Genomic DNA, 72,089 nt, shown 5'->3' with positions numbered 1-72,089 from the left:
AAGAACTGAAAATCAAAACCACAATGAGATACCATCTCACTCCAGTTCGAATGGCGATCATTAAAAAGTCAGGAAACAGGCCAGGCATGGTGGCTCATGCCTGTAATCGCAGCACTTTGGGAGGCCGAGGCGGGCAGATCACGAGGCCTGGAGATTGAGACCATCCTGACTAACACGGTGAGACCCCGTCTCTACTAAAAATAAAAAAAAAATTAGCCAGGAGTGATGGTGGGCACCTGTAGTCCCAGCTACTTGGGAGGCTGAGGCAGGAGAATAGCGTGAACCCGGGAGGTGGAGCTTGCAGTGAGCTGAGATTGCACCACTGTACTCCACACTGGGCGACAGAGCGAGACTCCATCTCCAAAAAAAAAAAAAAAAAAAGTCAGGAAACAATATAAATTATTTTTACACCTGTGTCAGGAAGAATAATTTCATGAGAGCAATGGCCAGGGCTGTTTCCTCTAAATGGATTGATGAGGAGTCTTCAGCTTGCACAGAAAAGCCGCTTTATACTCCTTGCTTAGCATTATAACTAATAGCACCCCCTTTCATGCTTTCTGTGTTTGGATGATAAATTATAAATGGTCACCCTATTTTAAACCTAAAAGGGGATGCATTTTAGAACTTCTGTCCAATGGGCAGGTATTGGGCCTCATCTTTCCAAGGTTGTGTTATGGGCTGAGAAGAGTAATGGAATTAGAACCCCACCATCTGGAGTGAGGTCCCCATTCTGCTCCTTATTAGCCAGGTGGCCTTGAGCTAATTGCTCAGTCTCTCCAAGTCAAGATTTCTTTCATTGCAAATTGAGAGTACTATGTTTTCCCAATATTATAAGACTTTGTGGATAAATACAATGATATTTGTAGAAGTTCACAGGAGAAACTATTAGTAATACCTGTCCAAGTGGAAGAGTGGCAGAATGGCAAGGTAAGAAGGGCTTTGGACCAAGGCAGAGGGTGTAACCTAGTCTTCACCACTTATCATCCTGAGGTCTTGCAGAAATTATTGCCTCACCCTAAGCCTCAAGAACCTCACTGGGGCTAATCATACCATCCTTTTAGAAGTGCTGTAATTGTTAAAGATAACACATATAAACTTTGAGCACAGTGCCTGGCATGTAGATAGCACTTGGTAAAACAAAATACAGTTATTATTTTTCAAACATAACTTGTGTATTTGTCCATTTTCACACTGCTGATAAAGACATACCTGAGACTGGGCAATTTACAAAACAAAGAGGCTTATTACCCTTACAGTTCCACGTGGCTGGGGAGGCCTCACAATCATGGTGGAAAGCAAGGAGGAGCAAGTCACATCTCACAGGGATGGCAGCAGGCAAAGAGAGAGCTTGTGCAGAGAAACTCCTGTTTTAAAAAACCATCAGACCTCTTGAGACCCATTTACTATCATGAGAACAGCACAGGAAAGACCCGCCCCCATGTTTCAGTCATCTCCCACCATGTCTCTCCCACAACATGTGGGAATTATGGGAGCTACAAGATGAGATCTGGGTGGGGACACACAGCCAAACCATATCAACATGTCATGTCAAAACTATTATTTATCTTTACTTTGACATGTGCCTCACTTTGCTTACCTCCACTCACCTCCTGCAGTGTCATAATTCTCTTTGTTTTATTTCCCCACTGTTCTTTAAGCCACATATACTTAGCAGAGTTCTGAAACTGTGATGGCGATAATAGTTCCTTATTGAGCAATTTTTATGTTGTAGGCATCTCTGGATGAGGCATATTTTCTCTGTGGTCTAACATAGCTAATGTTAACTTTGCCTAACTTTAGAGACTATGATGCACTTTTGAATCCTTGATTTCTGGAACCATTCTCTGGTCCTGGTAGAGTTTCTTTGTTTTTTTCTTCAATAGGGAAGGCCAGCCAAGATCATGGCCTGAAAAATCATGGTGTTGGGCACCATGCTATTTCTCTTCTCATGCTTTGTCTACACTCTTCTATCATGTTTGCTTGAGGACCTGAAAATAATTGGTTGGAACTGCTACTCACTTTTAGCCTTTTATCCAAGTTTGACAAGTATGTTGTGCCAAATAACATGTACTATAAATGGCTTGAACCTAATAAGTACTCTTTATGGACATGTGATCTGTTGTCCTTCTTCCTTTCTTGAGAGGGAAATTACAATCTTCCAAGATTCTCTTTCCATTTCTATAGAATGTGGGTGCTAATTTGAAAGCAGTCTCATAAAATGGAAGCAAACCAGGCTAATTAGAAATATTTATGGGACTGTTAGTGAATATATGTCTAATTGAAATAACAAGACTCTCCCTGAAGGGAAAAAATGTTACTTTGGTTATAGGAATAATTAGCCTGTGCTGTTACATTGAAGTAAGATAAAACTCTTTCTCTGCTGACCAGATCCATTTTTACTTGGTCAGACCAAGATGTCCCCAGAAGGACTCATTAGTATTTTCATGATTTAATTTTTATTTTTTTCAAAGCTAAACTTGCATATATTTCTTATTCCCTGGAGATAATTACTTCAGCTCTTTCAGTTGATTCTTTTGGTACTAACTCCATATCACTAAGAAACAAATTTATATACTTTTTAAATAATTTCTTAAAATTTGTTTTACACACACACATGTTGTGAAAAGAGCCAAATATTTCTACAATGCTTCCTAGTAAAACCATCATATCCATGTTACCCTCCCCCAACCCTTTCCTACCTTCCTAGAAGAAAAGACATTTTGCATTTATTTCTATGATGCTGTTTAACATGATATTATTGTTACTTCTTGACTTTTAGCTCTAAACATTATCTATTGACTTAACACGCTGGCAGATGAGAATTTGGCTTTCTTTTATTCCCACGTCAATGAGTCCCACTCCATCCATTCCCTTCCCCATCTCCATTCTTAGGGTTCTTATGGTTTTTATAATAATTTTAAATAAATCAATATCATGTATTCATATTATATGGCTGTATAAAACTGTTCATGGCTGAACCTTGTAATATACCTTGATTATTTGGCTATCCTGTTTAACATTTTTTCCATAGGTTTTGATTATCTTTTTAAAAAATACACTTGTTTAATTTTGTTTGCATTTAGCAATCCCCAAATCTCCCACACCAGTGTGTAAATCTCTGCTACATATATTATTTCATGTCTAGTATTTGCTCAATTTCTCTTCTGAAGAAAGGTATCTCCTAGAGCCCCCCAGCATGTTCTTATTTGGATTAATTTCTGTTTTTAGTCTCATTCTGAGATGTCACTTCATGTCTCCATTTTTACCTTTGCCTCTGTCATGCATTCCTAAATCCAAGGTCTTCCTCTTTTTTATATATCCTTTCATTTTCATAGAGTATATCCTCCAGTAGCTTCCTGAAGAAGATAGAAAACTACATAAAAGATGAATTATTTCATATCTTACATGCTGAAAATGTCTTTATTCTATTTTTGCACTTAATAAAGATTTGACCAAGTTACAATTCTTAACTGAAAATCATTTCCTTTCAGAATTTTAGAAAACATTTTATTTTTAAAATTTATGAACATATAAAAAAGCAAAGTTCACAGAAATTTCATGCACTCAACCCTGACCTACCAGCTTCAACAACTATCAACATTTTGACAATTTGTTTCATCTGTTCGTCCACCCACCTACCTTTTTGCTTGTTTTGCTGAAATATTTGAAAATGAAACCCAGTCATCATCTCATTTTACTGCCAACTGATTCAGAAAGAATCTTCAGAAGAACATAAAGGGCATTGTCTTGCATAAGTAAATGCCATTATCACATCTAACAAAATAATAGTTCCTTTTTGTCATCCAAAAACAGGTCCAAATTCGATTTTCTCTGATTGTCTATAAATATCTTTTACAATTGCTTTGAGTCAAGATTCAAACAGTTTCTACTTTGTTATGTTTCTGAAGTCTCTTTTAATCCCCCAAATCTCCTCTTTCCCCATATTCCTATCCTTTCTCCCCATGCCATTGGCTTATTGAAGTAACAGAATGTTACTTGGGTTTAGTACAGAGTAAATTCATGATCTGGATGTGGCTGATTGCCTCTTCCTGGTTTAACTTGTTTCTATATTTCCCATAGATCAGAGGTTACATTTAAAGCCTTAATCAGATTCTGGTTCAATTGTTTTCCCAAGACTGTTTCATTGGTGGTAGGAGCCTCTCACTTTTAGTTATCCTAAAATTGAGCAGTGGTTCGAGCAGTGATAGTTTGTGCTCTTCTTTGCAAAGATCTCCATCAATTGTTCACCTAGTAGTTTTAAAATCAATTGACTATAATTGTCTAAATCAGTAATCACATTACAGGGGTAGCAAGGTGGTGATTTCCTAATTATATCATTTCTATTTATATATTAGTTCAAAATCTTCTGATTGAAAGACTTTCTCATTCAGGAGCGGTATACGGTTCATACTAGGAGAGCAAGACAATCTTTTCCATTTAATTAGCAGTTTTCAGAGTAATGACTGGTGCCTTGGAAACCTCTTATATTGTCAAATAATGTTTTTTCTCTTTTATTTGGGTAGCATGTTGAACTAATGACTTTTAAAATATTGAATTGTATTTTAATCAATTGCTGCCGTTACCTATTTGATGCTTAAATTGCATTATTGGCCAACAGAAGCTCCTTTCTCTAAGAAATTTAAAGGCGTTAATCCATTGACTTCTCAAAACAAATGATTATTAAATCCTTTAAATACAACCTAATTTTTTTTCTTTCTGAAAGTTAGTAGCATCTCTGCTTTTTCTCCAAGGTTCTGAAATTTCACAGTAATATAATTATTATTTTTATCCCTTTCTCAGAATTTGCTCTTCTACTTAGTTGACGCTTTTGGTCTGAAAATGTATGTCTTCCAGTTTTGAGAAATTTTCTTTAATCATGACCTTGAGGATTATTTTCTCTGTCACTTTTTGTAATACTCTTATTATTTAGATGTTAAATCATTTACTTTTCTTATTTTGCTTTATCTATTTTTAGTTTTTGTCTATTTGACTTTCTGGGAAATTTTCCACAACTTAATCTCTTAATTTTTAATGGAAATTTTCTATTTTATGTTATTATTTTAATATCAAAGAGTATATTCCTTTCTATAACATCCTTTTATTCTTTCATGGATACAATATCTTCTTTCATCTCTCTGAGGAATTAATAACAGGTTTTTTTTTTTTTTTGGTTTTTTATTTTTTATTTTTTTTGAGACGGAGTTTCACTCTTTTACCCAGGCTGGAGTGCAGTGATGTGATCTCGGCTCAGTGCAACCTCCGCCTCCCAGTTTCAAGCAATTCTCCTGCCTCAACCTCCCAAGTAGCTGGGATTACAGGTGCCTGCCATCACGCCCAGCTAATTTTTGTATTTTTAGTAGAGACGGGGTTTCACCATGTTGGCCAGGCTGGTCTCAAACTCCTGACCTCGCGATCTGCCCAACTCGGCCAACCAAAGTGCTGGGATTACAGGTGTGAGCCACTGTGCTCGACCAACAAGTTTTTTATGAAAATTTATTCTTCCTGTGTAGAGGTTAGGGTGCTGTCCACAAGACTGCCCTCATTTTTGGCACTAACATCAAATTTGGGGCCTAAGGGTCAACAATTTGCTAGGAGGACTCATAAAATTCACAGATGCTGTTATACTCACCGTTATGGTTTATTACAGTGAAATGATACAAATCAAAGTCAGCCAAAAGAACAGACACATGGGCCACAGTCCAGGAAAATTCCTAACGTGGAGCTTCCAGTTGTCCTCGCACACCGGAGTCATGGGCAGTGTCAACTCTTCCAGGCAACAGTGTGGAACAATACACATACGGTACTGACAACCAGGGAAGCTCAACCAAGCTTTTATGTCCAGAGTTGTTGTTGGGGCTCAGTCATGTAAACACAGTTGGCTGCCCATACAGTCCCCAGCTCCTCTGGAGGTAGAGCACATGATCCAAAGCCCCTGATATAAACTGCATTATTCAACTCTCTGGTGTGGTCCAAGTCTCCATGATAACCAAAGGCACTTTTATCAGGCAGGACCTTCCAAAGGCTTGCCACCCAGGGCAAAATCTCTGTTTTCTTCATTGTTTTTTCATTTGTTGATATTTGTCTCTGTATTTTTTCTCAGATGCTTTCCTTAAATATCTGAGGATCATTACTATTTGCTTATATTTAGGAATAAGGAAATATAGTAGTCTGTCCTTATCCATGGTTTTATTTTCTGCAGTTTTAGTTACCCAGGTCAACTGCGGTCTGAAAATATTGGAAAATTTTGGAAATACACAATTCAGGAGTTTTAAATTGCACACCTTTCTGAATGGCATGAAGAAACCTTGCACTATGCTGCTCTGTTTTGCCAGGGACATTAATCCTCCCTTTGTCAAAAGTATCCACACTGTATACATTACCCCCATGAGTCACTTAGTTGTCTCAGTTATCAGATCCACAGATCACAAGAAGAAGGGTGAGTACAATACAATTAGATATTTTGAAAGAGAGAGACCACATTCACATAACTTTTATAACAGTGTATTGTTCTATTTTATTATTGTTGTTAACCTCTTACTGTGCTTAATTTGTAAATTAAACTTTATTATAGTATGTATGTATGGGAAAAAACATAGTACATATGGGGTTTGGTACCACCCACAGTTTCGGGCATCCACTGGGGGCTTGGAATGTATCCCCTGCAGATAACGGCAACACTGCTGTAAAAAGTTGATGGTTGCTGTGTGTACATAGTGGATCTTGTGATCCACGGTATTCACAGTAGAGTTACCTACCTGGGCAATATTTTGGATACTTTATGCTATTATATTTAAGTTTTTAAAAAAACATTTCCCTTTTGGAAGAGTTAGATGTTCCAAAGAATGTTCTCCCCATCTTTACTTAGAAGCATAGAGCTGGCTACCAGAATTCTGGGAGATGAAGATGAGAACAAAAAGCGAGTCTCAATATTCAGTGTATACATGTTCACTCAATCTCTTTAAGTCTTTTATCCCTAATCTTAGCTGTGTTTGGTGTCCTCCAGTCCAGAAACCCTGTGCTCTACCTTTCCCATAGAATAAACCTACAGCTTTCTAGTAGAGAGGGAGTTGAGCTGTGGAATAGACTTTTAACTATCTTTCTAGTTTGATCTCATCTTTATCCCTACTTACAGAGTTGCCTGATGGTACCAATTCCTTATACTTTTAGGAATTATTTTATTCCTGTGTTGAGATCAGATTCTCAGCTCTTCTCACTGCCAGCTTAGAATTGGTCTTTAGGGCTCCACATGAAGTCCTAAATACTTTGTATTGCACCACTGTGGGTGAACACTTTGTGAATAGCAACATATGTAAATGGTGCCCTGATGTTGTGAAGCATGTAACGTGCACAACCACATATAGTGGCTCAATTCAGATTTCCTTGGATCTAATAAATGAGCTACAACTCATAGACTTTACATTGTTCAAAATTTTGTTTATCTTTTCTTCGCTCTGCTTCTCCTCCTCTTCGTCTTCCTCCTGTCTTCTTCTTCTCCTCTCCTTCTCCGCTCCTCCTCTTCTTTTTCATTCTTAAATATCTTCACTGTTGTTTTAGTATAATTTGGCAGGAAGAGGAGTTAAATGTGTGTGTTCGCCATTTTTAACCAGAATTAAATCTTAAGCATAGATTTAAAGCTATGCATAACTTAGCATCCAAAGAAGTCACTTTTTTCAAATTCTAAGCAGTCTGGAAACTGTCAGAACTTGCAAAGTTGGTGATGGTGGCAATAAGTATAACATATGATTTAACTATGAAGGAATGAGGATGGATGCGTTTGTTTGTTATTCATTCTGAAATTCTTAGGAGTTACACATTAAAGTTCAGTAAATGATGAACTGAACTTGGAAGGAAGAATGATGGTAATGGCTGTCTGCATCTGAAAATTCTCATATCGGTGCAAGAGATGAGAACAAAGAATGAATGAGGAAGCTAGTCTTAGGGTTTCTTACTACATTACGGGTAAGTTTTACGTGTACAAAAGCTGAACTGAGCAGAAGCTAGTTGTGCCTGTTTGTGAAACTGCTTGAATATTACTTTTTTCCCTATGCTTTGTCCTTTTATGGTGGAATAATTTCTATATAAACAGTTATAAAATATCATTTATTTAATGCCTACTATTGCAAGAGTCCCTACTCATGATTTGTTCTTTGACATGAGAATTTAAATAGCAAATACTCCATGGGAGAGATCACATGTTACACTTTGTACCCATTTATACCTGAATGTGAATAAATATATCCAACTCATCTTAATCATTGGTTAGGAGCAGAACAACAGGGGAGTGAATATTTACAGTGCATATGCAGTGAATATATGCACTAATATTGCTTTCAAACTCTGTTTTGTATGTAAATGTTCAACGCAATTATCTATCAATTCTTATCTGGGAGGAAGCCATAGTTACATGATTAAACTTGCTGAGAAAACGTGTAAGAAACATTCCTTTCTTCCAAACAGCTGAAAACAACTGAGAAAAACACACTTCTAGAAAGGGAAACAATAAAAATTCCTTTCAGTATCTTGCTGGTGCCAGATAAGTGAATTTATCACTGGCGATTATAAAATCATTTTCATATTAAAGATGGATCTTGCAGCATCAGGAGTTTCTTCCTTTGATATTAGAAGGCTCAAGTATATTCTCTTAGGAAAGTTAATTTGGACACCAAGAGAGATGTCGAAATGATGATTCTAAAAGAAAGAATGACAGCAATGTCATTGTTTTATTGAGTATTTTAAGAGAAAGCAGGCTCACAACTGAGTGGCAAAGACAAGTTATGGAAGCCTCACTGTAATGCCACCATGGAGCATGGAGCATGGAGCATAGCGCAGCCAGCTAAGAGAGAGAGAGTCTGTGACAGTCAAGGGTGCAAGTAGGCACAGACAGGACAGATCATGCACACTTTGCTCCACTGTGTTCTCAGGTTCTAGAACAAAAGCCATGCAGGCCTGGGGAGCTGTCCTTCAGCTTCTTCAGTTGGTCGTGGCAGTGGGAAAGGCAGGCCTGTGTGTATCTCTTCTAGTTGCATTAAATAGTCTTGTTCTTTGTTTACAGACAGAGAGGCCACATTGCTATGACAATGGTCAGATGTGGCCAGAGTCCTCGAGTATGAGATCTGTTATAGGAAGGATGAGGGTTTAGGATGCTGAGGAGGCCACAAGCATTTTTCTGTTCCCAAAGCAAGAATGGTTTACTTCATTTTTAAATTTTTGTTTTGCAACCATCACCATTATCAATTTCCAAAACTTTTAAAAATCATTCCAGATACTCTGTACCCTTAAACAATAACCCTCTCATACCCTTCTTCTCCCACTCTCTGGTAACTGCTATTCTACTTTCTGTCTCTATGAATTTGCTGATCCTAGGTACTTCATGTAAATGGAGTCATATGATACTTATCCCTTTGTGTCCGGCTTCTTTCACTTAGTGTGATATTTTTAAGGTTATTCATGTTGTAGCACATATCAGACTTTTATAACTTTTTAGGGCTAAATAATATTCTAGTCTATGGATATATCACATTTTGTTTATCCATCGATCTATTGATGAACATCTTGGTTGTTTCCCGTATTGGGATATTTGGTAAGAATGCTTCAATGAACACTGGTGTACAAATACGTTTGAGTTCCTGTTTTCAATTTTTTTGAATATGTAACTGGGAGTGGACTTGTTGGATCATATGGAAATTCTATGTTAAATATTTTGAGGAATGGAGAAGGGCCTTTAAAAGGGAAGCTTACTTTTTTCTTACAGGGACATGAAAAAGAGATTTTTCTGAAGTTGTTTTGACAGGTGTCCTTTTAGGGAATTTCTTTTTGAACACATAGTTCTTGTTGGGTGTTGATAAGATTGTGTATGTGTGTAGAATAGAATGTCTCCCCTGCTTTTATTCTTGGGATCCAAAAGAAAGTCAGCACTGACCAAGGTCTGTCATGATGACCTTCATTGGAGCTGGGGAGAAATGATGCTGGGGACACAGCTTGAGGAGGCTACTATTGTGTTTCCTGGCCCAACCTAGCATTTGCCTTTTGTGCCTGGTCATTTATTACCACGTTGTTCAAAGAGAGGAAAGCTTGATGGCTCTCTGAAAAGCTGGTATAAGTAGGGCTTCTTTTTTTCCTAGACTTTTTGAGCATTGTCCTAATTTCCTGATTTAGTTTTCCCACACTATACCTGAACCATGATCCTGTTGATTTGGTGGCGGGAATTACTAGAAATATGATTTTGCTTGGAGCAGAAGCTTGATGCTAGAGTGATGGCTGCCTGGTGGCTGTGAAATGGAGATGTTCTTTATCAAGATGCTGCCAACTGTTGCTGATATGATGTAGTGATCATCTTAAGTTAAATGGCATTGCCTCAGACCTAGAGTTGCTAGATAAAATACAAGACACCTGGCTAAATTTGTATTTAAACAATGACACTGTCTTTTAAACTTTTTGAAAATAGTATAAATATGTCCATAGTATTGCATGGGATGTAGTCATACTAACAAATTATTCCTCATTTATCTGAAAATCAAATTCACCTGGGTGTCCTGTATTTAAATTTGTTAAATCTGGCAACCATCCTGAAAGCACCAAATGCCTTGGAGACCCTTACTTTCCTTCGGAGTGTTCTTTAGCACATGCACTCTCAATCTCTGTGGCTTTGTCCCTTGTGCATGGTGCAACTGGCCCATGTCTTCCATGAGGCCATTCTCTAGCAGGGTGGAGGCAGCAAGTGTATCCAGTGAGGAGCCATGGCAGAGAACTCTGAGATGACTCAGGAAAATGGCCATGTTTTGTTACCTGTTTTGCTCAGGGGGTATATTAGTCTGTTCTCACGCTGCTATCATGACATACCTGAGACTGGGTAATTTATAAAGGAAAGAGGTTTAATTGACTCACAGTTCCACATAGCTGGGGAGACCTCAGGAAACTTACAATCATGGTGGAAGGGAAAGCAAACATGTTCTTCCTCACATGGTGGCAGGAGAGAGTAGTGCAGAGCAAAATGGGGAAAAGCCCCTTATCAAATGATCAGATCTCATGAGAACTCACTCATTATCACAAGAACAGCATGGGGGAACCATCCTCATGATTCAGTTATCTCCACCTGGTCCTGCCCTTAACATGTGGGGATTATTACAATTCAAGGAGAGATTTGAGTGGGGACACAGAGCCAAATCATATCAGGAGGCTTTTCTCACCAGGGACCAGGTGAACATTAGATGGGCATGGTGCACAGGCACCATCTGGAGCCCCTGCCAGTGGGGCTAATGTTCCACATGGATGTCAAGGATGCAGTTGCCTGTCTACTCCTAATGGGACTGGGGTGCACGCTAGACAGGGAGGTGATTTTCAAACCTGGCATAAGCAGGACTGAGTGGAATATCTCCGTTGAAGTCCTGAACAAGTGGAGACTGTTTATCTGGGCCTTGGAGGGGTGGGGAATTAGGAGATGGGGATAGAGTGGTGGGAAAAAGGATGCTGGAGTCAGACAAACCACCTCTTCCACATTTGTGCACAGAAGGACTATAACCCTGGGCTTCAGCCATCTATTGGCCTTTGCTTTGAGTTCTACCACTCAACTGCAAGATCAAAATGGGTTTCCACCTCAAACTGAGTCCTTGCATTCACAACTTCTGCCACCCAGTGAATTTTTCTACTGCTGTTATTTCCAGCTCCAAGCTTTCACATACCAGAAGCTTTTCCTGTTTTTATATTTTAAAATTCAATAATTATAGCCACTGCAGCTGCTAGGTGAAGCTAGGCAAGCTTTATTGTGTCCAGATTGGCTTTCAAATGATGGTTGATAAATTAAATTATGGTCATCTGTAAAGGGATGGATGAGAAATAATTATCTGGACGCATGTCATAATGTCACAGAAGCACAGATCTCTCTGGACCTTTTTTTTTTCTATCTCACTTACTCTTTTTTTTTTTTTTCCAGATGAAAGAATTCTTTAGCTCTTTTCCACCCAAGCCACCACAAGCCAATGTCCAGCGTATTACAGGAGGAGGTTGCTTTTATAAACCAGGGGCAGGCTGTAAAAGGCATCTAAGGGGTCTATCTAGATTGTTTTTCAGCTTATTTTCTTTTTGACAGCTTTAAAGGGCCTTTTAAAATTGCCAGGAGAGTAGATTCATATTTTTATCATTCCACCTGCATAGTATTTTAGACACATTTATATTCCTGAAAGCTTAATAATATATAACATTTAGCATTTAATTTATGACTCCTGCCACATCTGGTATAAAACTCCTTCTGAAGCAATAAATCAACCTCTTCATGTCAAATTGCCATTCATTCTTTGACCTCCTCCATAATTTATGGTTTGTGAGTGCAAAATGGGAGAAGCAGCTTAAATCAAGTGGATTTTAATTAACAATCTTAGAAAATTCAGAAGAATATTTGCAATTTATTCATGAGACGAAAGGACTTTGTTGCTAGAAAGAAAAAAAAAAGCAGCTCATTTCCATGGGTATAAATTGAAGTCTATTCTGGGTGCTTCAACACCACAACATAAAGATTTTTCTCTACTTTGAGTTAGAAAGATAAAGTGATTGTGATAGAAAAAGCTGTCCAAGCTCCTAGGACAGAATCCATTTTCTAGAAGAGATTTTGAGGGAAAAGAGGAGGGGAGACATGTACCTATCTTCTGCTTAGTACAGCCTTTAACAGAGTTGCCTGGCTGCTGACATGGTGCCTTTCATGTCAAACAATTTTATTTCTAAGCTTTTCACAGTGTGTCCTAAGTAGCTTCTATTAGCATTGTCCTGTCCGTTTCCTTGGCAACAGAGCCGGTCAATTTAGACACCATTTAAGAGCTGTGGAAAAAGCAACAACCAACAGTGTGATGGGCAAAATTACAGAGAACAAGCTGAATACAATCCTCGCTGGAGGAGATGCATTTTCTTCCAGGGCCCATTTCATTTTAATTAAAATTGAAAAGCTCTTTTAAACAAGTCCCTAGATTAAGCTCAGACCAGAGTAATCTACTGTACAACCATCGCAGCTGCATTCCTTAATGTTATCTCTTTAACCTTAATGGATTGCTTGCACTTTTTCAAATAAACAAGGAGAGAAAACCTAGGGGCAATATGGTAGCTTCTTGTTATCCATCTTTAAGTAAATACAGAATGAAGAGACACAGCTCTATTCATGTCTGAAGTCCCATTTAAGTGGAACACAAGAGAACCTCCAGCTGTCTCATGTAATAATTATAGTTTATCTTGCATGAGAAAATAAACTTTTATTTCAAATATCATAGGTGGTCTCATTTGCCATTTACCTCATTTTATTTGTTTCAGCCACTTTATGTAGCCATTTATTTCCAATAATCATACATGGATCATATTGAATGTGGAACCAACTGGAAGTTTGGAATTTTCAGTATTGAGTTTTATCTTGGTAGTAGGATTTGCACTGCCATTGCATTCCCAGCTTTCTTGTGTGTAGGATGGGACAGAACCTAATTTGAGGGTAGGGAAAATCTTTTCTCTTAAGCACAGGGTAGGTTAAAAATTACTTGTCCTCCGGGATGAAAATAAGTTAATTCATATACTGTGTATATTTGCAAATAAGAAAAAAATTTGATTATAGAGACTTGAAGGCAGCTTCAAATTTTTTTTCACTTTAAGTAAGATGAACAAGAGAGTTTGTATTTATAGATAGAAAATTCTTAGTAATACTGTTTATGTTATGCTGAATGCACTGAGATATTTCAGGGTTTGCATCTTTTATCCTTTTAAATGACTCCCATCTAAATGGAATCCTGGAAAGCAGTGAATGCCTCCTCATTGAAAATATTAAAGCAGAAACATAAATTTTGTTATTGGAGATATCTTAAGGAAGATTCATGGCCCAGTAGGGTATTTGATGACAAAGTCCATTCTTATATCATGATCCTGCCCCTGTAGATGGACAAATGCATGCTACCCAACGTAGCCCAGGAATTGGTGGGAGAAAATGACCCCTTCACTTTGTATGCCCCAGTTATCTGGGAATATGCTTCCCCTCTTTCTACAGCGTTCCTTTGTTTCTTAGGTGAAAATAGAAAGTGTTCACCTCCAGGCTTTTTTGGATTCCTCTTTACCTTGTGAACAAATATACGAGACCTAGTGTCCGTGAATATTCTTGATCGAATATTACTGGGATCATAGAGTTTCTGAGATTTCCCTGCACTTTTCCATCTAGTAAGAATCATCCTGAATCATGTTTCCCATTAAAAGCATTACTGGAGCCTTAAAACCATTCCAATTAGGATCTCCATGGCTAGATAACAAAGGTGCCAATTAATGCTGGTTATAAAGGGAAACAGCAGGGCCCACCAGTCATCTTCCCATAAGGCTTACAAGAACAATTAAATACATAGGCTGACATTTCATCTTTGGTGTTTACATAATGCATACCACAGTGATTGATCAGAAGGAGCTACAGAGATGTGACAGACTGACAGAGAATAAGGGCAGATGTCGCCCATCTTTTTCATTATGATGACTATTTTAACGAACAGACCCGCTCATTTCTGCAGTCCATTAAATCAGCTGACAGTATAAACATCTGCAAAATAGCCCTGGGAATTGGGTTTGTCAGGTGAGGACACTTTGGTTAGCAGGGAGGAGATGAGGGATTCCTCAGGGGCTGCTACTTCTGGGGAGAAACCCACAAGCTGTCCCGTACAGGAGACCTTGCTTTTCTTGACACCAGGAGCTCAGGATATAGAAAAGATTTGTGCCACCAAAATGACATACAGCCAAGATCATTTTCTGTCCTTTTACATTCTTTCAGAATTCTCTCCTCTCCTGTGTCTGGCCTCTCTTCATTTGCTGAGCTCTGAATGTGATTCATGGAATAACCTTGAGCAAATGATAACCTCTCCTGGCCTCCTGTTTTCTCATCTGTGAAATATGGATCCCTGCGACTCTCAGTTCCCTCTCCCCATGGAATAACTCTCTCTGAAAAGCATTTTGATCTCCATAGGGAAAGGTGTTCTATGGCAACACAGAATTATATTTGATTCTGCACCACCCACAAGTTCAATTTGTGTGGTCCCAGCCTGACTCCATAAACAATCTAAGTTTTTCTTGGGGTATGTGGGTAAGGACACCTGAGAGGGGAAACCATTCATGTCTCAACACTAGCAGCATTCTGCATTGTTTTCACCCGCCTTTGTCCTTCTAAAACAGCGTTTCTCAACTTTGGCACTATTGGCATTTTGAGATGAACAATTCTTTGCTGTGGGGGGCTGTCTTGTGCATTGTGGGCTGTTAACTAGATACCAGTTTGACCCTCTCCTCCTACCTGGAGTTATGACCAGCAAAAATGTCTCCAGACGTGGCCACATGTCCTCTGGGTGTACAGAATCTCTCCTAGTTCAGAAGCCCTGCTCTAAAATGTGCTTTGATAGTCTTCCCAGCAACTTGGGACAGGGAAGTCTTGAATCTGGGTCTAGGCTTGGGTGTATATAAATTAGCTGGTTGCTTCCAGGGTATGAAGCAAATCCAAGAAAGAAAAAAATACCGTTTTTATATTTGAGTGCAGCTAGTTTCATGATACTCTCCTGGCATTTTTTTTTTCCCCACAAGATTGCTACTACTTGTCATAGTGATGAGAAAAAACAAGGGATGCTGGATTCTGCACCCTGAGCTTTCCTTAAATGAAGACTAAAAGATCTATTAGGTCTGTTTGAAGTCTCTGGGTTGAAAAGCAGACACCAAGTCTTGCTGTATGAGATACAGTCTCCTCAACTAATGATGTTATATGTTTTCTTGGAAAAGCTTCCTGCTTCACAGTTGTAGCCCATTAGTTGATTTTGTATCCAGCAAGCATACCCATTGATTCTTCTCTGTTAAGGGTGTGATATAAAAGCTTGCACTGTGCTGGGCAGGCATAGTCTATAAACATGATGTAATCATTGTAATTAAGTCATAAAACAATCAGAAAGGACCCTGGCTAAAATGACTAAGAGATGAAATATTGCATCTACTACAGGAGGCCAAAGAACAGAAAGGTATTTAGAAATTTGGTTAATTATTCTGTCTGCTAACTGAAAATACTGGAAGTATTTTTTGAAAAGCATAATGAAATGTTATTGGAAGAGGATCCCTTATCTGTAAAGAGTCAAGTATTTAAGAATTAATTTTTTTAAATCAATATTTTAAAGAATTTTAAATCCTCAGACAAAATGCCACTCTCACAAATTTGTTTCCATTGAGTGCTGCTTTTTGTATTGTAATTTGTAGGACACGTTGCCTAAATGGACAGCCTCGCTTTTCCAGAAAAGAGATAAGAAATCAGGAGGCAAAATAAAAAAAATTCTCCTGGCAATCACAAGAGATTCTTAAAAAATCACACACTAATATTTGTGTGCAAATCAATTAATTAAATAATTTATTCACATCCTTTTCAGTATATCCATTCAACAACTATCAGCTCCAAGGGAACAGGCCTGCTCAGGTCTGGGAAGCAGGCTCTATGATGTGTACGTAGAGTCTCAGGTCTCAGGTACTAGGATTGTATCTAGAAGTATTGGCTCCGGTGGGCATGTTCTCCTGGTTCTTTAGAGACTATGGATATGGGAAGGGCATGGCTGGAGAAGGAGTAGACTAAGGCCTTTTAAAGGGCAGGGCCTAGAATAAGGAACCCCTTTGCTCAAAGACAGTATTCTTGACAATCAACCAAGCACCAGAATTTGGCTGAAATAATACAGGTGGAGTTAGTTTGAGTTAAATGACTTAATATACATAAATCATTAAGAAGGGTATCTGGCACGTGTAGGTACTGTATAGGCATTAGCTATACTGTTATTAGTGTTGAGAAAACCAACCTAGGTTTTGGCTTATGGGATATTTTGAATATACTTTGCAAACATAGAATGTGATGGTTTGGATATTTGCCCCCTCCAAATCTCATGTTGAAATTTGATCCCCCTGTTGGAGCTGAGATCTAGTGGGAGGTGTTTGGGTTATGGGGGCAGATCTCATGACCACCTTGGTGCCATCCTTGCGGTAATGAGTGAGTTCTCTCTCTGTTAGTTCCTGCGAAATCTGATTGTTAAAAAGAGCCTAGCACCTTCTTCCCCTCAGTCTTCCTCCTCTCTTGTCATGTGATGCCTACTCCCCTTCACCTTCTGCCATGAATGGAAGCTCCCTGAAGCCCACATACTGACACCATGCTTCTTGTACCACCTCCAGAGCAATAGGCCAAATAAACCTCTTTTCTTTATAAATTACCCAGCTTCAGGTATTTTTTTATAGCAATGTAAAACAGACCGACACATAGAGATTGCTTGCAAAAAGACAAAGATTAAAAAAAATTTTAGTACTGGTTATGTTCAGATTGTTGTTCCATTGTCATAATATACCACTTAAATAATGCTGTTTACTTTGAGGTGTGGGCTCCCAGGTTTAGTAGCTTACTGTCATGCCTGTGGTCTGTCAAATGTGTGTTTTCCCACAAGATGGAGGCACAGCCCACGTCTCTGGGTCAGTGCCTGTGTTGGTCAGCTCTCAGTAGCTAATGTCTTATACTAGGTTTGTTTTACCATCTTACAAATATGTAGCATTGGTCAGGAGAAGAAATTGATGAGAGTGTGGATAAAACAGTCTAAATTCGTCAACACTGGTGGAAAAACTACTCAGAAGGCACATGCTTTAAGTGGTTGGTTAGTTTGTTTACTTTTTAAAGATTGGCTATGACTGGACCTCATAGTGTTTACTGATCTATTGTTTAGACTTCATGTCCAGAGGAATGGTTGGCTTATTTATGGTAAAAATAATTTTACTTCTGGTTCCATGAGTTATAATCTTATTACTCTTAATTGATTCTGTTAGGGTAATCTTAATGTAATCTATTTTGGGTATCCTTTAATCATATTGGCATGCTAGCTATCTCAAAAAAACAAATGATGAATTGACATACAAAACTTCAGCAGTGATGTGGCAACATTTTCCCTCTTAATCACCTTGGCATCATTGAGTTCCACATGAATTCAGGGCAGGACTGACGGGATCTCTCTGAGTTAACAAATCAAGGTGCCAAGTTGGGCTCGTTTTTTACTTCTGAATGCCAGGAAGCTTGTCCGAAAATCCTAAAATAGCAAAGGGCTCCAGAATGAATCATCTCAATTTATTTTAGGCTTTCAGTTCCCACAGAGTAATCTTATGATTCAGTTCATCTAGTTTGAGAGAAGTCTAGCCAGTGGGGCTGTGACAAATCAGTGTAGGAAACTTGATAATGTTAAGAGAGAGTTGGTAAAAGCAAACTTTTAATTTTAGAACAAGATCCTCTTTATGGATGGGCTAAGCGCGTTGCCATTCAAGCAGTAATAGGCCGAATCTAGGTCCAACACAGGGGGATCCATAATGAAAAGCTGCAGGATTAATTATGTCATATTGATCCATAGATGGCTGTTTCATTCACAGAAATAAAAAATTGAAGGATAATTGAGTAGCAGCAGAAAATGCATTCAAATTGTGAAAATACTTTTCTTCTAAGAAAATAACATCATTTGGGAGGAAAACACCTGGTTTCTTTCTTCTGTCTTTGATTCATTCCTGTTTAAACTGGTGCTGCCTTCCTGCTTCCTCATTAATAAGTCTCCTTGTTTCCGGTGGAGGAGAAAAAACGAACCTTTCCTTTATCATTACAGAAAAGCATACTATTGATGTATGTGTTCTCGCCTCTCATTTGTGATGAATTTGTGATGAGAAAGAAGCTCCCATTGTCCCGTTTGTGTAAACATATGGGAGAATGACCATGGATTTTTAAGACCCTCATTTTGCAAGAATATTAACAGAGTTATCACTCTCGGTCATTCCTCTGGAAAATGTCATTTAAAAAATCCACACATAATATGATGGTGTCCTGAGATAAAAAATTGAACTGAGGCTCTTGATTCAGAATTAAAACCAATTTAGGAAAAACTGTGAAGTGGATAGAATTTTTCTTTGGGGAGATGCTCTGCTCTTGGGGCACATGACAGTGCCCAGTTCACTTGGGCTAATTTGGCTCCTCTGAAATATCTCAGCCTCCTGAATTTTTCCTTTCCCCTTGTTGCCCCCATGAATACTTGTCCATCTTGTTGTCCATTCCCTCGGCACTGTTTCAAGGAGGCAGCCATTTAAACTGAGAACTTATGCTGATGGAATTCAGATGCAAGGAGGATCATAAGGAGCCACTCCTTCATTTTATTTATTTATTTATTTTCAAGAGAATTAAATCGTTTATTTATTACACGTGATAATGGATGATACACAAGCTTCATTCCCATCTATAATTTTATCTGGTACCATTATTCGATTTAGATATATTGCATAGAATGTGTCAACAATCATTTTTATAACCAATAATTCCATGATTTTGCTTGGGTAATCCCTTTTAATGGTGAACTTCAGGTCACAGTAGTAACTATCAATTCAACTACACCAAGGTTTCTGAAGACAATGGCTTCTCCACCCAAGCAGATTGTATATAAATTCCAAATAGAATCTGGCATCACCCTAAAGGAATTCTAATTTCACACTGTTGGGGGAAATTTTCCAAGATGGCTTCAGAGTAGACTAACTTTACACAGCACATTAAAAAAAAAAGACATTTATTCAGCGTCATGATCAGACTATTACATTTAGCAATCAACAGCATGGGTGCAAAAAAAAATCTACATTAAAACCCTTTGTTGGAATGCTTTACATTTTTCATAGAACAGAAACCGAAATAACCTGTTATACAAGTAGTCACAAATACAGTCCTCGAATTTTTTGCCCATATACATGAGTATTTGTCTAAAACTTGTCTTCTTCGTAGCAGCTAGGCCCTGCCACCCCTGTGCTTGGCTGAGTTCGCAAATCTGTTGTAACCTGTAGCTTCCCTGTCACTTCTTTTGCTCTCCTCTCCTGCTAAGCTTTGTTTCCTAATTAAAATCTGCAGCTACTGCCATAGCTACTGCTGCTACTGGAACTGCCATAGCCACCTTGGTTATGTGGTTTGGCAAAATATTGGCCTCCACCACCATAGGGGCCAGAGTTTCTGCCTCCAAAGTTTCCTCCCTTCATGGGTCCAAAATTTAAAGGCTGTTGTAATTGCCAAAATCATTGTAGCTTCCACCGCCTCCAAAATTGCTTCAGTCATTACCATATCCATTATAGCCATCCCCACTGCCGTCATATCCACCACCACCACGGCTGCCACCAAAGGCCCCACGACCACGGAAGTTTCCTCCACGACCAAAGTTGTCATTCCCACCGAAACCACTTCTAAGACCACCAGCAAAGTTTCCAGAACCACTTCGACCTCTTTGGCTGGATGAAGCACTAACCATCTCTTGCTTTGACAGGGCTTTCCTAACTTCACAGCTGTGGTCATTCACAGTGTGGTATTTCTGAATGACAGTCCTATCCATGGAGTCATGGTCCCCAAAGGTTACAAAGGCAAAGCCCCTTTTCTTGCCACTGCTTCAGTCAGTCATGATTTCAATTACTTCAATTTTTCCATACTGTTCAAAACAATCTCTTAGGTGATCATTTTATGGAAGAGAAATTGATTTCAATAGAAGTTAATGTGTGCAAGACTTCACTACTACATAGAGAAAGCCTCGGAGCTGGAGCCTAGGTCTAGCCTATGTTCTCACAGCACCTTTAATCTTTCTGAATTGCCAGTGGCTGCTAATCCCTTTCTCAAGGACATTTACATTTTAAGAAGGACAATTCCGGAGAACACATTCATAGACGATGAAGAAATAATGACTGGAATGGCAGTAACATCAGAGGCATCAAGAAGCTTGTATGGGTGTTCTTTTAGGAAAGAAAAGAGGTTTTGGAGTACAGGCTTTTGGAGGCCTTCAAATCCATACTGCTTGGTGACTGTAAGATCTTCCTGACCCACCGCTGGCCGCAGGTAGAAGCTCCCTAGTCCTTGCCATTTGTCCTCAAGAAGCACCTTGGGACCAGTTCGCTCATCCTTCTTCTGATTAAAATGACAATCTCATACCTTACTTTCCAGACAATTAAAATTGAATAAGGCAACATTTTCTTTCTAAATTTCCATTGCTCCTCAAAGTTTTGTTAACTAAAATACTTGTTCTTTGGAGAAAATTTGAAAATTACATAAGAGTTGAAAGAAAAAACAAAAAGACATCAGCCACATACCTGTCAAAGCAAATCACCATGGCTAGGCACAGTGGCTCATGCCTGTAATCCCAAACACTTTGAGAAGTGGAGGCAGAAGGATTGCTTGAGGCCAGAAGTTCAAGACCAGCCTGGGCAACATAATGAGACTCCATCTCTATAAAAAATTTAAAAATTTGTCAGGCGTAGAAGCATGTGCCTAGAGTCTCAGCTACCTGGGGGGGCTGAGGCAGGAGGCTGAGCCCAGGAATTTGAGGCTGCGGTGAGGTATGATTGTGCCATTGCACTTCAGCTTTGGTGATAGAATGAGGCCCTGTTTAAAATAAAATAAAATAAAATAAAATAAAATAAAATAAAATAAAATAAAATAAAATAAAATAGATAAACAGGTGATGCTGGAGCAATTGAACATTCATAAAGCAAAAAAAAAAAAGAAAAAAGAAAAAAGCCAACAATAACCAGTAACTGTATTTTGCCTTTTTAAAATTACTTTTGCAAGTTAAAGACTAATAGTAATATTTTTCTTTCTTTGACAACTTTTTTGAATATAAAAGTAACATATGCCCATTGAAGAAAAACTGAAGAAAGCAGAGACGTATAAAGAAGAAAATATATCATTAATAAGCTTGCACCTAGCACTAGCCTGAGTGACCTGTTTCTTTCTAGTCTCTTAACAAAAAATTTGTATTTCCCCATTTCGCTTCTTCATCATAAGTTAACCAGCATAAAGCTAGAAGGAGTTACTAATGTCTTTCACTAGGGTGAAATAAAAACCTTTCAATCAGTTGTTAAATCTGTTTCAATTTGAGGCAAGCCTGGAAACAGGTGAGCTCTCTTTCAAAAGGAGACTTCTGCCCAGACTTTCTCCTGTAATAGTTCTTATTTAAAGCCTGTGACAGAATATTCTGAACATGGCAAAGGTGCGTTCTAAAATGTCAAGAATAATTGTAGCTTCTTTCAGCTGGGTCTCTTTTTGTCCTTTTCAGAATGCCTAGAGATGTGGCAAGCAGAGTCTGTGGTCATAGGTGGGACACTCAGTGACATACAACCTGAGGGGCTCTCTTATAGAAATGATGCTCATGGCTTGAGTGCACTCCAAGGACCCAAGCCAATTACCGCTCACCATTTCTGAGCACATTCTATTGTTAATCCTGGAACACCAGTGGCTTAAGTGCTCCTTCCTTTTTTTTTGCCTGCATCTCTTCCTTCTGAGGGACAAAGTGCAGTCTGAGAACACAGCATCTCTAATGGGGCAGCCTGATCACTCTTTTTGAAATGTACCTTCTGCACAATTTATGCTCTCAAACTGGGGTACGCTTGTTTATCTAATGGAATCATTTACAATCTTCATTTCCTGCTCATGGCAGCTCACAGGGGATGCTCTCTCAGAGCTCAGTGGCAATTGCTTTGTCTACTCTTTGGCACTGATTTTTACTGAAGGAAATAATAAAGCTTAAGACATGTGGCCATTGTCCCTACACCTGCATGGTCTCCATGGAAAATCACATATCCTCCATGTATTTCCCCCACCTTCTTAAATTTCCAAGGAGTGCATTGCAATGGAGAGGAATCTCTATTTTCTCTCCACTCAGTGCCATAGGGAATTTTGCAAAATTTAACCCAACTCAGTGGCAATCAAAACTCCCATTCGCCTTCTGCAGATAGCTTGCTGGCATCAGCTTTCAGGCCACAGAAATGAACAGATGCTCATTCAGACATCAGCAGACTCCTGAGTGGCCACAGCCAGGTGTGTCTACCTTGGATGGAATGTCAGATGCTTTCACCTTGTTTCCATGTTAGTGGCAGGAGTGAGCCCTCTCTGAATCATGCTAGGATAATAATAACCTGTCCCAAGTCTTCTGAACAGGGAGTACTTGGACTCAGTTGGGACAATCCATCATTTTCAAAAAGTGTATCATTTCCGATCGTTCCCCTGACAGCCCCACCTCCTCCACTAAGTTGACTTTCTCTTTTCTCTGGTGAAGAATGAAAAAACACTATGGTAAAGTGTCAGTGACAGATAAAGTGAAGGGCAATAATTTCTGACATTTGCTGCCAGGATCACCAGACAAGTGACTTAGTCTAGGCCAATGCTGAATATTCTCTTCTTGCTAAGAAAGAAGTGATGGGTCCCAGTACATTTGACATGTACGGGCTTTGACACACATCTCTTCTCCCCAAGAGCCAGTGACATGAGCAGCCCTGGTTTTGGATGGTTGACTCTCAATGGATCTTGCATTTCACTCTTGCTATGCTTTCTACAAACTTTTATTTATTAATTTATATATGTCTCTTGTCTGTCTCTCCATCTATTTTAAAATCTACCATTGGATTTATATAAATTCACCCAAAGAATTAAAGTATGGTGAACATGTAGGCGTGATCTGAGTGCTTTGTAAAATTGCCTTCTTGTTAAATGAAGTCAGACAGGAGCCTTCATTTCTTGTTTCATAGAACTGTAAATTCATCGCTCATGCCGTCTGTGGCCTGGCTTCCCTAACTCTTTAACGAAACAGATGATGCCTGTAAAATTTGTCAATAGGAATGAAACTGACTTCGGTGAGCTGCTCCCTGTCACCTGTGGCCTAGGTTGGATTGGAGACAGGGTGTCCCTGGGTGAGTAAAACCAGCTCCTGGCTTTGCTCATGAGTACTTAATATAATTTTATTTTGTATTTTCAAAACATGATTCTCTGCCATAAATAAAATATCAGCCATGTTAATTTCTTCAGGTTTATTTCAGTTGTGTATTAAATTGTAAATCTCTCTTTTCAGAAATACAAAGAAGGGGGCAGATAGAGTGTCCAACACATGCCTGGATGTGTTGTTAGCATATTGACAAGTGTCTGAGGGCCTAGAAACAAAGTGATATTTAGGAGCAAATAGAGCTAGCCAGTAAAGTGAGCAGTAGCTTGGTGGTTCTGATCAATCTGAAATGGACAATCTGATCAAATGGATAATCTGCTTAATGCAGACGCTAAATTGTTTTTTTCCCTTGGTGACAACAGATCCATAGTCCTTCTCAATGGAATAGGGAGATACTTGCCCTAGAGATTTAGATAATTGCATCCAGTATTCAGTTTCACCTTCCCTGGGACAGTACGTAAGATATTCACCGCCTTTGTAAAACATAAAGTCTAAGTATTAGAAATTATTATCTGTGTGACTAATCCAGGAATATCTCAAAAGAAAATCCATTGACTATTATTATTAAGGGTCCTGATACAAGGCATTTTTAATCCTTATTTATAGCAGAAATTAGCATTCCAAAGCTCATGTTTTGTTAATATGATAGCTTTATTGTTGTGTAATTCACATACTTTACAATTCAACATTTAAAATGTACAATTCAATGGCTTTTAGTAAATTTGCTGAATTAGGCAATAATTATCACAATCAATTGTAGAGCATTCTCAACATCCTAAAAAGAAACCCCCTGCCCAGGTTATTCCCTGTTCTCCCCACATTGCTTCTACCTCTGAAGCCCCTGCTCCTGGCTCAGCCCCTGGCAACACTAATTTACTTTCCGTGTCTGTGGATTTGCCTAATCTGAATATTTCATATGTGGTTGATTCTTGAGCAATGTGGAGGTTATGGGTGTCAATCTCCTATGCAGTTGAAAATCTGTATATAACTTTTGACTCACCCAAAACTTAAGTACTAATATTCTACTGTTGACCGGAAGCTCTACTGATAACATAAACATATTTGTATGTTACATTGTTATATAATATGTTCTTACAATAAAGCAAGCTAGAAAAAAGAAAATGTTATTAAGATAAAGAAGAGAAAATATCATTACTGTTCATTAGGTGGAAGCGAATCATCAGAAAGGTCTTCATCCACATTGTCTTCACCTTGAGTAGGCTGAGGAGGAGGAGAAGACGAGGGATTGGTCTTGCTGTCTCAGGGGTGGCAGAGGTGGAGGAGGGGGAAGGGGAAGAAGGAGGGACAGGTACATTTGTTGTAACTTTTATTGAAAATAACCTGTCTATGGGTTCAAACCTGTGTTGGTCAGCTGTAAATGGAATCATATAGTATGTGCTCTTTTGTTACTGACTTCTTTCACAAAGCATAATGTTTTTAAGGTTCACCTATGTTTAGCATGTATATATACCCTTTATTTAGCCATCACTAGATATTCTTGATTATTTACATTAAGTTTTTAGTTCCACACTGATATGGTTTGGCTGTGTCCCTACCCAAATCTCATCTTGAATTGTAACTCCCACAATTCCTACGTGTTGTGGGAGGAACCCAGTTGGAGGTAATTGAACCATGGGGGCAGATGTTTCCTGGGCTGTTCTCGTGATAGTGAATAAGTCTCATGAGATCTGATGGTTTTAAAAATGGTAGTTTCCCTGCACAAGCTCTCTCTTTGCCTGTCACCATCCACGTAAGACGTGACTTGCTCCTCCTTGCCTTCTGCCATGTTGTGAGGCCTCCCCAGCCATGTGAAACTGTAAGTCCATTAAACCTCTTTTTCTTCCCAGTCTTGGGTATGTCTTTATCAGCAGCATGAACACAAACTAATACACACACAGTCTCACGTAATTAATCCTGACTATATTATTCTTCTCTAAGTATTTTTTTACTTTTTAAATTTTGAAAACATTACTTCTTTTGAGAGATTAAAAACAATATTTTAAAAAATATCAGAATTATACTGGAATTACCCTTAAATATTTACTTAATACAAAAAATATTAATTTCTAAATATTTTTTAGATTTATTCACCCATTGTCTTTTTAAAAACATTGCTATATATTCCTTTTATTTTATTTTAATTTTTAAAATTATTTTTTGTTTTGTTTCAGTAGTTTTTGGGGAACAGGTGGTTTTTGGTTATATGGATAACCATAAATAGTTCAAACCATATTAGTTTAATTAGGTCCCATCTGTTTATTTTTGCTTTATTTTGCATTTGCTTTTGGGTTTTTGGACACAAATTCTTTGCCTAAGCCAACATCTAGAAGAGTTTTTTTGATGTTGTCTTCTGGACTTTTTATAGTTTTAGGTCTTAGATTTAATTCTTTAGTCCATCTTGAGTTGATTTTTATATAAGGTGAGAGATGAGGATCCAGTTTCATTCTTCTCCATGTGGCTTACCAATTATCCCAGGGTCAATTGTTGAATAGGGTGTTCTTTCCCTACTTCATACTTTTGTTTGCTTTGTTTGCTTAGTGGTGATTTCTGAGATTTTGGTGCACCTGTCACCCAAGTGGTGTACATGGTACTCAATGTGTAGTCCTTTATTCCTCACCCCCCTCCCACCCTTTCCCCCATGTCTCCAAAGTCCATTATATCATTCTTAGGCCTTTGCATCCTCATACTTTAGCTTCCACTTATAAGTTAGAGCATATGATATTTGTTTTTCCATTTCTGAATTACTTCACTTAGAACGATTGTCTCCAGTTCCATCCAGGTTGCTGTAAATGCCATTATTTCATTCGTTTTTATGGCTGAGTAGTATTCCATGGTGTGTATGTGTGTGTGTGTGTGTATACATGCAATATATATGTAATATATATATTTGCAATATATATTTTGCAAATATATATTGCAAATTGTGCTGCTATAAACATGCATGTGCAGTGTCATCTTTATATAATGACTTCTTTTCCTCTGGGTAGATACCCAGTACTGGGATTGCTGGATCAAATGGTAGTTATACTTTTAGTTCTTTAAGAAATATCCGTATTGTTTTCTATAGTGGTTGTACTAGTTTACATTCCCACCAGCAGTGGAATAGTGTTCCCTTTTCACCACATCTTTGCCAACATCTATTACTTTTTTATTTTTATTTTTATTTTTTTTTGAGTTGGAGTCTTACTCTTGTCACCCAGGCTGGAGTGCAGTGGCGCGATCTTGGCTCACTATTTTTGCATTTTTAAATCATGGCCATTCTTGCAGGAGTAAGGTGATATCTCATTGTGGTTTTAATTTGTATTTTTCTGATAATTACTGATGTTGAGCATTTTTTTCATATGATTCTTGGCCATTTGTATATCTTCTTTTGAGATTGTCTATTCATGTCCTTTGCCCACTTTATGATGGGATTGTTTTTTGCTTGCTGATTTGTTTGAGTTCCTTATGGATTCTGGATATTAGATCTTTGTCAGATGCATAATTTATGAGTATTTTTTGCCCACGCTGTGGGTCACCTATTTACTCTGCTGATTATTTCTTTTGCTCTGCAGAAACTTTTTAGTTTAATTAGGTCCCATCTATTTATTTTTGGTTTTGTTGCATTTGCTTTTGGGTTTTTGGACATGAATTCTTTGCCTAAGCCAACATCTAGAAGAATTTTTTTTTGATATTGTCTTCTAGACTTTTTATAGTTTTAGGTCTTAGATTTAATTCTTTGGTTCACCTTGAGTTGGTTTTTATATAAGGTGAGAGATGAGGATCCAGTTTCATTCTTCTCCATGTGGCTTCCCAGTTATGCCAGGGTCAATTTTTGAATAGGGTGTCCTTTCCCCACTTCATACTTTTCTTACTTTGTCGAAGATAGTTGGCTGTAAGTATTTGGCTTTATTTCTCTATTCTGTTCCATTGGTCTACATGCCTATTTTTATACCAGTACCATGCTGTTTTGGTAACTATAGCCTTGTGGTATAGTTTGAAGTCACGTAATGTGATGCCTCCAGATTTCTTCCTTTTGTTTAGTCTTGCTTTGGCTATGTGGGCTCTTTTTTGGTTACATGTGAATTTTAGGATTGTTTTTTCTAGTTTTGTGAAGAATGATGATGATATTTTGGTGGGAATTGCATTTGCATTGAATCTGTAGATTACTTTTGTCAGTATGGCCATTTTCACAATATTGATTCTACCCATCCATGAGCATGAGATGTGTTTCTATTTGTTTGTGTCATCTATGATTTCCCTCAGCAATGTTTTATAGTTTTTCTTGTAGAGATCTCCACTTCCTTGGTTACATATATTCCTAAGTATTTTATTTATTTATTTATGTATTTATTTATTTATTTCACAGTCATTGTAAAAGGGATTGAATTCTTGATTTGACTCCCAGCTTGGTCAATGTTGATGTATAGCAGTGCTACTAATTTGCATACATGGATTTTGTATCCTGAAACCTTATGGAATTCATTTATCAGATCTAGGAGCCTTTTGGATGAGTCTTTAGAGTTTTCTAGGTATATGATCATATCATTGATGAACTGCAACAGTTTGACTTCCTCTTTACTAATCTGGATGCCCTTTAATTCTTTCTCTTGTCTGATTACTCTGGCTGGTATATTCTTTTTAAATCTGAAGTTCGAATTAGAAACATTTAACTTCTCAGGAGAGTGTTTATATGCTTTGGTTACTTCAAAAACTTCACTGGTTTAGGTAAAACTTAGTAGTTTCCCAAATTTGGAGAGGTTATCCCAGCAGAACAGACTCCCCAAACAATTTATAGCCTACTCATCTAAAAGTTTGTGGAGGCCCTTTTTTTCTATAAGAAGTAAATAAAAAGAGGTATACCAAAATTATAGTTTGGAGATTAGAATAATTTCCTTTTCTAGTGGCATATTTTTCTTTTTGTGCCTTCTCTGATGTTCGCTTCTGGTTAATACAATGACCATTGGTACACAGAAGCCATGATAATTGTAACCATAGACTTCAGACTTCACAGAAAGACCAAAGCTGTTCGAAGGTACTGACTTCCTGGTCCACTTATCAAATTTTAGAAGACTATATGTTACATTCAACAGTGCAATTAAATGACTACAAAGAACAAATGACCAACACACTGAGGCTGAAATTTCATGCAAACAAATCCAGTCTGTTTATCCTTATTTGCATCTGCTTTTATTTGAGTCCTTCCCAGGCATCTTTTTGAACAAACAGTGAATAAGTGGGATGAGATGAGAATAAACACCCTCCAACCAGATCCATACCTGATTATAGCTAAGTCTAATATTAGACCTGTAAAGATCAGGCCAGTTAAAATGAAAATCATAGAAATGGAATAGAAAATTCTGATTATGAAACCAGGTGAGCTCAAAAAGGCTTTCTTTAACATTATTACAGGATGTAGAACTGTAATTAAAATAAGGAGCCAATGTAATAGGGCCAGTACTTAATTATGTTAGCACTGGATAAGTAATTAATAGGAAAATATGCACACTGTGCATGTTATCTTGTATGTGATGATTTGTGGGACCATCTAATTCATGGTGAACCAAAGAGTTCATGGATCCACAGAAGGCTAAATTGTATTGCTTGGTATAAAATCTAACTGGGCAGTTTAAAATTTATGACTGCCAGCACGATATGCTTCTAGGAAATGAAAGTGGTGTGTATTGTTACACAAAGATTGTTTTATAAGATACCTGGTGTATCCTCCATATGTAGAGTGACTTTCTTTTCTATGTTTTCTTTTTTACTTCAATATAGAATAGAGAGAATAAATACATTATTGTAATTTTTTGAACTCTACAATAAACGTTTAAGTTTAGTATAGATTAAGAAGTAAAAAGTGTGTCTCTATTTCCTTCAGTTCTGCTCTGATCTTAGTTATTTCTTGCCTTCTGCTAGCTTTTGAACGTGTTTGCTCTTGCTTCTCTAGTTCTTTTAATTGTGATGTTAGGGTGTCAATTTTAGATCTTTCCTGCTTTCTCTTGTGGGCATTTAGTGCTATAAATTTCCCTCTACACACTGCTTTGAATGTGTCCCAGAGATTCTGGTATGTTGTGTCTTTGTTCTTGTTGGTTTCAAAGAACATCTTTATTTCTGCCTTCATTTCGTTATGTACCCAGTAGTCATTCAGGAGCAGGTTGTTCAGTTTCCATGTAGTTGAGCAGTTTTGAGTGAGTTTCTTAATCCTGAGTTCTAGTTTGATTGCACTGTGGTCTGAGAGACAGTTTGTTATAATTTCTGTTCTTTTACATTTGCTGAGGAGTGCTTTACTTCCAACTATGTGGTCAATTTTGGAATAGGTGTGGTGTGGTGCTGAAAAGAATGTATATTCTGTTGATTTGGGGTGGAGAGTTCTGTAGATGTCTATTAGGTCCCCTTGGTGCAGAGCTGAGTTCAATTCTTGGATATCCTTGTTAACTTTCTGTCTCGTTGATCTGTCTAATGTTGACAGTGGGGTGTTAAAGTCTCCCATTATTATTGTGTGGGAGTCTAAGTCTCTTTGTAGGTCTCTAAGGACTTGCTTTATGAATCTGGCTAGTCATACGTAGAAAGCTGAAACTGGATTCCTTCCTTATACCTTATACAAAAATTAATTCAAGATGGATTAGAGACTTAAACGTTAGACCTAAAACCATAAAACCCTAGAAGAAAACCTAGGCAATACCATTCAGGACATAGGCATGGGCAAGGACTTCATGTCTAAAACACAAAAAGCAATGGCAACAAAAGCCAAAATTGACAAATGGGATCTAATTAAACTAAAGAGCTTCTGCACAGCAAAAGAAACTACCATCAGAGTGAACAGGCAACCTACAAAATGGGAGAAAATTTTCGCAATCTACTCATCTGACAAAGGGCTAATATCCAGAATCTACAACGAACTCAAACAAATTTACAAGAAAAAAACAAACAACCCCATCAAAATGTGGGTAAAGGATATGAACAGACCCTTCTCGCAAGAAGACATTTATGCAGCCCAAAGACACATGAAAAAATGCTCATCATCACTGGCCATCAGAGAAATGCAAATCAAAACCACAATGAAATACCATCTCACACCAGTTAGAATGGCGATCATTAAAAAGTCAGGAAACAACAGGTGCTGGAGAGGATGTGGAGAAATAGGAACACTTTTACACTGTTGGTAGGACTGTATACTAGTTCAACCATCGTGCAAGTCAGTGTGGTGATTCCTCAGGGATCTAGAACAGAAATACCATTTGACCAAGCAATCCCATTACTGGGTATATACCCAAAGGACTATAAATCATGCTGCTATAAAGACACATGCACACGTATGTTTATTGCGGCACTATTCACAATACAAAGACTTGGAACCAACCCAAATGTCCAACAATGATAGACTGGATTAAGAAAATGTGGCACATATACACATGGAATACTATGCAGCCATAAAAAATGATGAATTCATGTCCTTTGTAGGGACATGGATGAAGCTGAAAACCATAATTCTCAGCAAACTATCACAAGGACAAAAAACCAAACAAGGCATGTTCTCACTCATAGGTGGGAATTGAACAATGAGAACACATGGACAAAGGAAGGGGAACATCACACACTGGGGCCTGTCATGGGGTGGGGGGAGGGGGGAGGGATAGCATTAGGAGATCTACCTAATGCTAAATGATGAGTTACTGGGTGCAGCACACCAACATGGCACATGTATACATATGTAACTAACCTGCACCTTGTGTACATGTACCCTAAAACTTAAAGTATATATAAAAAAATTAAAAAGTGAATGAATAGCATTTTTGGTATGAAATCTTTAAAATGTCCATTTATTCATTTGAGAACCAAAGAACTTTTACCATAGAAAGAATGTTTTCCCCTATATTCTTATCATATCAAAGGCTTTTGATATTAGAAAATACAGTTTTTTTATTGTCTTCTTGGTTACTAGAAAGGTGATATAATTGGAATCTTGGATTAGATAGGAATGTTGATGGGGGGTTTGATTTTGATGCATGTTTTATTTTGTTATACATCAGTAACCATTGCAAAAATATTCTCCTGGCAGTAAGAGCATTAAATCTCAAGGAGCATAAGATGCAATTTGTGTCAACTGCCTCACTCTGGATGCTGTGCTAAGACAACATTGCCCTAAGTGCTTTGAGCAATCATCCTTAACTGAAAAGGCTATGCTAACCACACTGTAAAATGAGTTAGTTCAAAATGAGCAAGCTAGAATAAGAGATGATTTAGTTCCATGATCCACTTGGAACCTGGGGTATATTCAAAATCACCTATGGACTGTTGGGTGTTGTTAGAAGCATGAAGCTCACTAGGTTAAACCTGCAGTCATATTTTCACAAATGAGCCTGCTGGGAGTGAGTGGCCATTAGTGGCTCAGTGATGCTACAAATGGCTTTTCAGCTGCGAGTCACTTCCTGTGCTATTTCCAAAATAGTGTAAAAAGGTATAAAGAGCAGGAAGCGAGGGGCTACTTTTATCTTCTTTAAAAGCTATTATATGAAAGACAGAGTTTGCTTTGAAGCAATCTCTAGTCTGTGGGCCACCTGAGAGGACAGGGGCTGCCTTTCTCCTCTCTTCATAACTGCAAGGACAGCCTTCTGGAATTCACTAGTGATTGAACTGTTATTTGTTTCCTGTACTTCTTTTTTTAAAAAAACTTATATTCTGCGTCTGTCATCTATTTTTGAGTGTCCTTTCTTTATCTACATTGTATTAGATACTAATGGGGTTGGGGAAAACTAAAGAAAAAAAAAGAAGTCATGGTCACTGACCTCAGGAGGCTTATGATGTGTTTCTCTTAGTCAAGAAAAACTGAGATCAAATAGTTTCAAATGATACTGATTTTTTTGGAACCTAGGGTGTAGTTGTTTACCCAGAACTCTAGTCAGTGCGGAGGACTGATTGGGAATCCAGAGTGTGCAATGAAGGTGAAATAAAAGACAGAACTTATTTCCTCCCTTTCTGTCATCTGCTACCATAGGTTTTGGTTGATTCTATGACAATAATACTTTTTGTCATAGTGCTTACACTGTAATAGGTGTGAACAGATTAATCAGAAACACTTCTAGAGCTATGGCAGATCAATGTATCTTGGAGTTACACAGGAAATGTTAAAGTTTTTGTGTTCTGCCAAATTATGGTGCTGGTGATGGGAGAATTAATTTTCATGTTGGATGCCAGTAAAGAGGGATATTCTTTTTTTGGATGATATATGCCTTTCCTTTAATTTGTGTATTCATAAATGTTTATTGTGCACCTAATATTACCTGATGAACTAGATGATACAGTTCCTTTTCATGGAGCTTATGTTCTGAATATGCAGAACATGATTGATAAAAAAGAACATGGATATAAAATTAGAGAGAAACCACTTTCAGTTGAACAGCAGGTAGCCTACTTTGCATAGCATGTGGGAAAGAATAAATCTCTATATACATCAATCAATATTGTCTTGGTATGGAAGGGAAAAGTAGTCTTGACAAAAATTCTAGTCACATATTATAAAAGTTAAAACCTCAACCAACAAAGAGAACCTCCGTGTTTTACTCCTGTGAACAAACATTGTGGGTTCTTTCTGCATCTGCAATGTTTTCACTCCTCAAGATAACACTGTGGCAACTTTAGAGATGTATACCATTTATTGGATACAGACTGCAACCTCTTTCAAATATATGTTATCAGTAGCCTTTTCAAATAGCCTTTATAGAGCTTGATCACTATGACTACACAATCTCATTTCTCAGGCTGACCACAAAGCAATTTTTAGTGGGGAGGGCTTGAGTTATACTTATGTATTAAAGAAATCTTGCTATTTTGATACAGCAAGGGAGTGGGTCCCAGCCTCTGGCTCATAGCCATCTGCTCCTTCTCACCTGCAATGTGGTTCTTTTTTTTTTTTTTTTTTTTTTTTTTTTGAGACTGAGTCTCGCTCTATTGCCTAGGCTGGAGTGCAGTGGCACCATCTCAGCTCGCCGCAACCTCTGCCTCCCAGGTTCAAGCAATTCTCCTGCCTTGGCCTCCCGAGTAGCTGGGATTACAGGCACCCACCACCATGCCCAGCTAATTTTTGTAATTTTAGTAGAGATGGAGTTTCACCATGTTGGCCAGGCTGGTCTTGAACTCCTGACCTCAAGTGATCCACCTGCCTTGGCCTCTCAAAGTGCTGGGATTACAGGTGTGAGCCACCATGCCTGGCTGCAATGTGGTTCTTATACATAAAAAGCCTTATTTTAAAATCCCGTGTCTGTGGTCAGTCTCTGTTCTCACAAAGGGAACTGTAAACTATTACACTAGCAAATAAGACAGACTGTCAAATATAAAGGGCCCAAATCAAGTGATGAAAACACAGTGTGAGACTGACATAGCACAGAAGATGAGAAGGTCTTTCAAGAAGAGAATGGAAAATGGATTGCATCAGAGGCCATTCCTTTAAGTAAATGGGCTGTGAATATCTACCAAATCCAGCTGTAAAGCATATTCAGACTGTGCTCTACCACACTGCTTGAGGTATTTCTAAAATAAAATGAATATAAAAGACCTGTCTTTCTCAATGGACACTCTTATTTTATTCATAAAATCTCCAGTAAAGGATCTCTTCAGGTATTGTAGCTACTCTGATTGGAGATAACTGTACCTTGTCTAGTGTCTCTAATGGATCCACCAGCAGAGCCACATCAATTACAGAACCATGTCATAAAAAGTTATCCTGAGTAAGCTGCAGAAATCATTATTACCATTGCATTGAAAGGGTGGTGACAACAATCATTTGCAATTCTTTATGAAAGCCTTGCTCCTTTTAATTTTGTATTCTTCCCCAAACAGTATCTACACATGTATCAGTGATAAATTCTGAGCCTTGTTCAAATCAACCAGCACTGGTCTTCAACATGATAGAAAGAGTAGCAGAGGCTGGGAAAAAATGACTTATTCCAATTATTGTTTTGTTAGCTGATGCCAATTGCTATGAATTATTTTTATCATGGCATATATAGTACTGCATACCAGGGTAAACTGGAAGGGATCTGATGTTTAATGGGGGTTTGATTAAGAAACGTCATTATACTTCCTTTATGTCATATTTTATTATGGAATAGAAACAAAATCACAGTTATTGAATTTGGATAAAATTTTCCAAATTGAATTTGCATATAATTTCCACTCAAAATTTTTAGTGATACATTTGAGCTTGCTTATGTGAACATTACCATTTCATATCAGGTTCTGTATTTGAAATGGCTAAGGAAACTACTGACTGAGACTCTTTAATAATAATCTTTTTCAATTCTTAAGAGTTATCATGTATAAGAATTTTTTTTGCACAAGCAGGTGATATAAAATTTAAAGCCCCTCTTACAGTCATTCAAAAATGTATAACGTTCAACATATGTTGAGTCCAAAATTCTTCCTATTTCATTTATAAATATAATGATGAAATTTCTTGCGAGAATGTGAATGGATTGTGAATTTTATCACAGTATTTTTATATCAAGTTTTTCAAAATAAAGATCAAACTTAATTTGCAGAAAACCCATGTGATTGTTAAAGCAGTCACTTTAGAGCTGGCTTGGATGTCACTAAAAGGTCATATCCATTGCAAAAGGATAGATATGATTAGTGTATGTGAACACAGAGATTTGGGGCTGCTTCCTGGACCTGCAGAGATAGCCTGCCTTTATTTCCCACTTACCTAAGCCATGTTTTCTGATCCTCAAGAACCTAGAAAATTAACTCCTTCATGGCTCTGTGTCCACAGTGGCAGCAGTGTGATCTCAGCTGGCTGCCTAACTGCATGTTCACATGGTCATCCTGGCCAGTGCTATCGTTTAAATGATGGAGTCCCTTCCAAAAATTATGTTAAAGCTTAATCCCTGATGCAACAGTATTAGGAGACATGGCCTTTAGGTGGTGATTAAATCGTTAGGGCTCTGCCCTCATTAATGGAATTAGCACCCTTCAAAAAGTGTGAGATTGAAGGGAGCACCTTCTCTGTCCCTTAAGCCATGTGAGACACAGCATCCCTTCTCTCTGGAAGATGCAGCAATAGGCCCCATCTTCGAAGCAGAGTGCAGCCCTCCACTAATATCATCTTGCCAGAGCCTTGATCTTGGGCTTCCCAGCCTCCAGAATCATGAGAGACAAATTTTTGTTTGTTATAAATTTACCAGTTTCATACATTTTTGTCACAGTCGTACAAATAGACTATGTCAGTCAGAATCAGAACATTGTGGAGCGAGCAGCACGTGTTAGATGCCCTCATTGTGAGTGCTGGCTATGGGCACCAGCTTAGCACCACCAGATGTCCCTATCCTCAGGATGTCTTCTGAGCAGCCCCAGGCAAGACCTCCCACTGCTGCAGAAGTTTGGTCTAGGGGCTCCCACAACTCATGCCCTGGTTGTTCACCTTGAGAGCTGATGGAATCAGTAGCCCCCATTTAGCTGTAATCTTTCCAAGTCCACGATTAGGATGGCACTTGAAATACTCTGCTCTGAGCAGGGATTTTCAAGTGTTTAAAATCGTGACCTACAGACCTCCTCAGGACCTACCTCCCCACTGAGGTATACATCTGAAATAAAAGTTTTAGACCCTATGCTTACTCATATTTTCAATTCTATTCTCTTCTATTTCAAATTATAAAATGCTAGCTGTGATACACTAAATCAATTTTACAATCTGAAATCTGAAGGGTCATAATCTGGAATTTGAAAAATACACACTAAACAAATAACGAAAAGTGGATTTTATCTCATGTAATAACTTGGATGGATCTCAGACATCTCAGAGTAGGAGGGATGTTTTCCAAAATAGTGGCTGTAATAGAGCCATGGCTGATTTTTATTGCTTTTCTTTCAGATTTTCAGTATTTTTCCACACCTTCTAACATAAATATTTGGTTATTTAACAATCAGTGTACTTTATACAATACGTCAATTAATTTTCTTGTCTCTGTTCAGTGAGTTTAAACTTTATTTCTGATTTTTTTCTCTCTTGAAAATTCTTCAAGTGTTATCTAATTCCATGAAAATTATTTTTTTCCATTAAATGCTTTAATATTTATTCACTTGTTTTTATTCCAATGATATAAAATTGAATTTACAGGGAAAGTTACCTTTGGGCTACAAAACAGGACTTATCTCAACAAAGGCCAAATGTGAGCTGATGGTTGTTATGGTCATTCTACTGGATGGCATCCCAGCGCAAGGCAGTGTGGAAGAAATTAAATCTGCATGCCATTAAAAGTAGAAATCTTTTGTCTTTAGGAAGTAAAACAAGTGATCCATTTGGAGCTAGTTATTTCATTTATTTATTTATTTATTTATTTTATTTTTTATTTTTTTAATTGTAAGGTTCTAGTTCTTTATTTTTGTATGTTCATTTATTTATTTATTTTTTATTTTTTTATTATTATACTTTAAGTTTTAGGGTACATGTGCACAATGTGCAGGTTAGTTACATATGTATACATGTGCCATGCTGGTGGAGCTAGTTATTTTAAATCTACAGTGGCTTTGCCAAATAAGCTGCCCTCACAGAATACTTGCTGAGTAGGACATCATAGTTAATGAAGCATTTTGGTTATTCCTTAATATTGAAAAAATGGATACTCCATTGCCAGCTTGAAAATTTTTCTCTTTTTCTTTCTGATTTGGAGAAGCTAAATTTGAATTTCTCACAGTCAACATTCATAATCAATTATTACATAAAATAATTATGACCTAAAACATGTATTACTAATAGTGGCAATTTTGAAAAACAAGTACAAATGAAAAGAAAAATGACCAGGAGGGACATTTACCAAAATAATGACTGCAGTAGAGTCATGGTGATTTTTATTCTTTTTCTTTGGTCTATCCAGTATTTTCCACACCTTCTACCATAAACATTTAGTTACTTAATAATCCAAAGCAATTATCAAAAGATTAAAATAAATTCAGCTTCTGACAAGTTTTGAACAATAATTTGCTTATTCTTTTGACAATATATAATAAAAATCACCACAACTATAGCATGAGATAATACCTTACAAATATCTTTGAAAAAGCTCAAAAGATTTTATTTCTTTGCCTTTAAGTTGCAAGCAATATATAGTTTGAAACTAAGAGAAAGGTGCACTGTTATTTCAATATGTGTAAGCATTTCCAACTGTCCATGGACTCTTCACAGTAATTGGGCCAATAATCTCAAACATAACTTGAAATCAGGATTTTATTAATTTCTACTCTTCACACACTCTTTAGTTGAACAGTAAATACAAAGTTTGGATTGAAAGAAGTTAAGACTAATTTTTAAACACACTTATCAAACCGTATGCATACAAGGGGGTTTATACTCTAAGTAATTATTTGTATTGCTGTAATTCACATCAATAAATTCTATCTTAGACACTCCCTGAGAGCCAGTTTATGATGTCTGCTTGGGCTCAAATGGTTTTTGCCAACATTTTATCTACTACTTTGTTTATCAGACTTGGCTTTCAAAGATATCTGACAAGTCCCTGCCCCCACAAAAATCAGATTTGCTTTCAAAGCATGAAGATTAGCCCCAGCATCCTTGCCTGCCCTCAAGTTTGCCATGTGTACTGCATGCTCCGAAATGCCCTTCCCATTCTCTCTCTCTGTAAAGCTCTCACTTGTCCTTTGACCTCTAGAACCTCCTGGTGAGAACTGGTTGTGTTCTGTGCTGCTGTAACAATTGCTTAACACCTCAGTGACAGCACATATCTCTTCTACTCCCTTTTCATGTGTCTTTATTCTTCATATGGTTTATAGGTTTCTTGATATTTTGGTGCTTTGACTCTTCAGTCTCTATCAAAATTCCTGGTTTGTGATAACTTTTGACGATTACTTTTCAGCAAATTAAAAATATTGTAAAGATAATAAAACAGGAGGATTAGTATACATGCATTGAGTACTAGAGGTATCTTTGAATAAGTGTAGTATAACATTTGTTTACTACTTCCAAGGGACACGATATTTATAAGAATATTTGCATTTTAAATTTTAGTTTAAAAAAACAATTGTTTTGCCTGCAACTCCAGCACTTTGGGAGGCCGAGGTGGGTGCATCACCTGAGGTCAGGAGTTCCAGACCAGCCTGGCCAACATGGTGAAACCCCATCTCTACTAAAAATACAAAAAATTAGCCAGGTGTGGTGGTGGGCACCTGTAATCCCAGCTACTCAGGAGGCTGAGGCAGGAGAATCACTTGAACCCAGGAAGCAGAGGTTGCCGTGAGCCGAGATTGCACCACTGCACTCTAGCCTGGGTGACAGAGCTAGACTCAGTCTCAAAAAAAAAAATTTAAAAAATAAAAATTGTTTCATGTTTAAACTTATTCTTCCCCAGTGTCTGTTCAGGGCAAGGCAGTATCTTGAGTGCCAAAAGACAACGTCTAGTTCCTATTCCCAAGGAATTTATAATGTAAAGAGTTAATAATTGTTTGCTTGAAAATATTATTGTATATGTTAAGTGCCAAAGAACGTAAATAATCAATGCTGTAATTTGATTAGAGGATGGAAAGCCCACTAAGGGATAGGTAAGTCAGGGAAACATTCTCCAAAACAGGAGGATGCAATTTGACTCTGAAAGCCTGGAAAATGCATGAGATTTGACGTGTGTGTGCGCACGTGTGCATAAGGCATAAGGGACCAACAGCCAATGTGTCTTTCTGGATTTTGAGAAAGCTAAACTCCTTTATGGCACAATTCTGGCATGAATAAGAGGGAAGAGGCCAGGTCTTTTGCTGACACGTACACGTTATATCAGTTCTTTCTAAACCATTATAACCCATAGTTGGTGACTAAAGGGAGATTCTTAATGTGTAGTGAGAGAAGTGTAGAAAATGTAACATCTTTCCTGGAGAAAACCTGAAGTTCAGAAGATGTTTTGTGAAAAGAAAGGAAGGCAGATACCTGAGACGTGCAGAGTGGAAACGCTGTGCAGAGGACTTTTATTTGAGATGGACTCGTTGCTAAGAAAAGAGACACATCTGGAGAAAAGTGAATGCTTTGGGCAGTAGACCCTTTTTTACCTCCTGCTTTCCTAAAATAGTGACTTTCAAAGAAGATTTCATGCTTCAAACACATACCTGGTTCAAAGGAAGTTGGGCTTCAGAAAAGCTGAGGGGGTGTGGATGACATAGAAAGGGTCCTGGCTAGAAGATAGCTCTTCATTCTGAAAGTGAGAGTGGTGAATGTTTCAAGACACAAGAGAGGTGATGGATGAGATGCAGAAAATGACTTGCTCTTTGCCAAGTGACTGTGAGTGAGCTGCAAAGATGTTCAGTGCAGGAAGCTGAGAGATTGTGCCATCCACCGGTACCATTTGTAGACTTCAAATACATTTGATGCTACTTTGGTTTGTCAATCTTTGTCAATCATTTTGGAAATTATTCCAACCTGAGTATTTATTTATTTATTTATTTATTTTCTTGAGACGGAGTTTCACTCTTGTTGCTCAGGCTGAAGTGCAAGGGCACAATCTCGGCCCACAGCAACCTCTGCCTCTCCGATTCAAGCGAGTCTCCTGCCTCAGCCTCCAGAGTAGCTGGAATTACAGGCATGCACCACCATGCACCGCTAATTTTGTATTTTTAGTAGAGACAGGGTTTCCCCATGTTGATCAGGCTGGTCTCGAACTCGCAAACTCAGGTGATCCACCTGCCTCGGCCTCCCAAAGTGCTGGGATTATAGGCGTGAGCCACCGTGCCTGGCCCAACCTGAGTATTTATAAAGAGGTCCTGTTGTATAAAGAGTCAGAATGCCCTGAGTTCTCATTCACTTCTAACACATGATCTTGGTAGGTCACCTATTTTTTCTGCACCTCAGTTTCTTCATTTTGAAAATTAGAGATTATGCTTACCCTCTAGGGTCATTGTGACAATTAGAGCAAATGTATGCAAAATGCCCACTGTTGTGGTTGGCACATAGAGACACACAATAATAGGGAGTAATGACATTGAAGATTGCAATAATACTGTAAAGTGGGTAATGTAAGGCTTTCCATGATGGCCTATTTTTCTAGGGCTGTGGCCTTTGAGTTAGGGAAATGTGCTTTCCCCACAAAGAATCTCAGGTCCTATGTGTCAGAGGTCCCTCAGCTTTGGGGTCTCACCCTGTGCTTTCTCTTCTGGTGTGGCCATGGCCCCTGAATGGCAGCAGCAGGGTAGGCATTCAGGAGTTGCTCAGTAGCACTCTTGTGCCTCCTTCTACTCCAAAGCACTGGTTCAGTGGTTACAGGGCATGTGCCCACATCCAAGAGCAAGAGTAGACGTCTCTTATCACTCATCCAGTTTCTCCATGGCCTCTCCCAGATTAAGGAAGAAGTTAAGTAGTCATGTGTACATGCCCTCCCAGTGGCTGCCTCCCACACAAGGAGCTCAGAACTGAAGGAGACAATTCTGCTCCACCTTTCCCTGAAGTTGAGTCATCCTCTTACATGTATTCATGAAAATGTAGAGGCTCTGCAGGCTTTGCATATTACTTCCCTTCACTTCAAAAGCAATTTGAATCCCAGATGAAATGAAGGTTCCTATCCGAAGTAAAACAGGCTCACCATTTAAATAAAACAAGCTCTACTGCCGGCAGAAGAAGACATATTCCTTCCCTGTGCTCTTTGTTCATGCTCTTTGTAAATCTTGAAGGAATCTGGGAAGGTGGGGTATAAAAATATTTCTTTAAAATACTGAAATCAAAATAAACATTGAATAGACTATTAGGCATAACATATGTATGCATCAGAGTTCTGAGATTTACTAACATTTTCAGATTAATGAAATTATAATATTTTATATTTACCAGAAATTTATCTATAAAATATGTGCCAGCAGATGTTTGGGAATAGGGCTAAGCAATTGGGGAGTGTGGGTATAATACCACCAGTTACTTTTGATTCTAAACTAGCAAGATTACAGGTCTCTTTAAAAAACATCTATTCTGTTTATTACTTTAAAATTACGTTTATATCCTCAATAAGGAAAACATTCACATGGTTTAATATTCAAGACATATGAAAGTTACACAGGGAAAATGTTTCCTTCATAACTCTTTTCCCCAGGCTCCAAGCACCCTTCACAGAGATAACTCATCTGGTCAGTTTCTTGTCTTTCTTTGTAGACATGTTTTATGTGAATACAAGCAAGTATGTGTGTGTTTACGTGTGATTTTGCTAGATGTTGCCAAAGAACTCTCTATATAGAGATTGTACCAATTTACAATACCACCAGCAAAGTATAAAAGTCTTATTTCTCTACATCGTTGCCAAATTTACTCCTTGGCTGATCAGCATGCAATTCTGCCTTTGTCCTTCCCTCACGGGCACACCACTCAACCCCCACAAAACAAATTTTACCCTGTTCTCCTTCCGGAAGTCCTATATCTTTTCTGTCATTTTCACTCATTTAGGATATTTTGCTTAGTAGAAACATAGTGTTTTTTGAGATCAGAACTATTTAAAAATTCTAAACAGTTCTGTGCATTCATGAACTTGGGTTATGCAGGCAGGTTGCCTGGATTTGAATCTTACTAGTTGTGTGAGTTTAGGAGAGTTATTTAATCTCTTAGAACCTCAGTTTCCTCATGTGAAATGGAGTATATAATTTGTCTTGCTGACATGATGGTCGAAACAAATGTAATAATGTATATAAAATGTCTGGAGCTTGAAAGATGCATAAAAGATAGTAAAGATAGTTGCTATTGTTGTTGGTGCTATTATTAATATAAACTGTGTCATGTGCCATTCAGTGGAGTATGTGCTATACATAAATATACTTGAACTAAATGTTAGTGGCAACAAATAAATCTCACATTTTAAAGCAGAACTCTGATCCATGCATATAAAAAAATCCTATGACAAAGAATCAGGTAATTTAGAAGATAAACACTGATGTTGGGGTCACTTTGTGTTTGTTGACTGTGAAAAAGATCACGAGAAAAACGTGTTGATCAAGCAAAAGTAAGTTTATTAGACTTGTTGCAGTAAGGGGAGACACTAAGATAGTGACTTTACAATGTCTCAGTAGGAGCAAGTCAGGGGAGGCTATTTCTAGGGATTTGGGGGGCCTGGGCTAGGTACTTTTAAGTGGATTATGTAAGGTTGGTAACTTACTGGTGGAACTGGATAGAATTTCTGACAAATGGCTTTGGACTGGTGGGCATAGGCAACGCTAGGTGTCTTGAAGCAAGCATTGTGTGTCAACTGTTAGCTTCATAAGTTAAAATCAGTTTAATTCGTTTATACTTACCAACCAGGAGCAAGTATTTCCTGGAGCAAAGAGCTGTTGTTTTTGCCTAGTCCCATTGTTGTTTAAAAATTTAAAAATTGGAAATTGTTTAGGAAATTAGGAAACGGGAAATTATGTTTGGTCTTGGAATTGTTTCACATAGGAACAGGAAAGTTGGTTTTGTCTCAGAATTGTTTAGCACTGGAAAGTATGCTGGTTTCAGTTATCAGTTCTGATTTTGCTACAGAAAAGACAGATCATGTTGGGGCAGATACTCAATGTGCCACATACCTGCTTCTTGCTCAATGCCCGCAAACCTCATTGGAAGCTCTGTCTTGGGAGGAAGATGGACACTTAGGGCAGGGAGACCAAATGCAGAGTATTCAGGGCCGCAGAGTAAGTGAGAAGAGTAGATGAGGCCGTGCAACTTGAGTGGCGATCCAGAAGTAGTGCCAAGCATAAAACTGGAGATTCTCAAGAGGATAAAAGTGAAGAAATGAGGAGCCAATTGACAGCCTGAAGTGTCAGAAACAAGATGGATTCAGATGAGGGGAACAGACTGGGAAGAACTGTTCAGACCCAAAGACTGAATGAGGAGTATGCACTGGACCAACCTTCTTTATGCTGCCATTCTGGAGGTTGGTTTGGTGGTTGAGGGGCTGTTCAGCCTGGATACAGCCTCTTTAAGTCTTATGTCACTCATCTGAACAATGGGTACAAAGGACTTGACCTGCCTAACTAGTAGTGATTGAAGAGATTATATGAGATAATATACGGCACACAATTTATATAGTATAATTCTCTTTTAAGATGTGGATACTAACATTTAAATTTCACTACATCACATTAAAAAGGAGAGGTTTCAGAATTGGGGACTTTGTTTTGTATGCATCAGGCAACATTACACAGGCATCTTCCTTTCCTAATTGTATATAAGACTGACCCAGATTGTAGGATGGAGTATAAACATAGAGAAAGATAAAAATTAGGCAGTGCGCAATTGCGAGAACATGCAGGCAGGTAGCCACACTATTTCCTGAAATGCAGACACTTAATTGGATTAAATACATTTCATTACATTGTGATTCAAACCATTTATTGAAAATCTGTGCATGTTATTGCACTGTGCTCATTCATATCCATCATCTCGTTAAATTCTCACAACTGCCTATGGGGTAGGCATGGTTGTCATTTTTCTGTAACAGTATCTTGAAGTGTTTCCTTGGACAACGATATTTCAATTGTTAAGATTCACTGCCAGAAACTGTATGTGATGTTTTATTCTGTCTTAAAACATTTTTTCTCATGTTATATAGTCACAGGCTTAATGTCATGCCCTGGACTTGGTTCATAGAGCAGCAAATGGCAGAGCTCAACTGAGATCAACTGTGGAGCATTTGACAATCTACTTTAAAATAATGATCTCAGACTCTAAAGGGAAATGGTCTCAGATATAAACAATTTTGCTTGGTGAAGGCTAAGGACAAGATAATGTTTATTCAGTTACTTTTGGTCCTCCTGAGTCTAAAGATAGATGATCAAGAGAAAGAAAAGAGACATTCAGACAGGTCAGCATTCCCTAGATCCTGGCAAGAGAGTGTACGTGTGGTTTCAAAATTTTTTTTTTCATATCTCTAGCAGTACTTAAATAAATACAAGTCTATTTAGTTAGAGTGCTCTAGTTAATTGCCCTAAGAAAATTCAATAAAAAAGGAGACCCATATTGACAGAGATACATACAGGAATTTGGTTATATTAATGGATTTTAAATGTGGCCAGTTTTAGGGATGGTTTAATACTGTAGCCTTTTTGTGGTCTAAAGAAAGAATAATGTTGCACCCCTCGTACCCCACTCCAAAGCGTGTATGTGTGGAACTGAAAGAGAAAAAAGCTTTTATGATTCTTCTCTTTCATTAATAGGGCGTTAGCCACACTATGTTTTTGGAAAGCAGCACTTTGGAAATGCAAATGGATGAGAATTTTAACTCTGTTTTTTTTGAGAGAGTCGTGTAATTTCACGACTATTAAGGGCTAGTGCTTTGAACTTTGGTTGTTCTCTCTATATTAATTATGAACCTATCTGTAAGTTATCACATTGATTCCTATGTGTGTTTTCTGTTTTACATTCTAAAGTTCTAGGAAATGCCACTCCAGTAGTGTTTCTCAAAGCACATTCCATGACCCCAAATAGATGCTGCATGGAAAATAAAGTGGGTCTGTGATTAAGTAACATTGAAACATTGGGTTAAACAAAGATTAACAGGTATCTTTATTGCAAAATTTCTCAAAACGTTATGTTTATTTGCATTTTAAATCTCTAAGAGTAGGGAATTGTGAGCAGTCTTTTCTATATATTTTGATTGAAACAGCCTGCCCTCCACTTTCCTTGCAGAATTTCTTGAGGAATCATTGTCTGCAAGTCACTTCTTTAGAAAATGTTGCTTTAGTCCACGGGTGGTGGTTCATGCCTGCAATCCCAGCACCTTGGGGGGCCGAGGTGGGCAAATCACCTGAGGTCAGGAGTTTGAGACCAGCCTTGCCAACATGGTGAAACCTTGTCTCTACTAAAAATAGAAAACTATTTTCTATTTAGCTACTTAGGAGGCTGAGGCAAGGGAATCACTGGAACCTGGGAGACAGAGGTTGCAGTGAGCTGAGATCGTGCCACTGCACGCCAACCTGGGCGACACAGCGACTCTGTCTCCAAAAAAAAAAAAAAAGAAAAGAAAAGAAAATATTGCTTTAAAACAAAAGTCAGGTGTGATGGGTCCTGCCTATAATCTCAGTACTTTGGGGCCAAGGTGGAAGGATCTCTTGAAGCCAGGAGTTTGAGCCCAACCCAGGTAACATAGTTAGACCTTGTCTCTATTAAAAAAAAAAAATTAGCCAGGCGTGTGGTGTGCACCTGTAGTCCCAGTTACTTGGGAGGCTGAGGTGGGAGGATCACTCAGACCCAGGAGTTCTATGCTGCAAGGCTGCAGTGAGCTGTGATGGCACTGCTGCACTCTAGCCTGGGTAACAGAGTGAGAACCTGTCTCAAAAGAAGAAAAAAAATAGAAACAACAAGAACAAAAAAACAAAAGTCAACTCAATAATTTCAATTTTGGGTGCTCTGTTTAATTTGTAAAACAGTTGCTTGTTTTCTGAGCTTTTGAAAAGTAATTATCGATGACCTTTATTCACTTTGTATTATAGGCTTAGAATTTAGATACCAAAAGCTATTGCTTTCTACGTCCTGGAATTATCACAGCTTCCTCCAGTTGGAGGTGGTCCCTTGGTTATTTCTTCATGACTAATGGTATTGGAAAAGAAAAGAAAGTATCACATTTTTTCTACCCAGTGATTTTTTTCCACCTACAATTAAGAATGTTTATTGAAATGTTTGCTTATCAAAGCTTATATTTATACAATATTGTGCAAGCAGATAATACATAGATTGTGATATAACAATGACCAACAACCAAAAAAGATAAATATTGTTCATTAAAACATAACAAACTCTACTTAAACTCATCAAATTTTGATTCCTAGCCTTGGAGGGTTGTATCAGTTGTTTTTGCTGTACCTTTCAAAATCAATGCATGTTTGATGATTCAATGATTGATTAGATGGAATAATGACTTAATGAGAAGTCTAGCCTACATTTGTCTTTCCTGACTGAAAAGAGTCCAATTAGATAAGACAGTATACAAATCATGAGAGTACTAGAAACACATAACATAAACTTATGAACAAATTTGAAAGCTTGGATACATGGTCACTTAAAAAATAAATATATACATTATTACCTGAAGTAACTCAAGAAGAAATTTTTAAATCTCTGAATGAAGCAATTAAAAGTGAAGAAATTAATTTCCTAGTCAAGAATCTCCCCCATAAAAAAAGAGTCCTGGTTCAGAATGTTTTATAAGTGAATTTTGCTGAAATTTTACTAAGTAGATATTTCCTGTTTTAGAAAAGGGAAAAATATGAAGAGAGATATAGCTTATTTTATTAGCTTAGTATAAACTTAGTGACATAATTTATTATAATACATGAAAATAAGATAGTCTAATTTTATGTATGAATGTACATGTAAAAAATCATAAATAGCAAAATGTAGACATTTAAAATAAATGAAAAAGAAGTAAAATGGGACTTATCCTAGGAATAGAAGGCTGGCTGACATTCACAAAAATTTATAAATCTAATCCACCACATTTACAGAATAAAGAAAAGCATAATCAATTCCTACAGTTGTAGAATAAGCAGCAATCAATACAATTCAGCATGTATTTATGATAAAATCTTTTGCAAATTAGGACTAGAAGGAGATGTTCAGGAAACTATGGTGTGGTATTTAATGGAAGAAACTTCAGAAGCATTCCTATTAAATCTAGCAGCATGATAAGTATTTCTGCCCTAATATTGTGCCAGAGCCAGTCTGCTAATAAATCTACATAAATACATTTGTCTGAGAATAAATAGAGCAGCTAGAGAGCACTTAGCTAGACCTAAGCCTGCATGGGACCATAGCCCATTTCAAACACCGAGTTCAATCTATTTGATTTTCCAAAACAAAAAATAAAATAACACAAAAATTAGAATAAAATATAGTAAAATATCAAAACCACAGGATAGGGAAGGATCTCTTAAACCAGACACCTTCAGAACTTATAAAGAAAGAAAAAATTGTATAAAATATATGTGTTCTAAATATACATTAAATACTGTAACATACATTAAAATTCCAAATGTTCAAAAATATATTATTTCATGTAAACTACATTAATAGGTAATATTTAATTTATAATATTTACAAATAAATTTAATGTCATTTGTGAAATTCAATTTATGTAAATGGATACATTTATACAATTTTAAAAAGTCCTAGATATGCATTAGAGTCTTAAACATACAAAATGTTAGAAAAATATATTTGGTATATGTATGGCCACAGGGTGGAAAGGATTTCTTAAGTCAGACAGAGCAAAAAGTTATAAAGAAAGACAAACTTTGATGTTTTATAAAGTTTAAAACCTTCTGCTAAAAAAAAGACATTAAGTTAAAAGATGAACTATGGAAGACATTTGCAATATACAACGCAGATCAATAATCACTAGACACAAAAATATTACTATATGTTGCAAATCTTAAAGAGCTCAATAGAAAAATGAACCCTGTGTTAGTTTGCTGAAGATAATGGCTTCCAGCTCCATCCATGTTTCTGCAAAGGACATGATCTCATTCCTTTTTATGGCTGCATAGTATTCCATGATGTATAAGTACTGCATTTTCTTTACCCAGCCTATCATTGATAGGCATTCGGGTTGATAAAATGTCTTTGCTATTGTGAATAGTGCTGCAATGAACATAGATGTGCATGTATCTTTATAATAGAATGATTTATATTCCTTTGGGTATATACACAGTAATGGGATTGTTGGGTCAAATGATATTTCTGTTTGTAGATCTTTAAGGAATTGCCACACCATCTTCCAAAATGGTTGAACTGATTTACATTCCCACCAACAATGTAAAAGCATTTCCTTTTCTCTGCATCCTCACCAGCATCTGTTGTTTCTTGACTTTTTAATAATCACCATTCTGACTTGTGTGAGATGGTATCTCACTGTGGTTTTGGTTTGCATTTCTCTAATGATCAGTGATGTTCAGCTTTTTCTCAGATGTTTGTTGGCCACATGAATGTCTTCTTTTGAGAAGTGTCTGTTCATATCCTTTGACCACTTTTTAATGTTTTTTTTTCCTGTTAATTTGCTTAAGTTCCTTGTAGACTCTGGATATTAGACCTTTGTCAGATGGATAGATTGCAAAAATTTTCTCCCATTCTGGAGGTTGTCTTTCACTCTGATGATACTTTATTTTGCTGTGCAGAAGCTCTTTAGTTTAATTCGATCCCATTTGTAAATTTTCTTTTTGTTGCAATTACTTTAGCTGTTAATTATTCAAGACCAAAAGGCATAAAAAGAGACATATGTCCACCCAAGTGATAAGGCAATTTGGGAAACTACATTTCCTAGCATGCCCTGCCCCTTGAAAGTTAAAAATCTTGACTGGCACAGAGCACCCTGGGGCACCTGTGGCTAGCACCATTTAGAAGTAAATGGTGTAGGGCTGTGTTCTGATGTGAAGGCTTCCTGTTTCCATGGGACACTTAACCAGACACAGGACACAACACCAGAGGTGAAATTTCAGTGGATATTAAGCCTGGGGTACAGCTTCTCTCCCCCCACAATTCTAGCTTCCAAAGATGTGGAGTTGGTGGAGCTGTCCATTGGTCTGCTGCCCTGTTTCTCCTGGGCACTGCCTCTGCCTCCCCACATCACCAGCGTCCCCACTGCTGCTAGTCTTTAGGGGGATTCTGAACTTCAACCAACTTGTACACTCCCTGGTGGCCTGGGCATTTTCCACAGAGGAATATCCGCTCTTCCTAACCTGGATATCCCAGTTTAGCAGCTTTTTGGAGAGATGCTTCAGAGACATGGTGGCATTCTCTGGGTGGTCATGTGGGGGGATATGGGATCATTCCAGTTGAGGAGGTGGGGATATGGGTGGTGTCATGGGTAAGGGACTTGGGGTGAAAGTACTAAAGGGCTTTGAGGTCATTGTGGATGGCATGCCCCACCACTATCTTCCCTGTGAGTATCTTCAAGATCTGGCCTCGAGCAATCTTGAAGGGTGTGGAATTCACCATGTGCTGCTTCTGGATACCACTCCATCTGGTCCAGTAGTCCACAGTGTGGCAGGGGGGAAGGATGTACTCATCGTAAAGCACATCTCCGTTGTAGTTGACAATGCTACATTAAGCCAAGAAACTAACATGCCCCTTGGGTCCTGTGCCCACCATCTCAGAGTCAATTGCCACCATCATCTTCCTTGGCAACTTCTGGGATGCTCTGGAGCATTTATTCTCAGAATGAGCTTGGATGGAGTTCTGTGGTGCATTCTTCTGAGGATGGTTCTTCTTAGAGGATTTCTTCTGGGAGCCCTTCTTCTGGGAGTGGGTTGGGTGGCTATTAATCTTTGGAAGGGCACTCCAGATCTCCCCCAACAAATCTAGTTTAGCAGCAACAGAATCGGCCTTCCTCAAACAGGCAGGAATCAGTCAAAACACTGCAGCTTTCTTGTCCAGGGACTGTCCTGACCCATTGCTGGAGGCAGTGGTCTTCTTCTTTTTTAGGAAGGGAGGGGTCTTCCAAGTGCCATCCACCCTAGGAGTTTCCCCCTTTTCTGGAGGTTCAGAGTGCAACTTAGGTGACTTGCAAGGGGGCTGTTTCTTTTTACTCAGAAAGTCCCTCCATTCCAGGAGCCTCCACTTCTTGACAAAATTTCAGTGCTAGGCATTTCCTTCTAATGTTTTTTGGGAGGAGAGTCCACCAAATCCAGATTGAGCAGTAAAGTAGACCTAAGAACAGTGGGAGGTGGAAGAGGAGTTGGGAAAGGATGGATGAAAGGAGGATGTGGGACTCATTCCCTGCTGAATCCTACTGTTCAACATGTGAAGGTCTGTAGTACACCCTCCCAAAAGGGCCCAGCTAAGACTGGAAGTGTCCGGAGCCAGATGCAGAACTCGATGCAGTGCTGACAGATATTTTATTCTTTTTGTAGCAGCTGTGAATGGGAGTTCATTCACGATTTGGCTTTCTGCTTGCCTGTTGTTGGTGCATACGAATGCTAGTGATTTCTGCACATTGATTTTGTATCCTGAGACTTTGCTGAAGTTGCTTATCAGCTTAAGAAGCTTTTGGGCTGAGACGGGAGGGTTTTCTAGATTTAGGATCATGTCATCTGCAAACAAAGATAATTTCACTTCCTCTCTTCCTATTTGAATACCCTTTACTTATTTGTCTTGACTGATTGCCCTGGCCAGAACTTCCAATACTATGTTAAATAGGAGTGGTGAGAGAGGGCATCCTTATCTTGTGCTGGCTTTCAATGGGGGTCCTTTCAGATTTTCCCCATTCAGTATGATATTGGCTGTGGGTTTGTCATACATGGCTCTTATTTTGAGGTATGTTCCTTCAATACCTAGTTTATTGAGAGTTTTTAACATGAGGGGATGTTGAATTTTATCGAAGGCCTTTTCTGCATCTTAAAATACATTAATAACTGAAGAAATTAAGTACCTTTCAAATATTTTTTAAGATTTGGAAACATGCAAAAAACAAGGTCAGAAAGAGCCAAGTCAGAACTGTAAGGTTAATGCCTAGCGATTTCCCATCAAAACTCTTGCAAAATTGTCCTTGTTTGATGAGGAATTGGCAGAAGCATTGTTGTGGTGGAGGAGGACTCTCTGGTGAAGCTCTCCCAAGATTTTTTTCTGCTAAAGTTTTGGCTAACTTTCTCAAAAACACTCTCATAATAAGATTTTATTGTTCTTTGGCCCTCCAGAAAATCAACAAGCAAAATTCCCTGAGTATCCCAAAAACCTGTTGCCATGACATTTGCTCTTGACTGGGCCAATTCCATCTCTTGGTAGCCATTGCTTGCTTAGATCGTGCTTTGTCTTCAGGCGTGTAGTGGTAAAGCCATATTTCATCTTCTGTTATAATTCTTCAAAAAAATAATACTTCAGGATCTTGATCCCACTTGTTTAAAATTTCTGTCTAAATCTGTGCTCTTGTCTGCAGCTGAAATGGGTGCAATGTTTTTGGCAACTTTAATTTTTGCTCAACTTTAATTTTTCAATTAAAATTGTGCACACTGAACCAGCTGAAATGTCCATGATGTTGCCTATTGTTTCTGCTGTTAAATGTTGGCCTTCTTCAATTAGGGTACAAGGAAGATACATTTTTCCTTGCAAATTGACGTGGATGGTCTGCCGCTATGAGCTTCAACATTGTCATGTCTCTTGAAATGAGCTATTTATTTGTAAACTGCTGATTTCTTTGGGGCATTATTCCCAGAAACATTTTCTAAAGCATCAATATTTCACCATTCTTTTCTTTTTTCTTTTTTTTAGACAGATTCTGGCTCTATTGCCCAGGCTGGAGTGCGGTGGCGTGATCTTGGCTCACTGCAACCTCCGCCTCCCGGGTTCAAGAGATTCTCCTGCCTCAGCTTCCCAAACAGCTGGGACTACAGGCAAGTGCCACCACACCCAGCTAATGATGTCACCATTCTTCTACCCATGCTTTTTCATAAGTTTGACGTGTGTTCTTACTTCAATTTTAGCAGAATTCATGTTGCTCTGCTAGCGGCTCTTTTCAAACCGGTATCTTATCCTTCCTAGTGCCGCAAATTAGATGCTGTTTAGACATATTATAACAAGTTAATATGAGTTTATTTTGCTGCAAAAAATTTGAAACCTATGCATAGATTTTTCATAGTACGCATTTTTCATGAACTTTTTGAAGACCCCTTGTACACCATGTTCTGACAATTCCAGTTGTGGATATATGTCTTGGAGAATTCTAGGGTATGTAATTGTGCAAATGATAGTATTATTTGTAAGAGAGAGAGAAAAAAGCTCAAATGCTCACGTGGAGAAAAATTGATAAACCAGTTATTTATTCAGGATATAATACATCAGTTAAATTGAATGGACTATATTGAATATATATGGATAGATTTCAAAACATTTAAGTTAAAGTAAAAACAAAAAGCAAATTGTAGAAAGTTGCATAGAGTTTAATAACATTTCTGTAAACTGAAAAATCTCTATAATTCTGTATGTATGCACTTATTTATTATCTTTAAATATACATTGATTACAAATACCTTAAGATATATATTGCATACTCAGCTAATATAGGATAGTGATTAATGCTGGAGATAGAAAGGTATTAGATTGGGGAGGGTTTCAGAGAAGTGTGAAATTTTATCTGTAGATTTTAGATCTTTCACAAAAATGAAAATCTGAATCAAACATGATAGAATGTTGGTATTAATTCTGGATGGTGGGTATATAGTTATTATATTAGCTTTGATAATATTCCAGGAAAAAGTTTCAACAATTTACAAAGAAGAGGCATTCATGTAGCAACACAATTACACAGCTGGTTGACCCTTTTTTTAAAAAATTGCCCTTTCCACTATTCTTCAGTACATGTTGGCATATGGGTCTTTTAAAATGAGGCCTGTAGTCATTACTAATTTAGAATCAATGATTCAATTTATATATTCAACACTCCTCTAGTCACTTCCAACAAGAATGGTTCCAGTTATCTTCCAAATGCCATCGATTTCTCAAGTCTGCATGTATCTCTGCATGCTTTTTCTTATAATTGGTATTATTAGAACATAGTTTTAGAAATGTATTTCAGAAGGGAATTAGATTTTGAGGCAGAAATGCAAAAGTTTTTAAATAGAAGTACATATCAAAGAAACTGTAAAAATCTTGCTTTGAGTGACTCAAAACAAAGTTGGAAAATATTGCTTGGATGTTGTGAAAAGAAAAAGGATTTATATTGATTGTTCAGTATGGTTGCTCAAATTTCCTGTGAAGGCCAAAGAATGACATATCCCAACACTCAGAAATTTAACATGTATGAGGGAGCTTGAGAGTGTATGGCTTTGAAGTGAAATGGATCAGAGTTGTTTTTTTTGTTTTTCTGGGCTGTAATTTGTAAAATTCCACAGTATGAATAATTCTGCGTTTCTCACTCCAAAGAATGCACCTGGATGGCAAGCAGAGTTTCAGAAGAAAAGGGGTTATTCCTGCATCAAAAACTAGAACTCCTCTATTCTTGAATAAATAAATGATGTTACTTCTTTTTGTCAGTTTCATTCAGTGAGTTTCTGAAGCTTGGTTTCTATTTCTGCCTCATTTATGTCAACCAGTTTTTGTAGATTATCTGGTATGTGCAAAGCACTGTGCATTGATTTGGAGGTGAAACTATTTTCTGCATGTCAGAAATAAAAGTGGTTAGTAATTGTTAAAAAAAGATTAGTTTTGGGGATATTGGTAAAGGAGAGACAGTGGTAAACCAAGGGACTTCAAAGTCTTGGATCTTTTATAGTAAATATACTTTTTAATCTAACTTAATATTAACAAAACGATCCCTCACACAAAAGATGGTAGCAAAAAAGTAACATTTCCTTTCTTAATATCTGTTTTATAGGAATCTTCTCCAAATTTCCTTGTGTTGGCTAGCCATAGAATTATATGGGAAGAAAGTCTACAGAGTCCCATCAAATTTCTAATTGTAATTCTGGGAATCGTAATATAATTTACTATTTCATTCTCTTGAAATGCTTTATAAGTGAACCTGTCTACCTTGCCACAAGGAACACAGGGAATAATGGTGCACTGAGGAATGTTGCCCAGGAAAGCACTGTAGATTTGACCTTACTGTTTTTTTTTAAGTCAACACTTAGCCTTTTCTGATATTTTGTAACAGTAAAGCCCTAAGTTTTGTATTAGGAAAGGACCTTCAGGTCTGTACCACCTGGGGTTCCATCTTTTCACTCCCTATTCTGATGAGAGACTGCAGCTCAACTTACTGTGCTAGGCTAAACAAAAGGTATTTCTCCTATCACCAACTATAGAAAACTGAGCCACATAAAAAAAATCCACCTGACTGAAAGCAACAATAAGCGTTTGAGATTTCCACTATAATAAGCCAACAGCTATTTACATTCTTCCACATCCAAATCTAGGCCAGCAGTCCATTTGTATCTGGAATCCTTTTACCAAGAGTTGAAAAGCCTCCTGAAGGGAGAGGGCACACACCCTAGGCTTCATTCTTGATTTGGAGCCTTTGTGGACTTCATTCAAACCGATAGTGCATTTTGGAAACATATCTTTATGGTTTAATTTTCCTGAGGTTTTATTGATAAAGATAAATTATTTTAAGAGCTATATTAGTGCAGCTGATTTTCTTTCCAAGAAGTACTTCAAAAACCATGATGCAGGAGAAAAGGGGAGAAATGTCTGCAGAGTCTCTGTTAACCTTATAGTAGAAAGTGTCTTCTGACCATTGTAGACCCAGAGACACCCATCTTGAGGCCATTTGGAGCCTTGAGAAGCACTGTGTTTGTAAGTCATAGAACAAGAAGAGCATCTGGAGTGGGTTAAATAGGTTCCTCCCAAAATTCATGTGCACATGGAAGTTCAGAATGTGACGTTACTTGGACATAGGGTTTTTGCAGATGTCATCAGTTAAGGATCTTGAGTTGAACCCATCCTGGATTTAGGGTGATCTTGTAAAGCCTCTGGTGTCCTTGGAAGAAGAAGGGAGGACACAGAGACACAGAAGAAGGTGAAGGAAAGATTGAGATAGGGATTGGAGTGGTGTGTCTACAAGCAAAGGAATGTCAAAGATTGCTGGCAACCACCAGAAGCTGGGAGAGAGGCCTAGGACAACTTTTCCTTCAGAGCCCTCAGAAGGAATTGACCTTGCTAATGCCTTGGTTTTAGATTTCTGGTCTTCTGAACTTAAAAGTAATTAATTTTTATTGTTCAAAGCTACCACGTTTATAATATTTTGTTACAGCATCCATAGAAAGCAAATGCAGCATCCCACACCCACACCTGCTCTTATAAGGAAACTCTTACTCCTCTATTCCCATATTGCTATAATATTTAAGTCTTCTGGGATATGTTAGCCTATAGTAACCAAAACAGCATGGTACTGGTATGAAAGTAGACACACAGACCAATGGAACAGAAAAGTGAACCCAGAAGTAAAGCCAAATACTGACAACCAAATAATCTTCCACAAAGCAGACAAAAACATATCCTGGGGAAAAGAATCCCTATTTAATAAATGGTACTGGGAAAATTGGACAGCCACATGCAGAAGAGTGAAACTGGATCCCTATCTCTCACCACATAGAAAAATTAACTCGAGATAGGTTAAAGACTTAAATCTAAGATGGGAAACAGTAACAATTCTAGAAGAAAACCCTAAGAAAAACCTCTTCTGGACATTGGCCTATGCAAAGAATTTATGACTAAGACCCCCCAAAACAAATGCAACAAAAACAAAAATAAATAAATGGAATCTAATTAAACTGAAAAGTTTCTGGACAGCAAAAGAGACTATCAACAGAGTAAACAGACAACCTACAGAATGGGAGGAAATATTTGCAAACTATGCATCTGACAAAGGACTAATATCCAAAATCTACAAGAAGCTCAAACGAATCAGCATGAAAACAACAAATAATCCCATTTAAAAGTGGGAAATGACATGAACATACATTTCTCAAAGGAAGATATACCAATGGCCAACAAACATGAAAAAATGCTCAGTATCACTAATCATCAGGGAAATGCAGATTAAAACCACACAATGAGATGTCACCAATGAGATGTCACCTTACCCCAGCCAGATGGCTATTATCAAAAAGTCAGAAAACAATAGACATTGGCACAGATGTGTTGAAAAGGGGATGCTATACACTGCTGGTGGGAATTTAAATTAGCACAACCTCTATGGAAAACAGTGTGGAGATTTCTCAAAGAACTAAAAGTAGATCTACTAGCCAATCCGGCAGTTCCACTACTGGGTATCTACCCAAGGGAAAAAAGTCATTATATAAAAAATACACCTGCACACATGTGTTTATTGCAGTACCATTCACAATTGCAAAGATATGGAATCAACCTAAGGGCCCATTAACCAATGAGTGGACAAAGAAAATGTGGTATATATACACATGGAATACTACTGAGACTCAAAAATGAATGAAATAATGTATTTTGCAGCAAGTTGGATGGAACTGGAGGCCATTATGCTAAGCGAAGTAACTCAGCAACAGAAAACCAAATACCACACGTTCTCACTTATAAGTAGGAGCTAAGCTATGGGTATGCAGAGGCATACAGAGTAGGATAGCGAACATTGGAGACTCAGAAGTAGGGAAGGTGGGAGAGAGGTGAAGGATAAAAAGACTACCTATTGTGTGCAGTGTACACTATCTGGGTTATGGGTACACTAAAATCCCAGAGTTCAGTGATACAATTCATTCTTTGTAACAAACAAACAAAAAACAAAAACAAACAACAACCAAAAAAAACAGTTGCATCCCTAAAGCTATTGAAATAAAAAGTAAGTGCAGATGTGGTGAAAACAGGAAGAAAACCAGAATTAAAAGTGGAGCCTGAAGATGTGATTAAATTGCTGAAATCTCATGATAAAACTTTAACGGATAAGGAGTTGCTTCTTATCAATGAGCAAAGAAAGTGGTTTGTTGAGCTGGAATCTCCTCCCGGTGAAGATGCTGTGAACGTTGTTGAAATGACAACATAGTATTTAGAATATTGCATAACCTTAGTTGATAAAGCAGTGGCAGGGTTCCAAAGGATTGTCTGAAGTTTGAAAGAAACTCTAGTGTGGGTAAAGTGCTATGAAACAGCATTGCATGCTACAGAGGAACATCGCAAGGAAAAGTCAATCAATGCAGTAAACTTCATTGTTGTCTTAAGAAATTGCCACAGCCATCCCAACCTTTACCAACCATCACTCTGATCAGTCAGCAGCCATCAACATGGATGCAAGACCCTGTACTGGCAAAAAGTGTGAGTTGCTAAAGGCTCAGATGATTGTTAGCATTTTTTTTCTTTCTTTCCTTTTTTTTTTTTTTTTTTTGAGACGGAGTCTCTCTCTGTCGCCCAGGCTGGAGTGCAGTGGCGAGATCTCGGCTCACTGCAAGCTCCACCTCCCCGGTTCACGCCATTCTCCTGCCTCAGCCTCCCGAGTAAGCTGGGACTACAGGCGCCCGCCAACAAGCCCGGCTAATTTTGTTTTGTATTTTTAGTAGAGATGGGGTTTCACCGTGTTAGCCAGATGGTCTCGATCTCCTGACCTCGTGATCCGCCTGCCTCGGCCTCCCAAAATGCTGGGATTACAGGCGTGAGCCACCGTGCCCGGCAGATTGTTAGCATTTTTAATCAATAAAGTATTTTTAATTAAACAATTAACGATTATTTTTGGCGTGGTATCACCATTGTCAATTAGCCATTCAATCAACAAACAACTAATGAGTATCTTCTGTGTGCCAGGTGCTGCTCCACCTGTTGAAGCTACAATAGTGGGTAAAGGTAAAGTTTCTGTTCACAATGAATTTTTCTAGAAGAGGAGTGTGGTAGGAAGAATAGTGGTTCCCTCAGAGACATCCATTCATTAATCCCCAGAACCTGTGAATATGTTAGTTTACAAGGCAAGGAGGGCAGTATGATTGCAGGTGAAATTAAAGTTGCTAATTGGCTTACCTTAAATTAGGTAAATTAGCCTGGATTATCCAGGTGGGCCCAATTGTAGCCACAAAAAAAAATCTTAAAAGTAGAATAGGGAGGCAGAAGAACAGAATTAGTTAGACAATGCTATGACTACAGAAAAAGGTACAGAAAGATGTGTGATGCCATTTTTGAGGACGGAGGGAAGGGGTCATAAGCCAGGGAATGTGGATGGCCTCTAGAAGCTGGAAAAGGTAAGGACACAGATTCTCCCCCTTCTCAGAAGGAATGGTTTTCTGATGACTTGGTTTTAGCCTATTGAATCCATTTTGTATTTCTGACCTCCAAAACTGTAAGATAAAACAATTGTGTTGTTTAAGCTGCTAAACTTGCAGTAATTTGTTATAGTAGCAATAGAAAACAGTTATAGGGAAGGAAGAAAATAAACATATAAACAGATGAATAGGTAATAAACAAGATAGGATTACTTTAGCTTTAATAAGATCTTTGATAAGATAAAATAAACAACAGTATGTTAGAATTTCTTCTTCTCAGGTATTCTTTCATTCCTTGCTTCCCTCCTCTAGGGGAAGTGCAATTCCTGTGTGTTTCCATTGCATCCTGTAATCCTCTGTCATTGTGCTCACTGTGCTGTTTGTTTAGGTCTCTCAGTAGCCTGTGAGTTCCTGAAGACAGACAATTTTTTACATCTGGATCTTCCTGGCATTGCTCTGCTCATCTTTAGCACCTGATTGTTGAATGAATGAGTCATAAGACAGTTTCTCAATGAATTCGAGTGTATGATCAAGGAAGGAGTATGCCAAGCACTTTCTGGGCAATGTTTATTTCCTTTTTCTGTGTCTTTGTTGGGAAAGAGGACTTAGGATGATGAATAAATAGGTGAAGGAGGTGTGGCATAGCATTCCAGCATTTAAAGGAAAGGACAAGTATCTTCATCTAGTTATTTGGGCTCCAGCACAGTTATTTGCATGCATTTTGCTCCCGAACTTATACACTAATATACTACACTAGTATTCACTCTTGTTTCCCAGGTGCCTAGTAGAGTACCATATGTTTGTTTGAATGATGTTGAGTTCAACTCCTTTATTATGCAGATAAGGAAACAGGCTTCCTGAGGTTAGATGACTTGCACAAAATTGCACAAGAAATCAATGGCAGGGCCAGTAACAGAACTCAGATATCTTGAATCCAGACTACCTTTTTTTTTTTTTTGAGATGGAGTCTCACTCTGTCACCCAGGCTGGAGTGCAATGGTGCGATCTTGGCTCACTGCAACCTGCGCTTCCCTGGTTCAAGCGATTCTCCTGCCTCAGCCTCCTGAGTAGCTGGGATTACAGGTGCGCGTCACCACGCCCAGCTAATTTTTGTATTTTTAGTAGAGACAGGGTTTCATGATGTTGGTCAGGCTGGCAGACTACAATTTTTATTTCTTGGATACTAAGTAATAACTTAGAAATAAATCCTGAAACCTGTCAGAATCATTATTTATAGTTGTCCCCTGAGTGTTCCTGAGATGTTAACAAGGTTTAATAATTTGAGCATCATCAAAGTGTGTCCCAGACTGCTCAGCTGTTTGTATATCATAAAGCACTGACCTCATGCACTTACCTGGGAAGGCCGGTTATGAACTGATGCTTGTCTCAGCGTCAGTGACCTCTGTGATAATTTTTCTTAAGTTTTAAAAATAGCCTCTCCCACAGTGAATTCCTAACTAGCTTCTTAATTTACTGAAATTAAATGAAAGTCCTACAACTGTGAGGAAGGTAAGAGCAGGTTGTCAAATGCTCCCACTGCACCTGGCTCAGTGTCAAGGAGTGACAAAGTAATGGAGCAGGTGTAACTAATAATTGATGCTATTCTCACTGCAGCAACTTCTGTTTTCTCCAGCAGCTATGGAAGCTTTGATTTCTGTTCCTGAATGGACACGGATATACTTTCTTAATTTCCAGTTCACTAAGAAATCTACATAGAAGTAGACAAGTGGGATATTAAAGATGACCCAACCCAATCCTTTCATACAGATGAAGAAAGTGAGGCCCAAAGAATTTAAGCAACTTTTCTACGGGAAAGTAATTAGTAAAATAGTGATATGGTTAGGCTTTCCATCCCCACCCAAGTCTCACCTTGAATTGTAAACCCCAAGTCCCTATTATCCCCGTGCCAAGGGAGAGTCCAGGTAGAGGCAGTTGAATCATGGGGGCAGTTCCCTCACGCTGTTCTCGTGATAGTGAGTGAGTTCTCACGAGATCTGATGGTTGCATAAGGGGCTTTTCCCCTTGTGCTCAGCACTGCTTCTTCCTGCTGCTTTCTGGGGAAGGTGTCTTGCTTCCTCTTCACCTTCCGCCATGATTGTAAGTTTCCTGAAGGCCTCCGCAGCCGTGCTGAACTGTGAGTCAATTAAACGTCTTTCCTTTATAAACTACCCAGTTTCGGGCAGTTCTTTATAGCAGTATGAAAACAGACTAATACAAAGAGAAAGCTGTGTTTAGAGCTTACAGCAGAGAAACCGCTGGACTTAGAGTGGTTTCTCTGCTCTATTTCTTTGTCCTATGAATATTATTCTCTTCTTTCTCCTTTCACGCTTTACCTCATTGCTCATCCCATCCAATAGAAGAGCTAAGAACTGCATTGAAATTGGGTTGTTTGATTTAGAAAGAAATTATCCATTTAAGTGAACTATAGGAGCTGTCAAGGTGTCTCCAAAAACCTCATGTTTGAAGGCTGGGATGGGAAAAAAAGCCATTTGAATTCAGCACATTCAATAAATAGATTCTACTAATGTTCTTTGGGAGGGCATCATTTATTTACCCTGCCTCTGTGGCTGTTGTGAGGGTATCTGTGGACAATGAAGGGTGGGGTAATTTGCATTTTAATTTAGAATTTACTGAGTTTATTGATCTCTTGTTCTTATTGTGCTCTCCTTGTACTTTTCTGTTAATCAAAAGCACATCTAATCTGTTTTTTATCTGAAAAATTAGAATGATAATAGGCTTTATTTCACAGACTTACTAGAGATTAATGAATGAATGTATCAAAATGCTTAGGATGGTGCCTAGTAGATGGTTAGCTCTATATAGTTAACTGTTATTTGCATCCTCATCTTCATCTTCATAGTCATTTTTATCATAATTTTGATCCTACAATATCTAGCTCAAATCTCTTTTACTGTGGTTAGTTTTCCTGAGCACCCTGGTGGGAAGTAATATTTCTCCTCCTCAACTACCATGCCATGTATCATTTATGCTTATTTGTGATAGTGTTATTTTTATCAGGTGTGTATTATTTCATTCAAATGTTAATTGATCCTCTACTATGAGCTAAACATTATGCCAAGTTAATGAGCAAATCCACATGGTCCCTGCTCTCACAGAATTTACAGTTTACTGGCCTGATTTGCTTTTGGACAGTGTGTGTGAATATTGATCTTACCTGCAAGGAATGACCTGTCCGAAACAGATTACTTTGGTACAGTGTAGGGTGGGTCAGAAAATAGTAGCTTTTTGTTTGTGTTCCATTAGTTGGGTGGCTTTTTATATATAGTCACATAACCTGAGAACAATTGTAGGTTTTGCCTGATGATTATTGGAACATCTCACTTATCTGCAGTGAACGGAAAGTGTAAACTTTGATATTCCTTCAGCAGAGGACTCTAGAAGCAGGCATCCGGTGTCTTGCATAGTTCATCTCCTTTTCCTGCCCCAAGAATTCCCAAGCTTGCGACTGCATTCTTGGTCTGACTTTCTGCAGCTGTGTGTGTAGCCCAGCAATATCCTAAACATTTTCCTGGCCATTCCTTGATCTAGACAAGTGAACAAACTTTTGACTTGGGCTGACACTTTGTATAGGTTGACACAATTGCTTTTGCACCAACCTAATATTTATTTTTGCTCATAGCAGCCTTTGATATTATTTTATGGGGGCACTAAGAGTTTGTTTCAAAGGGCATTCGCTTCTCAATACAATTTTCTGTGAAATCTGTTGCAAAGACCAAGTGTATAGACTTAATAAACTTTCCTTTTTCTTTTGGGAAGTTTCCTTTAAGGTATGGCTCAATATATCACTTCTGATGCTCTTTGTACTTTACCATTCTTTCTTTCTTTAAGCAGAACTACTTGTTCTTGTGTTACTGCTTACTAGGTTGTACCAAAATCTCACTCTTTCCGTTGGTTTAGAATTAAATTCTTTCCTCGACTGTGGAGATCTATAAGGTCTATTGCCTACTTTGCCTTCTCATCCCTCTTTCATAGTTCTCTCACCATTGCTTGCTAAGTTCCAGCTCTTTTATCCTCCTCTGACGCTTTTCACCAGAAGCGGCTCTTCCCAGCCTTTTGCACTGGCTCTTCCTGTGCCTGGTGCACATTTTTTGTTGGCACCATCTCATTCCTGATGCATCAGCTTCCCGTTATTTAAAGCATTCCTTTAACATTACAATGATAAAATCTTGCTTATTTGTCTCTTAATATTTATTACAATCTTTATTAGATGATTACATCTAACATTAGCATATAGTTGCATGGAATAGAAACTCTGTCTTCATTATTGTATCCCAAACACTTAGCATGGCACGTGATAAGCAAGCCCATTTGATGTTGCTGTTGACAAGTAGAGAAGATGGATGTGCACCAGAAATTTCCACAAATACATGGTTACAGACTGTGATGCATGCTACAAGGCAAGTATCTCAGAGCTTTGAGGACATCTTATAGGGGATTAGAGATGGCTTTGCTGAGAAAGCAGTGTTTAATGTGACACCTGAAGAATGAACAGTGTGTACCATGGTAAAGGCAGACAGTGTTTCCCAAGTGAGAGGGAAGAGTATGCTCAGGCTTTGGGATAGGAAGTAGTGTGATGCCTTCAAAGACCTAAAAGAGTTCCAGTGTGGCTAGAGCGCACAAGCAGAATTCCAGTACAAAAGCAGATGATGGAAACTAAAGGAAAAGGACAGTGTATGTAGCTTTTCTCTCCCGGGGGATTGCAAACCCTCTGTATAGGAGGCTGAGAGAGAGAGAGAAAGAGGGTGTGTGAATGTGTGTGTGTGTGTGTGTGTGTGTGTGTCAGTCAGAAAGGGGAGATGGGATGAGCAATGTCTTTTTTTCTTGTGTCTCCAGTACAATGGCTAGCAGATAGAAGGAGCTCAATTAATGATAGTTACTTAGGCAAAAGGGGCTTGAAATTAGTGCATCTTCCCAAAGTTAACTCGTATGTAGCATCTGGTATTAAACCGCATGGTAAAGAGCTATTTCTATAAGGAGTGTGACTTCCACCACTGTTGAACAGTCATTGGATGTGTCTGGAATTCCTTCTTGAGCAAATCTTCATTAATCACATTCTATTCCTTATGTCTCAATCTTAGCTTCTAGAAAATACCTATGTCCAAAGGGCTGAATGGGATAAATTGACTAACAAATAGAATTTCATGAAAATTAGACTTTGCTTTACACTATAGAAGAATTATCTATAGATGTCTATTTTCAAAAGCAAAACAAACTCTGCTTTTTGCTTTGGTTAAAGGAAAATGCTCAAACTACCACCAAAATACTTTTCTCCACATTTCATTTATTTCTGTTAGAAAAAAATCTCAAATAGTCAAAGGAATTTGTTTACAATGAAACAAAATGAAAATGAAAGGCTTTCCTCTTAAATCACACGTTGAATTTTCTTTGAGTTTAGAGTTCTTTGAGCATGTTCTTGGCTAAGATTCAAGAAGATCAAGGTCCAAGATAAAGATGAAAGAAAAATGGAGAAATCTAATAGGCATAGGTACCAATAACTAGTAGGAATATGCAGTTGATTATTTGAATGATAATAAGACTAAAGCATTTTGTAAGAAGCTTTGCTCTAAAAGTTATTTACTAGTGATTTGTAAGCAGAATATATTAAAATTCACCAAATAAAGGCTTATTTTCCATTATCCACTTATTTTAAAACTTGCTTCACTTGGTCCTGGCTATGAAGGTCAAATTGACTATAGTCAAGAAATGCATTCTAAGAAGACAAAAGTGGAATTACTCCTTATATTGCCATGTTTAATTTGTATTTTACACCTTAACATTCAATAAGATAGAATGTTATTGTACTATGAAGCTGGCATTGATGAGGTTGCCCTGTTCCTATACCAGGCTTTTATGTAGCATTTATTGATTTGAGTGGCTTTAAAAATTATGCCCTGAATAATATTTTAAGTAAAAGGGAGAAGTAGATAGAAATGTCCTTATTATTTATCTTGAATGTGAAGTTTCAAGGGTTTAAAATAGTCCTTTTTCTTATTTCCGTTTTAAACTAGTTTTAAAAAAAAATTCCACTCCCCCAAGTGCTCATGGAGAATTTTAAACACATTTTCAGTTTATTTTGTGGTGTTATTTTATTATGCATATTGTATTTTTAAAATACTGATAATGATAGCAAAAAGAGTAATTAGAATATATTATACAATTCTTATTAAAAATTTACTTATAACTAATGGTAGTTACTGATACTGAAATTTGGATTAATGCCAGAATAAGGAATCTCAAAAAATGACACTTTTATTATGAACTTAATTTTCTGACCCATCACTTCATTCCCCTGTGTTCTTTTTATTTTGGTATGACAAATCCTTTGGCATATAAATCTTGGAGGGTAGGGCAGAGTACATTATTCACCGACCAGAGCATATTAATAGATACAAAAATCTGTTTATTAAGTAGTGTGACCAGAATTGATTCCAATCATATGTGTGTAAATGCAAATATATTTTTTTTGCCCAGGAGAATGTCTTAGTACTTGTCAACCTTTTAGAACTGAATGGCAATATTCATGACTGGCTTAGAAATGTGGCTTTTATATCTGGATAGAAAGATGAGTGCTTTTCACTGAAGTAAATGCCATGGGTACATAGTGGCTGACACGTGGTGAGTGCCCAATTAATCAGCTCGCTCTCCTTTTGCTATAGCAGCAGCTCTCAGTATGTAGTCTTCTGGCCAGCAGCATCCACATCACCTAGGAGCTTGTTAGAAATGCAAATTCTCAGCCCTCTACCCCATACCTATTGAATCAGACACTGCCAGGATGTGGGGGTGGGTAAAAATTCAACAAGCTCTCCAGGTGATTCTCATGAATGCTAGAGTTTGAGAATCTCTACTCGAGAGGCTTAAATGTATTACAATTTTGTCATTTTTTTAAAGGATATCCCTTAAGAAAAACAGACCTTAGTTCTCTGTTCATTTTCTCTTTAACACTTTCCTAACATAAGCTAACATTTGGTGACAATGTGTTTTGTACAGTGCTAAGCTGTTAAGAGATTATCTCACTGAATCATTGCTAACATGTACTGTTATTATGCCCATTTTAGAGATGAAAACACTGGAGTTTTAAGAAGCCAGGAAGGGCTGGGTGCGGGGGCACACGCCTGTAATCCCAGTACTTTGGGAGGCCGAGGCGGGCGGATCACCTGGGGTCAGGAGTTCGAGACCAGCCTGGCCAACATGGTGAAACCCCGTTTGTACTAAAAATACAAAAATTAGTCAGGCATGGTGGTGGGCACCTGTAATCCGAGCTCCTCGGAAGGCTGGGGCAGGAGAATTGCTTCAGCCCAGGAGGTGGAGGTTGCCGTGAGCTGAGATTGAGATACTAGGTTACAGAGCGAGACTCCATCCAAAAAAGAAGCTGGGAAGTTGCTAAAGGTCACCTAGCTCGCAAAGCTAGGTAGTATTCAAATCCAAGCAGTCTGATATTTGACCTTCATCAGTGTTCTAAAAAGCTCTTCGTTATTACTTGTAGCATAGCCTGTGCTGACAAATCTATTAGAGTCCCCTTTACACACTGATCTTTGCAATCATAATCTAAAATGAATAGTTCAATGTAAAATTCCAACACATACTCCTGGGAATAAGAATACCAAGCGCAATGTCCTTTTTGGGAGGTGGAATTCATGACTAGAGTTCCTAGTTGAAAGGTTCCAGGTGAACCATATTAGTAAGTATTCTGAATCATTAGCCCCTGATTTTTATTTAGTGGCTCAAATGTGAGAAAACTATAGAATGAGAGGCTTCAGCTGAGTAAGAGTGCACTAAGGAAAACGAGGTGATTGCAAGGTTAATGTGAGGGAAAAAGTCTCTGCTGTTCATCTCTCTTTACCTTCCCTGACTGTTCATATTTAGAATCCATTTTCCTTAATTCAGTGTCGTGTCCTTGGAATTTCTGTGCAATGCTGAGTATGTCCTCTATTTGTCACTTGTCAGTGACTAGCAATGATGTTGGAATTCAGATGGGGAAAAATATCCAATTATATTTGGGGGCACTTCAGGTCTGTAATAAGCAGCAGAATTAGGCTGTTATCACACTGTAATGAAGCTATCCTCTGCCATCAGCAGCTTGGCTTGTAGAACCTCATCAGATATCCCTAGTAGGTCAACTCCTCAATTGCACATTTAAAGCATAGGACCCTACAGGGCAAAAGAAAAGGCTTTGAACGATTGACTGTAATCTTCTTTTTAACATTACATTTTCCCCAGGATAACACCTAATTGCTTTGTAAATGGTCTTTTTTTTTTGCCTTTAATAATCTTGCACAAAAGGCAATTACAGATTTTTTATGTGTAAAATACATTCTTAGGCCTGTTTCTCTCAATTTTTATTTATGCTGCCAAGTCATACAACTTGTATACTTTGCAGTTACTATTCCTCATCATCTTCCAAGTTATGTCTTTTATTCCTTAAGAATTTTCATGTGCTTTGAAGAGGTGAATTACTGGGTGACCACATCAACTACATGAATGTGGCTTGCTATCAAGGTAGGAAAGAAAGACTTACTCACTTTGAATGCAATTGATGCAACTCTCAATATGTAGATTTCTAAGACTAAAGAGCAGCCTTGGGTAGAGAATTTGGAAACGGAAAAGGCAGGTTCTTTTTGGGAAGACAAGCAAGATGCCAAAGTAACCTTCCTAGAAGTTATTCTTAACTGCCGCTCAAATTTCAGAACTGGGGTTACTCTTTAAATGCAAAGTGCACCTTTCCTCTCAGCAGCATGACAATCTGTAGTGGCATGTAGGCTCTGCACATGAAACCCACAGGAAGATAGCGTTACTCTTAGGTCTCAGTCCCCCTCTCTCTCCCAGGGCACTGTTCCTATTTTTTCATGATTACATTATTAGTTCTCACTGTGAAAGCCCAGCTTCCTTCTTAGCTCTTTATAGTCATGAATCTTAATTATTCTGCCGCCTTTGGCTTGTGAGCCTATCTTTTATTATTTGAAGAGTTCATGAAAAGGGGATGTGGGGTCTTTTCCTTTGTAATTAAAAAAATTCTGAGATTATGCAAGTCATATTACTTTGCCTTTCAGTAAAATGTAATTGTTACATGAAACAATATTTGTCTTCTTTGCATTACCTTTTACTGGTGACTGAATAGCACTATGAATATTTGTGACCTTCAAAGATAAGAACAAAACTATTATCTGTGTAAAAACTGCATTATAAGAGATATTGCTTTTTGATTTTTTTGTTTTGTTTTTTTGGTACTGTATTTTGTTTCCATTTGAACAGCAAAGAAAAGCAACCTTGATGATGTGTTGAAATTATTCTGAATTTCACTACCTTGTTTTTGATACTTACGCTGAAACCTATATTCTTTCTCTCGTTAACATACGGTTAAGGCAGTTTTGGCCAGATACATCATCATACTTCCACTTTGACATCAGAATGTCGAGGGGAAATCAGGGGTCTGTAAATGGCAAGACTTAGACTCTTAATCAGGCTGTGCTTATAGCCAGATGCTTGACTTTGGCCTGTCACATAACTTCTCTGGGCTTGTATTTTTTTCAAGCATACATTGTGGGAGTCCTATGAGGTGCTGTTAAAGCTATGTTTTAGATCTCAGGTTCTGATTTCTTGTTTTTGTATGTCTGAACATGACAGAAGTACTAATAGGCTACAAGCTAATGAAGAACCCACTTGAGTAGGACAGTATTCTTGTAGTGCAAAGCTCTTTGCGGAATTCACTAATTCAGCACACGTCCTTTAGCAATGCTCAGGCTAGATTAGCTCATTCCCTGTTGTACAGAATTTTCATTGGTTAAGTAAACAAGATGATTCACCAAAAGGCTCGTTTCTGGCAAGGCCAGTGAAATAGTGTCAGTATTCATCAATATATTAATAATTTCATCACACAAAAAAGTGAATGCTGCAAATACTTTGAAGTGTCTTTGCAATCATTTTATCAAATATTTTTATTTTTTATAAACAAATTAATGTTGAATGTTGAGTTGTATATCCTGCTTTGTTCTGTCAACATTGCCTTTTTACAATTCCTCAGATACTGCTTTTGAGCCCGTTTTACAAGTGTTATAATGTATAATTCAGGCTTTTTGTAGCCCATCTTAGAAGATCTTGTTCTTACTAGCTGAATTTGAGTACTTAGTACTTGCTGATTACTTTAAATGTGTGATTTCCTTTTATGTTTACAATAATGCTATGAAGTAGAAATTATTATTGCTGTTTTACAGAACTGGCAACTAAACATTAGAAAACTTAAGTAATTTACCAAAAGTCATCCAACATATTAAATGTGAGGAAGCCAGGATCCACATGGAGGGTATATGACTGGTTCATTGGTCCATAGCAACTACTCTAAGGAATTAATTTGTGTCATATAAAGAATAAAATCTATTTAAGCTGTGTTAGAGACTCCTCATTTTTATCTATTTTATCTGAAATATTTGCATAATTAAAGAACATGACCATTTGACCTCATGTAAGTCACTTAATTTTTCTGAGTCTTGATCTTTTTCTCTTCTATAAAATGGGCGGTATGTTCATCATCATTCTTAAAGGATTGTTGTTGAAGATGAAAATAATAAATGTGAAAATACTTGGAAACTGTAACACCAGTGCACTTTGCCCTCCGAGCAGGAATTTCAAATACGTGGCTTTTAAATGATTCTGAACTCTGAGATACTTTGCCAAAAAAATCCAGGCAGTTAAGATCAATTTTTTTCCTCTTGAATTCTTTAGGTTTTTCCTTTACGTCTAGATTTTTATTTCAAAATGAAAAGACAAACTAAATTTTAACACGGAACGAACTAAATTATGAAAGTTCATGTGTCCCAAAGGATTCAAGCATTCATGTAGAAAAGGTTGCTAAGTTGAAATGTGTGCCAAGTCCTCAAAATGCCCAGGCCCTGGCAGATGCTTGGACCACCTCAACAAAGAGGGGTTTCAGCCCTGACAAAGCTAACCTGTGACAATTTGTCATAAAAGTTGGCTAAAAGGTCCTTAAATAGGTATGAGGAACATTACTGAGGCTCAGGGATATAAAGAGACTTGATGAGGGTTGACCAGCTGGCCAGTGGCAGAGCTAGCACTAACTAAAGCCAGCCTCTACACCTCACTATTGCTTTGATACCAGCTAGCAGGTTATCCACAGCTCACAGATGAATGACACGAAGAAGCCAGTGCCTTTGTGCTGGGAAGGTATCAAGTGGGTGTTTGTGTACAAGTTGCAGTGGGTTTTCTCTTCCATCCTAATCTTCTCAGAAATATTTCTGGGTTTCCTAGAAGCTCGTCTTGGGTGTGACAAGCCTGTGTTTCCTTCCTGTCCTGATCATTATGCTGCAGCATGGCTTCCCTGATCTCAAATTCATTTTCTATATTTTTTGGCCACTGGGCATATTATTTGACATTTGTTTACACTTATCTGCATTTTCCATCTTCTGAGCTCACATATAGCACACAATGTAAATCCTCAGCTGCTGCTTGGCATTTGGGCACCTTATTATTTACTGTGCCATACCTCCCTCACTGTTTAATGTAATCTGCAAATCTTGCTCTCACTACCAAGCCATTTGTATACATAATTAAAATATGCAGTCCCTTCCAACACTGATCCTTGTCATATGTCTCACTAGTAATCTCTTTTCCAGACAGTGAATATTTTGCTTTTATTTATTTTGCTTCTTGGAAGGAGATGGTGCAGAGCAGGCTCAGAGATGTTCCAGAAGCCTAATTTGCTTTTTTTAAAGTTCTAAAGAACCACGGCATTCTTAGTGTTTACTTATTTGCTCAGTGATTTCTGACTTGTTTCTAATGAAAAAAATTCTGACCAGTAATTGCAGTAAAAAAAAAAAAAAAAAAAAAAAAAAAGATCAATGGCAACTTGATGATGGGGAACCATTTCATCTACTTGGAAGTCTTAAAACTGAAGATAAGATTTTTGAATATATTATCACTATGTGCCAGGGTGCTTATTGTTCTCCTTTCTAACGTCACATAGGGACCATTTCTGGATAACAGATATTGCACTAGACAACTAATTGTGAATTTTTAATGGCCGTGAAGCTGTTAACTAGGGGCCTGATTGCATAGGGACCTAGAGTGTGTTAACTCTCATAGACATCTGGCAAATTGCTTCCCAAACAGCCATTGCATGGCTGGGAAATTCTCTGATGTTTGAAACTTTCTGCTAGTTGCATAGGAATACTTAATGGGGCTGTCCTCATTTTTAAGTAAAACTGTCCATGTGGAGTTGTTTATAATGCCCACACCCATGCGAGCATTCCCCAATTTCTTAAACTTCTCTCACCAGCTTAGACGCTTCACAGGCATCATATATCTGACATTTGTAATTGTTTTAAAACAAGCCTGCCTTTGGGGTAGGTAATACATTGATTTAAGCGAGCACTGATATGTACGAGAATTGGTTTCCAAAGTGGAGCACTGTCAGGGCTTGGAGGAGAAAGGTTCTGTGCATAGCAAAAAAAAAAAAAAAAAAAAAAAAAAAAAAGCCAGAGGGGTAAGGTGGGGAAGGGGCAAGATAAACCACGCATATTATGTGACAGATTTTCCTAGATGCAGCCTTCATTATTAAGGAATTTTAAGGCTCTATATAAACCACTGCATTACCCACAATGCTATTTCAGATTTAACCTTCTACCTTTGCAAAATTCACCTTCGCATTGAAAGTCATAAGGTCAGCCTACTGAGAGTGTAAACTTGTCCAGAGATTCTGGTCTCCAAAGGGTAAGTGTGAAAGGCAGGAAATTAAGATTAAAAGATAGATGAGGTTCCATTTTCCCCAGCATCCCCCCAATCCCCTACCCCGTATTTGCTCTCTGCAAAGAGAAAAGCCATGCATCTTTGAATGTCTAGGGACAAGAGATGTTACTTTTACAGTCAATGCAGGCACTGTGGGTCTTCCTAAAGATTTAACTTAGGATTTCCATCAACACCCTTGGTTCTACCTAAGGGGTTATCACCCAGGAGGTTTGTGTTGAGGTAGTGCTTTGTATTTCTCTGATGAGGAGCTCCATTCATTTCTAAAATTTCTCCTAAAATTGTCAAGGCCTCAAAGAGAACAAGTCAGTTAAGAAGCTAAGTCCTCTCACGCTTGTAATCCCAGCACTTTGGGAGGCCAAGGCAGGTGGATCACCTGAGGTCGAGAGTTCGAGACCATCCTGGTCAACATGGAGAAATCCTATCTGTACTTAAAATACAAAATTAGCTGGGCATGGGGGTGCGTGCCTGTAATCCCAGCTACTCGGAAGGCTGAGGCAGGAGAATCGCTTAAACCTGGGAGGCAGAGGTTGCGGTGAGCCGAGATCACGCCATTGCACTCCAGCCTGGGCAACAAGAGTGAAACTCTGTCTCAAAAACAAAACAAAACAAAAAAGCTAAGTGCTTTACTGAATAAATTAGTCTTAGAAACATAGTTTGATCATTTAAAAGATTTTATTGTGGGCAGCGTCTTACTCAGATGGTGCATGTCCATGTGGCCATGCCAGTAGTTTAAAAATATTGTTTTTTATTTTTAAATTTACATATACAAAAAATCCAATCTTTTTAGAGCTGTGAGTTTTGACAGATACATAGTCATGTAACCAAGCTCACAATCAAGATAAAGATCTGTTCATTATTCGAAAAATCTCCCTCATTTTGCCCCTTTGTTCTGAAACCCTCTCCTGACCCTTAATCCCTGACAACCACTGACCCACTCTCTTCTAGTACTTG

At 38.0% G+C, this 72,089-nt stretch overlaps 1 long non-coding RNA gene and 2 pseudogenes across 1 annotated transcript; all 3 read right to left on the bottom strand.

Annotated features, from left to right (window-relative positions):
* Positions 1–19,896: 19,896 nt before the first annotated feature.
* LOC101144100 (heterogeneous nuclear ribonucleoprotein A1-like) lies at positions 19,897–24,952 on the bottom strand (annotated as a pseudogene).
* A 12,984-nt stretch (positions 24,953–37,936) lies between these two features.
* LOC134758658 (uncharacterized) lies at positions 37,937–60,302 on the bottom strand. The gene is made up of 5 exons (XR_010134094.1): positions 60,231–60,302; positions 43,254–43,478; positions 41,297–41,388; positions 39,831–39,916; positions 37,937–38,588 (listed from the first exon to the last, which is right to left on the bottom strand). It is a non-coding gene; the product is annotated as an uncharacterized lncRNA (long non-coding RNA).
* Positions 49,306–52,146, bottom strand: LOC101143727 (interferon-stimulated 20 kDa exonuclease-like 2; annotated as a pseudogene).
* Positions 60,303–72,089: the final 11,787 nt, after the last annotated feature.

This window comes from Gorilla gorilla, chromosome 5 (assembly GCF_029281585.2).
Source record: "Gorilla gorilla gorilla isolate KB3781 chromosome 5, NHGRI_mGorGor1-v2.1_pri, whole genome shotgun sequence".
In the NCBI taxonomy this organism is placed as follows: Eukaryota; Metazoa; Chordata; class Mammalia; order Primates; family Hominidae; genus Gorilla; species Gorilla gorilla.
This window is presented reverse-complemented; position numbering and strand designations above follow the sequence as displayed.